Source organism: Impatiens glandulifera, chromosome 3 (genome assembly GCF_907164915.1).
Source record: "Impatiens glandulifera chromosome 3, dImpGla2.1, whole genome shotgun sequence".
Taxonomy (NCBI): Eukaryota; Viridiplantae; Streptophyta; class Magnoliopsida; order Ericales; family Balsaminaceae; genus Impatiens; species Impatiens glandulifera.
Window position 1 is genome coordinate 60031038 of NC_061864.1, and position 60948 is coordinate 60091985.

General features: G+C 29.8%; 5 protein-coding genes, 1 long non-coding RNA gene and 1 other non-coding gene across 7 annotated transcripts; 5 read left to right on the forward strand and 2 right to left on the reverse strand.

The window, feature by feature from the left end:
• Window positions 1–13300: 13300 nt before the first annotated feature.
• LOC124931774 (growth-regulating factor 4-like) lies at window positions 13301–16163 on the reverse strand. Its single transcript, XM_047472327.1, has 5 exons — window positions 16041–16163; window positions 15715–15941; window positions 15260–15626; window positions 14063–14529; window positions 13301–13553 (listed from the first exon to the last, which is right to left on the reverse strand). Exons 2-5 carry the CDS (start codon window positions 15911–15913, stop codon window positions 13546–13548), a joined length of 1041 nt encoding a protein of 346 aa, XP_047328283.1. The 5' UTR covers window positions 15914–15941; window positions 16041–16163; the 3' UTR covers window positions 13301–13545.
• A 532-nt stretch (window positions 16164–16695) lies between these two features.
• On the forward strand, window positions 16696–16768 carry TRNAR-ACG. The gene has a single exon. It is a non-coding gene; the product is annotated as a tRNA-Arg (tRNA).
• Window positions 16769–27200: 10432 nt separating this feature from the next.
• LOC124930909 (MOB kinase activator-like 1A) lies at window positions 27201–30772 on the forward strand. Its single transcript, XM_047471277.1, has 7 exons — window positions 27201–27348; window positions 28169–28217; window positions 28452–28560; window positions 29136–29229; window positions 30068–30201; window positions 30290–30453; window positions 30545–30772. The coding sequence occupies exons 1-7, from the start codon at window positions 27326–27328 to the stop codon at window positions 30611–30613; spliced, it is 642 nt and encodes a 213-aa protein (XP_047327233.1). The 5' UTR covers window positions 27201–27325; the 3' UTR covers window positions 30614–30772.
• Window positions 30773–31638: 866 nt separating this feature from the next.
• Window positions 31639–32667, reverse strand: LOC124931901 (transmembrane protein 45B-like). Its single transcript, XM_047472480.1, has 2 exons — window positions 32197–32667; window positions 31639–32128 (listed from the first exon to the last, which is right to left on the reverse strand). Exons 1-2 carry the CDS (start codon window positions 32541–32543, stop codon window positions 31684–31686), a joined length of 792 nt encoding a protein of 263 aa, XP_047328436.1. The 5' UTR covers window positions 32544–32667; the 3' UTR covers window positions 31639–31683.
• Window positions 32668–49411: 16744 nt separating this feature from the next.
• Window positions 49412–51848, forward strand: LOC124930533 (receptor-like protein kinase FERONIA). Its single transcript, XM_047470867.1, has one exon. It carries the CDS (start codon window positions 49416–49418, stop codon window positions 51846–51848), a length of 2433 nt encoding a protein of 810 aa, XP_047326823.1. The 5' UTR covers window positions 49412–49415.
• Window positions 51849–51891: 43 nt separating this feature from the next.
• Window positions 51892–53979, forward strand: LOC124930946. The gene is made up of 3 exons (XR_007098684.1): window positions 51892–51974; window positions 53646–53774; window positions 53902–53979. It is a non-coding gene; the product is annotated as an uncharacterized LOC124930946 (long non-coding RNA).
• Window positions 53980–55066: 1087 nt separating this feature from the next.
• On the forward strand, window positions 55067–59225 carry LOC124930534 (protein ENHANCED DISEASE RESISTANCE 2-like). The gene is made up of 9 exons (XM_047470868.1): window positions 55067–55132; window positions 56196–56297; window positions 56488–56564; window positions 56937–57001; window positions 57085–57156; window positions 57298–57453; window positions 58557–58783; window positions 58861–58900; window positions 59001–59225. The coding sequence occupies exons 1-9, from the start codon at window positions 55067–55069 to the stop codon at window positions 59165–59167; spliced, it is 972 nt and encodes a 323-aa protein (XP_047326824.1). The 3' UTR covers window positions 59168–59225.
• Window positions 59226–60948: the final 1723 nt, after the last annotated feature.

Sequence of the window (60948 nt, forward strand, 5' to 3'; positions counted from 1 at the left end):
GATAACCATTGTAGATTAATAATCTCAATTGAATGATTGAAGTGCGTGACATTTATTATCATATATTAATTAATTAAATTAGTTATATGTCTCATCATCATCCATAGCTAGAAAAAAAAACAAGTTGTTTGCTAGTGTGTAGGCTTTAATAATAGAGAGATATTTGAGAAATGTGTGATGGCACAAAATTTGTCCCCAACGCCATTACCAAAATTTAAATTGCAAATAAAGTTCATTTATATAAGAATGTGACATAATTATAATATATATTATTTAATAACAGTGTGTATTATGGATTATTATAATAATAAATATTAAGTTAAATTCAATTGATTTATTAAAATTTAAAATGCCTTAAATTGAAATTGAAGTCATGAATGAATAACCGAGGGTGTAATGTTTATTTATAACTTACAAAAAAAATTGATTTATTAACCTATTAAATTTAGAGATTTTTTAAATATTTATAATTTATGGAAATGTAAGCACAGCATTTAAGTCCTCCCTAGTATTAAATATATATTATGGATATGTTCTCATTCATTTAAATTAGGGATAAGTATTCAAGACAATTTGAACCATCCAACTATTATATTGACTACAATCGAATAGAAAATGTCTGATATATCAAATATAGAGTTTTGTTAAGATAAAAACTTATATAAACTAGCATTTAGCCGTGCATTTGCACGATTAATATTATAAAAAACCGTGAAAAAAAATTACGGATAATATTTTTAATTTTATTTTTAACCGTTTTAAGTTTATGAGTGGGTCAACCCACAATTCGACTCAAGTATCCATTTACTCAACATCATTATATATATATATATATATATATATATATATATATATATATATATATATATATATATATATATATATATATTAGTTAGTTAAAAATTTGAATTTATATTAATGTTTAAACGTCTCGCGGTAATCAAATTTGGTATTGAATTTAAAATATAAAGTCTTAGTTGGTTAAAGAGTTGTACTTGTTTTGTTAGGTTGCAAGTTCAAAACATACCTCTAGCATTTTTTATATTATTTTTAACCGTTTTAAATTTAAAGTCGGGTCAACCCACAATTCGACCCAAGTATCCAAATTAACCACAGCTCTCGACCAGGCAATCCGGACACTTTAAAAATTAAGCATCATTATATATATATAGATTTGAGTAATCAATCTGCCAGATATAGATCTTAATAAAGTATGACCAGCGTTATATTATCTAATTTAAAACTATCAAAAAAAACGACACAATATAATCCAGGATCACTCCTAACATAAAAGATTAACTATTATATACGAAATATAATCCGGATCTCCTAATAAAAAAGGATTAATTATCGTGCACATTTGGTTGTATGGTGAGTTTGGTAACGTTGGAATTAGCATTGGAATTGGAATTAAAACTGTGATTGAGGGTCTAATTTTCAATTTTTAAGTTTGGTAGACATAACTTTATGAACCCTTCTTTAGTAGAAGTAATTATTTCCTGTAAAGAACCCATTTATACTAAGGATAATCCATAGCGGAGGGTATTTTACTTAGGGGTGAGCAAACGGGTAAACCCAACCCGTATTACCCAACCCATATTCAACCCAAATTAAATTTACCTAACTCATAACTCAACCCATATTTAGGGGTGAACAAACGGGTACCCATATTACCCAACCCAAATTAAATTTATCCAACCCGTAACCAAGCCATATTATTTACTAATATGGGTTGGGTATGGGTTGGGTTGGATTGGATTGGGTATGGGTTGGGTAACCCAAATTATTTTTTTATTTTTTTATTTAACATGTATTTGACTCATTTAACATATTTTTATTCGTTTAACACATTTGCCACATTTTCACGTTTTTGATAGGTTTAACACGTTTTTCATATTTTTGACACGTTTAACACGTTTTTGACACGTTGTACACGTTTTTGACATGTTTAACACATTTTGACATGTTGAACACGTTTTTAATGTTTTTGGCATGTTTAACACGTTTTTGGCACGTTTAACACGTTTTCCACATTTTTGACATGTTTAATACGTTTTTCACACGTTTAACACGTTTTAACACGTTTTTGGCACGTTTAACACATTTTGACACGTTGAACACGTTGTTCATGTTTTTGGCATGTTTAACATATTTTAACAAGTTTATCGTATTTTTGACACGTTTTTCACGATTATGACACATTTAACACATTTTGATACATTTTTTACGTTTTTGGCACGCTTAACACGTTTTGACACATTTAACATGTTTTCACATTCTTGACACGTTTAACACGTTTTTAACATGTTTAACACATTTTTTACGTTTTTGACACATTTTGACACGTTTAACATGTTTTCCATGTTTTACACATTTCTGCATGTTTTGACACGTTTAACATGTTTCTCATATTTTGACACGTTTAATATATTTTTCACACATTTAACGTGCCAAACGTGCCAAATGTGAAAAACGTGCCAAAAACATGCCAAAAACGTGAAAAACGTGTTAAAACTTGTCAAAACGTGTTAATGTGCAAAATATGTTAAATGTGCAAAAACGCGTTAAACGTAAAAAAAAACGTAAAAAAAAACGTGTTAAACGTATTGAAACGTGTTTTTTTTTTTGGGAAAACAGTTTAGTGCCATTTCATTAAAAAAATCCAAAAGAGGGAAAAAAATACAAAAGTTTAAGATCAAATCTAGACAATTTCTAGATTTGACAATGAAACAATAATTGAATTACAGACAATAACAATAATCAATTAGCGCCTACAGCGTTTTTATTTTTATTCTACTTGTGACCTTCTCAAACGAAATATCCCATATATGGCAGAGCTTTCTATTCTCTTCATTCCTTTCGATTCCTCTCCAGGATTGAATGAGTGCATTTCCATCTGAAGTTATATCTCTCCAAATATCATCAGCGGTTCTACTTCCACTGTGAGTTCTTGAATTTCTTTCTTTCCAAAAATGTGTTAAATGAGCCAAAAATGTGTTAAACGTGTTCAACATATCAAAAACGTGTTAAACGTGTCAAAATGTAAAAAACATGTTAACGTGTGAATATTGTGTCAAATATATCAAAAACGTGTTAAACATGCCAAAAACGTGAAAAACATGTTAAACATGTGAAACGTGTTAAACATATCAAAAACGTGTTAAATGTGTTAAAATATCAAAAATGTGTTAAACGTGCCAAAAACGTGAAAACCATGTTAAACTTATCAAAAACGTGTTAACGTGTTATATATGTCAAGAACGTGTTAAACATGCCAAAAACGTGTTAAATTTATCAAAAACGTGTTAAACATATTAAACACGTCAAAAACGTGTTAAACGTGATAAAACATGAAAATGTGTTAAAACTTTGAAAACGTGTTGTTAGTGTGAAAATGTGTTAAACATGTCAAAAACGTGTTAAAACGTGCTAAAAACGTGAAAACGTGTGAAAACGTGTTATAAGTGTGAAAATGTGTTAAAAATGTTTAAAACATGTTAAAAATGTTTAAAACGTGTTAAACTTGTGAAAAACGTGTTAAAGATGTCAAAAATGTGTTCGACTTAAAGTTGGAAGATGATTAATTTATATTGGATTAATAATAGATAATTAAATTAAATTTATATAATTTGAGTAACCCTAACCCAACCCATACTCAACCCAACCCAACCAAATTAATCAACCCAATTTAATATTTTGGGTTTGGGTTTGGGTAAACCCAAATTATTCTCACTCCTACCCATATTATTTACTAATATGGGTTGGGTATGGGTTGGGTTGGGTAACCCAAATTAATTTTTTATTTTTTCATTTAATATGTATTTGACTCATTTAACACATTTTTATCCGTTTAACACGTTTTTGACATGTTTAACATGTTTTTCACGTTTTGACACGTTTAACGCGTTTCTCATATTTTTGACACGTTTAATACGGGTTTTCACGTTTTGTCACGTTTCACATGTTTTTGACACGTTTAACACATTGAGCACATTTTTCATATTTTCTGCAACAATACCTTCAAATGTTTTTTCGCCAACATTGTTTATCACATTTGGATGGAGAGGAACGCTAGAGCTTTCTCAGATGTCCGCAACAATGCGGATACAGTCTAGAACAATATTATCACTGACGGCAACTCCCTCATCCGAACGTGGAGACGTATTCCCACAGGCGAGAAGAATTGGTTAATTTGTAAAAACTGGAACATCGCGTACGAGAAAGTCACCATGACCACTGATTTCATTGCAATTTAATTCTCAATTCTCATTTGTCATCTTTTATCTCTCTTTTTTTTACCTCATTCAGTTTGTTTTTACTCTGATTTCCTTTAAACTCATGTAACTCATTTGCCTTTTTATGACTTTTATTATATTGACTTTACGTCGTCTTTCGAAAAAAAAAATTTACTTCAACTCCTAAAAATACTCTAATTTGAATGGGATCAGGTTAGCCATCCCAAAATAAACAACCCCAAAACTAATATCCATTGTTTTTTTTTTGTGTGTGTGTGTGTGTATTTAGCTTAGAAATAAAAAAAAAAAAATAGATAATAGATACTTCGTTAACATAAATATTAGAACTTGTACATTTGATGAACTTAAAGTACTCAAACTTAAATCTCATGTATTTGCATCAAACATATAATCTTAAGAAGATACAATGTACAAACTTTAAACTCTTTTAGATGGTTTCATTGTTTCTAAAATATCTATAAATGAACCCACTATAATAACTCAAGTTATAAGAATGCTATCTCATATTTTAACTCAAGTCTAGGACCAAAGGTCATGGGTAGCGCTGTGCAAAAAAAAAAAAGTCAGAAACTAAAAACCTAAGTGAACATATATATAGCTTATCGGTTTTGGTTTAACAGTTAACCAATTCTAATTATTTGGTTCGGTTTTCGATTAAGATATTTTTCTATCGGTTTAGCCTATAAATTAATTATATATTTATAATTCATTATAATTATTTCATTATAATGTATCGTCTTATGTACTCTTACTCAATCCCGCTTCCCGTTCTGTTTGTTGAGAAAAGGGTCGAACCATCTCTGCATCTCCTTTGTTGGTGAAGTCGATGGAGGTCGGACTAGATCTGGACTATCATCGCCTTTGCTGGACCCAGATCCTTTATCGGCGAAAATTTAAAGACAGTCTGTGAGGGCAATCGAGAGAGTTGTGAGATTCTGGTGATATGAGCGGGACATGGAGAAAAAAAATTTAGTACAAATCAATTGATTATTTTTACAGTTTTCATCAATGACTGTCAAAACATTTAAAACCGAAACAAATATCGGTTCGGTTAATCAATTATTAATATAAATTGTAAAATCGGAATTAACCAAAACTGATAAATTGATGAACTTGAACCGCCTAATTACGAATTCGATTATCATTTAAACGTTTTAAATTAAAATAGAGAGTATGACTTTTACGTAAACAAAATTGAAAAAAGAACCACAATGCTCAAAACAAAACAAAACAAAAATACAATCTATAGAAAACACATCTAATATTCAAGTGTCAAAGAATCATATATAATATACCAAATTAAAGCTCAAAAGACCCGATCAAACAAACAAGATTCAAAATGCCTCCAAAATCGTGAATCTAAGCGACCTTAGAGCATCTCCAATAGAGCTGCAAAATGAAACCCAAAATGAGATCAGCAGCTCCAATAGTACTCCAAACGGAAACAAAAAATGGGATATCCCATACTCCCTCTCCAAATACTGCATATGTGCGTTGCTACTGTAGCAGATCGCATATATTTTTTTTTTTTACTTTTTAGCCCTTGAACTTTTATTTCATCAATTTTATATATTAAACTTATTTATATAATTAATTTATATATTTTATTTATATTTTAATTTATTTATATTTTAATTTGTTTATATGTTTTATTTATTTATATGTTTTATTTATTTATATTTTATTTTTATCATATATTTTATATTAAGTTTATTTATATAATTATTAATTTAATTTATATAATATTTTTTATATAACATAAATTTATAATATAATTTAAAAAAGTTATAATAATATTAAAAAAAATTACTTTAATATATATAATAAATTTTTATAATTAATTTATATTTAAGTTTAAAATATTTGGATGATATTATAATATTGTGGTGTGATTTATAAGTTTGTAAAAGATATGGGTGATATTAAAAAGTTATAAAAGTTGATGTAAGAAAGAATATTATAAGAATATTCTTTTGGGTTTGAGAATGGGTTTTTTGGTTAGAGTAGAATTACTGTTTGATGTGATATTTACACCAAAATGAGTTTAAAAATGGGTTTTTTCGGTTGGAGATGGTTTTAAATGGAATATAACATGCAAAAAAATCTCATCCCCGGATTTCCATGTAATTTTCTTTAGTTTGGCATGCAAATATAATAAATTAATGAAAATTTGGTTTAAAATCAAATATATCAAAACCTTCAAGGGCATATTCAGATTTATGAATTTTCTAAAAATAAATCTACTCACATTATTAACATATGCTTAATAATAGTAATTGCACCCAATAATGATTTTTATGATTTGATTTTCCACTAATTGTTGGTTAGAGAGTACCATATTGGAATATTATGGTGATATGTATCTTTAATCACATGTGACTATTGATTGATGCCTAGCCATTTAAAAATCCATCAAACTCATTATCTTGTACTAGTCACTATTATTTTTTACACATCTACCCTGTTGAGATGAACAAACTTTTAATGATGTGTTGTTTTTTTTAATGATATACAAAATTGATTCGTCGTGAAAACAAATATGTTTTTAAAGTACTATGTCCAATGTCTCTCGATTGTATCAAGAGATGAGGAGGAGTTATAATATCTAAATATTCGAGAAAATAAGATTTTTACTTCTAACGTCTTGAATGGAAAGTTATAACGGTCTGGTTATACTAACTTTTTACGTTAAACGAAACTATTAAAATATTGTTCAAACACACAATTATAATTTGAGACTCGAATTTAAGATGTTTTTATTAAATAAGATTTGAATTTTGAATTGCGTCTTATATACTTAAACTATCACAATTTTAATAATTTTTTACTTATTTTATCGTTGTTTTCTTAATTATTTATCATATTAGTAAAAAAAATAACAATTCTCTTTTCGATTTTTCCAACTATTTTTACCTATTACACATTTTTAAATATATTCAAATTGCATTCGACAATTTAAAATATATATATCTTTAAAAATATTCAATTTAAAACACAAATACGATCAAATTGATATATTGTACACAAAGTTACGATGTTTCAAAGTTTATTGAAAATAAAATATCAAATTTATCTCTTTTCAAAAAAAAATTAATTTTTTTCGTAAATTACACCTTTTTTAAGTCATTCAAACCACGTTCGATAAAACAAACTGTAATGCTTGGATCTCAAAAATTAACCATTTTTAATAAACATACATAAGTAATATCATTTCATTTATAAACGTGATAATGCATTAGAATAAGAATACAAATATTTTATACATTTAAGAAAAGTCTCAAATAACTAAAATAGTTCCATCCTCCTATGACATAATTTAAAATTTTGAGTCAAATTTCAACCTTAAATAACACTGAACAAGACTATTACAAATTTGATTTGCATAATAAAACTAATTGTTTATGATTAAACTATATATATATATATATATATATATAATATGGTTGTTTTGTTGATATTAATATAGATATATGATTTGTTTTTATTAATATGAATCTGCTTTATTGTTTTGACATTTAAAGTTAGATTCTTAATTTTTCTTTTAAAATAATATATTTTTCATTAATTATGATCCCATCAAGATTATAGCAATTCAGCGCTTAAACGCTGCGTAATAAGTTCACGCAAAAAAATTATAATTAAATACATTTTACGTTTTAACTTAATTTTTTTTTTACCTCCCATCTCAGCGTTTAAACTTATAATTTCATCATTTTTTTTTCTAATTACTTTTAATTATTTTTTTATTCATTCTCTTTCATCTATTTAATATCTTTTTAATTATTTTATTCATTCTTTTTCATTTATTTAATCTATTTCTATTCATTTCATTTATTCCATCTATTTCTAATATTTTTATATGTTTATATAAAATTATTATTATAATAAAATATTCATTTAAATATATTTTTATTTATTATTTATAATATATGCATCTTAATATCTAAAATAATTAAACAAAATATGAAATATAAATATATTGATTTTTTTAATTTATAATTATAATTTTGGATTACAATGGAAATGAATAAAACATAGCTATATTGACAAAAAAGAATGTGAGATAGTTCGAAAATCAATTAACAATTGAAAATTTGAATAAGAAGGTAATTCGAAAAAGAGAAAATATATATAATAATAATAAATAAATAAAAATTATTATGATCAACTTATATTACCCTTTCAAAATAAAAGTAGAAATGGAGACAGGGGATTTTCATATGAGAGGGGGATCCCTGAGAGGGAGGGGTGATTGAGAATTTAAAAATATTATTAAATATTTGTATATATATCTATATATTTTTTATATCATATTTATATTAAATATATTTAAAATTATATAATTAAAATTTTAATATTTTCATATCATTTATTTTAAAATATATTATTTTTTAATTTAAATTATATTTATTAATATTTAAAATTATATATTAACAAAATTTTATAAAAATTAATATATAATATAATTTATTTTCAAATATACTATTTTTTTAATTTAAATCATTTATTAATATTAAAATTAAATTAATAAATATATATATAATTAATTATTAAATAATATTATAAATATAAAAAATATAAAAAATAAATAAAATAAATAAACTAACATCAATAAACAATATTGAAATACGAAAAAAAAAAAATAAATAATAAGTGAAAGATATTGTAACATTTAAAATTAATGTTTATTAAACACATTAAAATAATTTAAATAATAAAAGAAAATTATTTCAGATTCAATTTTTATTTGAAAATATTATAATTTAAAAGGTTTAATCAATGTTGATTATCATTATAATTTCATTCTTATTAAAAGCATTTAATAAATTGAGATTATTATATTAAATAATAGTAATATTTTTCTCTTAAAACTAATTGTGGTAATTTAGTTTAGAGAAAAAAAATTGAAAATAAGTTTTGAAGGTACGAAGTTAATATGATATTTATTTTATAATTTTTTTTCAAATTTAAAACGTTTTAAATAAGAATTAAATTTATAATATTTAATTTTTTAAAAATTATTCTTGTCTTTCAACTCCCTTTTAATTAGGTGCTTATAAACTATTTTATAAAATGAAACATTTTATTTTAATAACTGTGTTAGAATTTAGAAATTCTCTAAAACAATGTTTTCATTTTAAGATTTAATTTTATTGGGAATTGAGTTTGTGACAGGTGAGGTTGTAAATTTTTATTTTTTATGCACTTACTCTTCTATTTCAATTATATTAGTGGATTTAGAATTTAGAAATTTTTGCAAAAATATAGAATTTAAATAAAGTTTTTTTTTTTAAAAATCATAAGTTGAAAGTGTACTAGTTAGTACTAACTTTTTTAATTTTTTATTTTTATTTTTTTCTTGCTACAAGAACCTAAATAATTGAGTGATCTAATTGGTAATTGTTTTTCCTTGAATATGTTAATTTGCCTAATATAGCTGAAGGAACAAAACCATGTTCCACGTGAGATATAATTATTTTGTTATGTATGCACTTAGTCTATTTAATTATTTTATCAATTTATTCATGTTTTCATTAATCATTGTTTAGTCTACCTTAATTTATTTTATTTTTTTAATTTACAATTCAATACCTTTAATCTTATATACAGACAATTGAGCCTTGTTTCCATAATGTTTTATAAAAACTCGAGAAAAATTAAATGAAGACAATTTTTTCAGCTTTTATTTGTCTATTTTTATTTTATTTTTTTATCTGGGCACGAGAAATAAGGAGCATTGGGAAAAGCATATATAGGTAGATAGTGGATAATAATAATAATAATAATAATAAAGGAGACAAATTCAGAGAGTACTGATGTATTAAGTTGTGTACTACATTGAATGTGAGGAAGAATTTTAATATATTATTTATTCAAAAAGATAAATTTAAAAAAAAAATCTATTAACTCATGAATAAAGGCTCGTTTGAAGTGTGGTTTTTAGAAATTTTCATACATACCTATGTTATTTGGATTTTTAATTGGTTGAATTACTATAATATTTTTTTATTTTATAAGAATAAAGTAGGAATATTTTAATATTTTGACCAATTATTTAAATAATTTGATGGTTGAAAAAATATATTAAGAAATTATTAAATTTTTGTTAAAAATTTTTAAAAACCACCCATCATATCAGCTCTTTAGTTTATTTTTTTAAAAATTATTTTTATTAATTATTAGTACTTTTATTTTATTTAAAAAAAAACATTTTTAATTATTTTTACTAGTTTAATCCAAAGATGTTAGAATATTAAATGGACCCTAGTTATTGAATTCTTTAGTGGACCAAGTTTAACCATAGCCGTGTAGTATGGAAGCATGGGGAACTAGGATTGATGTGGTGATGATGTGAACCAATTAGTGCCAAGTTTAAAGAAAATTAAAAACTAACTTAATATAATGTGTTTTAATGGTTTAGTTCTTCTATGATCTTGTATGGTTTAGGACCTGATATTTAATTTTATATTTGCCTAAAATTGTCTTTTGCTACTTTATTCTTCTTTTATCAACATTGCAATCTCAAATCCCTTAGAGCAATAATATTTGCTAACAGTTCTTAGCACCAAATATAGATATGGTTGTGAGCTTAAATGGCACTAAGGAAGAAACCTTAGACCTTCAAACAAAGAGAAAATTAAAATATTAGAATATTTTGGTTGAGTCCTTATAGGATAATAAATTTGGGAACAAGAGTAATAACACGAATCTAACATTACCTATCACTTGTGCAGGAGAGGGAAATAAATAAATAAAATTATCTCGAACATAGCCATTTTCTTGAAATTTTTTATTCTTTCTCTTATGCACATCATGTTTGGGATAAAATCTTAGTAACATTTTAATTTTCCAAAAAAATAAAATAAAATAAATTCTATTTTCTCGAACATTGTCATGTTCGGAATAAAAAAAAACTCCCGAACATAAACATATTCGGAACAAAAAACTACCGAACATTGCCATATTTCCACAGAAAGAAGAAAATATATATATATTTTTTCTCCTCTAGAACATAGCAATTTTTTCAGAAAAAAAAAATTAAAATTATTTTGTTCTCTCTTTCACATCTTACAGGTGAAGTCAGATTTCATGATCTTATTTTCATTACCCTAATTTTTTCTTATTTTAGTAATTTAACTCAAAAAAATTATTTTTTAAAATATTTATCAAACAATATTTTTAAAAGAAAAAAAAAAACAAAATATTATTTCCTCAACCACGTCCTAAGAGCTCGTTCGATGAAAAGATTTTGGGATAAAATCAAGTTTTTATCTCAAAACTCTAATATCTTATCAACTTTAAAATCAAATAATTTTATTATTTAAATACCAAAATTATCCTATAATTTTATCATCTCTCAAAATCACCATTTTCTCACCTACACCATATCCTCTAAAGTCAAAAGGTAAATTAGTCTTCAAATTTTAAAAATTATTTTTTTTTAATTTATATCTAACAAAGTTTTTAGAATAAAATTCAGATAAAACCAAAAAAAAAAATCTTTCTTTAAACCAGCCTTAAGAAATTATGACTAATTTTTATTAAAGTATTTTTAAGTTAAAACTAAAATTTTGACTTTAAATTTTTGTTAGTAAAAAAAAACAATTGTAAAAATCAATAATAAAAACATTAACTAAATCAGATATATCACATTTTTTATTTTTTTATTTAATTACAAAAATTAATAAAAACCCACAAATTATACTTTTTAATATTAATCTTTTTAAAAAAAATTATAAGTTTATTGAAATATTAAAGAATATATTAATATATTAAAGAAGTTTGCTGACCATTACAAATTAATGTATTTAGATGGGTTTTTAAGGAAGTCTTGAAATGATTTATTAATGTGTAAGAACATATTTATTTATTAATGAATTGTGAAAATATTAAAAGAAAATTAAATTAACTTTAGCAATAATTAATTTTTTTTATTAGATTAGAAGGAAACAAACAAGAGTGGGAACATTGGCCGGTGGAAACGTGACGTATATTCTTTAATGGGATGGGCATATCTATGGCACTTTCATATATTTAGTATTTAAGGTTATTTTATTTAAAATTTAATTATTATTTCATCTATTTAATTACTCCTTTTATTTTATTATCATTTATTAACCCAAAAAATGAATAGAGGGAAAAATGAAAATATAAAAATATTTTAATATATTAACTTCAAAAAACTATTTTTTTTAACCTGAAGAAACCAAAAAAAAAAACTAATTAATTTCTTGTTTTAATTTAATTTTTAAATATTAAATTTCTTTAAAAAAATTCACTATATTCATAAAAAAAATACTTGAAATAAATTATTCATTAACTTTAAAGTCAAATTAATTGACATCTTCTTGTTTTAACCAATCACAACTAAAATAATTTTAAATCAAAATTTCACATTGAAGTTAACAAACAAATCACATTATTGGTCACAAGACTAAGAATACCTAATTTAATATAAAATCAAAACTAATAAATTGATATCAAATCGTTTATTTTTAGTTTTAGAATGTACCAGCTTCAAAACATGACTTTGTTAAAAAGGAGTGAAAATTGAATTAAAGAAAGAGTGGTTTAGTTGAAGGACGAATTATTAATTGAATCCAATATATGAACATAATGATCAAATACACATTTAAAAAATATCAATGATCAAATACATCAAATTAGTGAACCATAAAAAATGTTAGCTTAAAAAAGAGTAAAAAATAACACTTGATGCTTATAATTTCTTTTAACTTAAATATCAATAAGTAAAACTAATTTCTTAATAGGACTTCAAATTAAATCGAATTTGAATAAGAAAACAAAAGAAGTAAAGTTCACAATTTTGGTGGTTAAATTTGAGTGCGTTATATTTATTTTCTTTGAAACACTTATTTTCACAAGAAAATAAGCTATGATTTAAAAAATAAAACTAGTGTTTGATAAGTAAAAAATGATAAAATCTAATAAATAGACTATATACCTAATTCAACTCATACACTTTAATATAACCCTAAATATGAATATTAATATTGTATAACTGAAATTACATTGCATTACGATAAACAAGGAAAAGCAGCACTCGCGTTTTATTCGAGATATGTTCACGTGCCTTCGATTTGTGCTAGGAAACGAGAAATAGATAATTTTTTGTTTTCTCAGAGGATTACAACAAATCACAGTAAATCGCAATCGACTCGGAGATTAGTGATAAAAGCATCAAAGCCAGATAAACAAAAGAACCCACTTGAAAAAACTAACATTGTTTATTTTGCAAAGCCACATCCCAACATAAATTTGCTTCCTTTTAAGCATCTGCACAATGCAAAACAAGAACAAGGCAAAAGGGTAAATGTAATAATAAAATAGAAATAATGAATATTTAATCTTTAACTAATTATATTATATTGGGATTAGTAGTATTAACTTAAAATAAGATACAATAATGTAATCTCAATTCATTCAATAATAAATATATCAAATTAATCTTTCTTTTCAAGAATTCAATCAAATAGTTCTTATTCATCTCTTATCTTTATATTATCAACTCTTAAATCTTCTCTAAAATTAACATTGAAAATATGCATATATATATTTGCCTTGTTTGATTTATCTTAATCATTTAACTATTCAAATAGTTTTAGTTACTTTCATCAAACAAGCTCTAGTCTTCTATTCCTTTTTCTAATTCGATGTTGTTAGGTTAGAAAGCAAAATGTGGCTTACTCAAAGATTATGAAGCAAAATAGGGTCATTAAACCTAATAAAATTCTAGGTTTTGTTGTGTGATTAAGATAGGCATACGAGCAAAGGATTTTCCTTACCATTTGGAGAAGAATTCCTAGTAGAGATATCAGATGAAGTTTCGGGTACAGAAATGGACAGCTGAGTGTTAGAGAAGGAACTTTTGTCGTCGTCGTTGTTGTTGTTGTTATTGTACCTCTGACCATCTAAATTCGGCCACAAACCTTTATTATTACCAGTTGGTCCCTCATCCAAGAAAGTCCTCATAGCATGATGCCCCTCTTTCCCCATCGATGAAATATCACTCCTGAAAAGGAAATGTTGTTGTTGTTTCGACATAAGTGTGTCATTGATTGGCTCGTGATCAGGGCGCATGTAAAGCTGAGGCGTTTCGTTCTGCAAACAAGAACCGTATCTTGAATTTGAGGAAGGCATTAGTCGCCAAGTGTCTTCAACATTAGCTTCTTGGCCAAGAACCCTAACATTTCTTGATCCTTCTAGAGATAAATGTGGTTCGAATGATTCAGGCTTCAACCCTTGGAAATACCTGTTAATGATGTGATTATTATGACCATTATCCAGATAAGAAAAAAAACAAAGGAAAACAGCAAAGTGTTTTGGAAACATCAGCAAATTTACTAATATATGTCTAATTAAGTTATGCTTCAAAACATTATCTTATCTAAATCAGCATTTAGATGAGATATTGAAATTTACAAAAATATTTACCAATATTTTCTAGTCCAAACATAGACTCGTTCCAGATCCAGCTTCAGGAAGTGTTTCAAATGAGACGGAATAGGACTTGAGCCTTGTTTGATGAAAAATTATTTGAAATTAATCCAAATAACCCCTTATCCCATCAACAATCATTTAACTACATTTTAATCCTTTAACCCAATCTAACAAGTTATGCGGGAATATCAACAAAGGTTAGGCAAACTAAACTAATCATATATCACATCTTGATTCTAGTTCCAAACAATAACAAGTTCATCTCAACCGGATCTTAATCATATCGGGACTACAAATTGGGATATGCCTAAAAAAGGGTCAGCCAGAGGCCCAAAGGCAATATGGGATTGGCTCGGTTTTAGCTCAAGAAAACAAAGCTACAAACTTTCCAAAATTTCAGATTAATCAGGATGATGTTTGAAGGTAGCACAATTTGAAGGGTATCTATCCCAAATCAAGTTCAGCTTTTAAACCAAATGTATAAATCATCAAAAACATATCTTCAGGCTTTGTGAAGAAAGAAAAACAGAGATTATCCATACCTAAACTCCTTATCAGTTGTTGATTCATAAGGGGAAGGTTCCATCTGCAACTTCAATAAATCATTTCTTAATGAAGAGCCTTCTTGATTAGCAGCAATGGAGTGAAAAGGAAGACTCTGGAAACTTCCACTCCCACCACTGTTACCAGAAAAGCTTGATACAACAGTTGATGATGAAGAAGAAGACTGAGAGCTCGATTGAGATTCCACAAGCTTTCTTGAACGATTACGACCCCTATGCATGTGCCGTTCACAGTATTTAGATTCAGGATATGCATCTTTAGAACACCTCCATTTCTTTCCATCTGTTCTTCTACATCTACCTGGTTCTGGATCAATTTTCTTTCCATAATATGAACAATAACCCACTATACAAAACCAAACAACAATCAACAATCAACAAACCCATTTAACCTCGAGATCTTTAATCAGTTCAATCGATCAGGAAAAACTTACAAGCGGAGTGATGAAAAAACCTCGCAGACAGAGATTCCAAACTTCGTCGGATCGGAACAAGGAGATCAGGTGGGACAGGAAGTCCAGCAACCAAATACTTATATATCAAAGCTTGATGTTCTAGCTCCTGCCACTGTGCCGCAGTGAACGGTGGCCGAGAATCCACTACAGAAGCGATTGAAGACGTACTACTACTCATATTTCTCGAAAACAACTAAACCCACCTCCTGAACTTTCAAAAAATGCGAAATGAAACCTGCGAATGAAACGCCATAAACGGTCAATCAGTGTAAAAGAAAGGATGTATACAGAGAATGAAAGGTTACCTCAGGAGGGAACAAGTATAGGGTTTGGCCGCAGAAGAGCAAGCAGAGAGAGAGAGAGAGAGAGAAAGAGAAAGAGAAAGATTGAGAAGACAACAGGTAGGGATGGCCACACATAAAGTGGGGGCCTCTCCGATGCTTTGTACTTCTACATGTAGCTAGAGTTTCTACTGATCTCCATTACTACAAGAGAGAAGATAACTTCGGCTTAACGTTAATCTCTGTTCTTAGTTGAGCCTTTTCTTTCATTACCAAATTTGTACAATCCACTTCACTTCACTTCCTTTTTCAAAAAAAATCAACAAGTTATTTTTAACATTTTAATTAAACTTATGAGTAATTTATTTATTTTTTTTACATATATTTAATTTATTGTTAGATATCACTTTCCTTATTTTAATAATTAATTAGATTTTAAATATATAAATAAATTATTTTTTGTTTGAAAATTATCAATTTAATAAAAAATAGAAAATTTATTTGGAGATGAAATTTAAAAAAAGAAATAACGTGACATAACTTAATTGACTCAAAAATAAAAAATAAAATTTCAAGTCATTTCCTCTCTAGTTCCTTTTTTTATCATTCTTTCTAACAATAAATCGTTTAAACACAATGACAAAAACATAAAATGAAAAAATAGTTTAAAAACATAAATGACTCTGTGGCCCAATGGATAAGGCGCTGGTCTACGAAACCAGAGATTCTGGGTTCGATCCCCAGCAGAGTCGCTTTAATTTTATTATGCGTTGTGGAGTATCACTAGGACTCATTGGGTGATCTCGTTTTTTGGTTGAAGTATTATTAACGGTGAAATTTTTACGCATGATATGTGCTTGAAAAAAGTTGTATTATGGTTAGTTGTATGTGTCACGAGAATGTTGAATCGACAATTCAGTTACTTTTGCAATGTCAAATGGTGGCTAGTATTTAAGTCTTTTGAGGAGTATCACTAGGATTAATTGGGTGATGCCCGAGTTTTTGAGTAGTTGTTAAAAAATTTAGATTGATGCGGCTAATATGACAGACCTACATAATTGGGTTATCATCCCAATTATTTTTATGTTGACTATCTGCTTGGAGATAAATCGTCGAACTTTCATTTATCATAGTCGTTCAATGTGTATCATTCATAATATTATTATTATGATGTTATATGAGATTCAATCTAGAAAGTAGGTAGAATCCGTTGGGGAGTTAATCATTCTTCTCGATAACTTACGAGCTCGATAACCTATTGAGTAACGTTTTTTATTTTAAAATTTTTGTTTTAAATTTTAATTTTAATTTGTTTTTTCTTCATGTCATTCTTTTGTCGCTGTGTTCAAACGATTTTTATCATTTTTAATATTTATACCTTTTTTTAAAAAAAAATAGTTCAAAAGAGATAGTAATAATTAAATACAGAAAAACAATTAATTGACTTAAATATCTTAAAAAGAATAATAAGATCTCCACACGAGTCACCACATTTCTTTAACACGTAAGATAATTAAAAAAGAAAATTCAAATGGCAAAATCATTTGTCACACTTCAAGTTGAAAATGGGTGGGGTTAGTTTTTATATTAAAAAATAGAGAAATTATTTGGAGAGAGGATTTAAAAAAGGGAATGAGAGTGACATGATTTAATTGAATGAAAAAAATAAAATTATCTATCTTCGTGTCATTCCCTCTCTTATTCCTTTTTTATCATTCTTTTTAAAAAAATCGTTTAAGCATAACAACATAAACATAAAATGTAAAAATAGTTTAAAAGCATAAATGACTATGTGGCCCAATGGATAAGGCATTGGTCTACGAAATCAGAGACTTTGGATTTGATCCTTAGAAGAGTTGCTTTAATTTATTATGCGTTTGCTAAAATGAGTTCATATGTTATTTGTTGGGAGAATCTTTGAGATTCAATAATTCCATCCAAAATCTCGCTTTACGGATGATATGTGTATGAAAAAATATTGTATTATGGTTAGTCGTTGTTGTATGTGTCACGAGGAGTTTGAATCGACAACTCACTTACTTTTGCATTGTTAAAGGGTGTCTAGTATTTGGAGTTTTTTTGTGAAGTATCACAAAGATTCATTGGGTGATGTCCGAGTCTTTGAGTAGTTGTTGAGAAATTTGGATTGATGTAACTAATATGGAAGACCTATATAATTGGGTTATCATCTCAATCAGAGCCGACCCTAATGTTTGGGATGCCCCTGATAGTTTTATGTTTTTTCCCCAAACTACTAGGCTAGACTCATTTATGTTCAAAAAGTTATAAAAATTTATTCTTTATTTTATTTAATGGGTTTCCCTGAGAAGTGGGTTGCCCTAGCCCAGGGGCTTGCTGGGCTTACCCCAGGACCGCCCCTGATCTCAATTATTTTCTTGTAGACTAATTTTGGCTAGAGAGAAATCGTCGAACTTTCACTGATTGTAGTCGTCCGATGTTTATCATTTATAATGTTATTATTATGACGCTTTTTGAATTTCATTCTGGAAAACTGGTAGAGTCCGGTGGGGAGTTTATCGTTCTTCTTAAAGACTTACGAGCTCGATAACTTATTAAGTAATGTTTTTATTTTTAAAATTTTGTTTTTATTTGTTTTCTTTTCATGTCATATTTTTTTCGTTATGCTTAAATAATTTTTGTCATTTTTAATATATATAGACTTTTTTTTAAAAATAATTCAAAAAAAGAGATTAAAAAATTAATACAGAAAAACAATTAATTGACTCAATCATCTTAAAAAGAATAATAAAATCTCCATTCTTAGTCAACAAGTTTCCTTAACTGTTTTATCAAGTAAGATATTTCAAATGACAAAAACATTTGTCACATTTTCAAGTTGAAAATGAGTAGGTTTAGTTTTTACATTAATATATATATATATATATATATATATATATATATATATATAATTTAAAAATAATAAATTGATTATATAATATTTTAAATTTAAATGGTTAATTAGTATTTATAGTTATTTTGTATTATTTATTTTTTAAATTCATTTCAAATTGAGGATATTTCACATATATAATGTTTAATGAAATTATTATTATATATTATTAATAAACTTAATAATATAACGTTGAGAGATAAAAAAAAAAAGGGTAAAAGAAATTAGACATGTTTGTAACTTCTTCATGGGATATATTGTACCTGATTTTTTAGTATTATAAAACTAAGATAACATTAGTATTTTTTTTGGTTGAGATAATTGTACATTTGTACTTTACCAAATAGAGTATATATGTACCTATAACCAAAGACAACATAAAATAATTTTGTAGCATTGGATCTTGTAGATAATCTATTTTGCTGTTTGTTTGAGACATAATATTTTTTTATGCTTTTTTTTTCTCATAAAAAGTTTAATTCAAAGATATCTTAATCATGTATTTATATATTTTATCTTTTATTCTTACTAAAAAACAGTGAATAGTTATAATGTGATGGACTATGTTAGCTTACTTTAAATAATAAACTCTAATTTAAAAAAAAAAATTATTGTATAAATTTAAAATAATAGAGATAAAAATAGTGAATGGTTATAATGTGATGGACTATGTTAGCTTATTTTAAATAATAAACTATAATTTAAAAAATAAATACTTTATTGTATAAATTTAAAATATTTAATTAAAATAATAGTGATAACAAAACAACTTACATTTTATTTATTACTTTTTTAAATTTAGGGAATTCAAACTATCCCTAACACATTTTAGTAAGAATTGAATTTTTACCTCTAGATTTTGTAGGACTCATTCTTGTTAATTAACTATCCTAATGGTTAGGTTACTTTTCAGGGTTGGAAACTAATTGTAAACCGATCTTAGCATCCAAAAAAACTATTGTAGGCCTAATTTTTTGAAGGACCAGTTTGTCAAATTAAACTTTAAAGTAATTTTTTTACATTAGTTAACATAGTTCACACAAGGGTTTCTAAAATTTAGAGATCAAACTATATAGTCAAATACAACTTGAATTTGAGGCAATATAGTATGTTTGTTTTGAGATTTTGAATTTTTTATTTATTTTAAAAAGTATATATATTTTGATAAGTGAAATTAAATTACTACTTTTATAATACTATCAAAATTACATAATTTAAAAATAATTTATTTAAAGAGAATTGATGGTAATCTATTAGAGTAACCAGAGTCGGTCCGATGTTTGGGATGCCCCAGTCTAAAAAAACGTGATTTTTAATTGCTAAAAAAAATGATAATTTTTTTTTTTTTGAGATTTGAACTCATGACAAAATAATAATTTTATGTTTTCTTCCCAAACCACTAGATTATACTTATTTATGTTAAAAAATAATAAAAATTTATTCTTTATTTTATTTAATTATTTTATTTAATGGGCTGCCTTACCCTAACCCAGGGCTTGCTGAGCTTACCAGAGCCGGCCTTAAGAGTAACTCAAGTGACAAAAGTTAGTGTCTAAATATTAGAAGTTCAACACTTAGAATTTTAAACTAAAGTGATAATTATTTTACAATTCATGTTAACTTTTTATATTAAAATAAATAAATAAAATTAATTATAAATAAGAACAAAACTAATACACTATTTAACATTTTTTTTTTTACTTTTTTATTATCATATATATAACAAAAATTTGGGTTTGAAAATTTAGTTATTAATATTATGTGGCTAGCATGAAACTCAAATCCATGGTTGTGACTTCTACTCTCATTAAGATATTTTAAGTTTAATCGAAAAGGTGACATTTAATCTTTTAAAAATCCCTCTTGAACTATTTAGTGAGGTAATTATTAATATTATTATATTTTAATTATTAAGTAACTTAATTTATTAATAGAATATTAAAATTATCAAATTTTAATTTTTATAAAAAAAATTAGTAATTCTTCTTAACAAAAATTAAATAACTTTTTTGTATGAAACAATTTACAATATATATATATATATATATATATATATATATATATATATATATATATATATATATATCCATATAAACGTTCCCAAAAAAACATAAAAATCAAATAAATAAGTTAGATTAATAATCATAGATAGGGACAAAATTGATGTAGGTTGTTTTGAGTTTAACTAGGGGAGTAAATATAAATAAAATTTCTCTCTTTATTAACAACATTTACTAATTTAGCAAAAATAAAATAAAATATTAACAGTTACTATGACTATTAATTAATATTTAGCATTATTTAATTAAATTAATAGAAAACTATTGCTGGTTGTGGCCACAACTTTCAACTATATAAAGTATAACGGTTGACCTTATTTAGAAATAATATATTTTTTAAATAAAATTATTTTATTAATATAATTTTTTTTAAGTTACAGAGTTATTATAATAAATTAACCTCATTTCAATCTAAGACATTTTTAATAGAAATTAAATAAGCAGTAACTCTTTTTAATTAAGAACATGTTCATTTATTTCCATATGCTCCTTCATGACTAATTAATAATGTATCAATTTTTTAAAAATAAATTATTATAAAAAAAACAATATGAGTGTGTTACATCTATCTTAGGCCCATTATATTATTAATGTTTGCTTGCAATTTCCTCCTTCCAACATTACCTTGTCTTCAATGTTACTTCTCAACCTCTTTTTTTTTCTTTTGAATTGTACTAGAATTAATAGATATTTCTTCCATACTTTATAGTGGGGACACTAATTTTATTTTAATAATATATATATTACATTAGTTAAATTATTCATATGGATTCCATCTGAATTTAAAAAACATTCAAACCAAAGATCTACATAATTTTATGTTCCAAAACTATATACATATACTTTTCTAACAAAAAGTTTCAATTTTATTAAAATTTATTTCAGCCAATTAAAAAGGGTATGAAGAAAAATGAGTTCAGCAATTTTTTGTTATTATTTTGTTTTTAAGAAACTATAATTAGTTTTGCGACTTCTACGTCAACTTAAAACGTTATTAATGAAAATCGAATTGAAACATTATTTTAGATAATTTTTCACTTGAGTTGGTTATAACATTAACAAAATTGAACAAAATTTAGAAGATAATACATTTAGTCCAACACGCCTACAAATTATTGTTTTTCAGCATGTTATATGACACGGGGCTATGTAAAGAAACCAATGAACTATGAATTTATATGGTTTCTAGTGTTTTTGCATGATGATATATATCACACATTTGGCAGTAGAATTTCTTAAATTTAATTGAACTTTTATGCTAATACATGTATGGCCAAGTTTCTGCTGTGGTCCGTGTCCACTTATAACAGTCCAAATATAATTAACATGTTAAAAGAATTGGTCCCCCACATGGTATATACATTTTGTTTTGTTTTTCTACATTTTTACTACATGGTTAATATTTTTACAACTCCAATGTTTAATAAGATTGGCAATTAACTAAATTTGAGAAAGTTATTGATAATTCAAAGAAAAAAAAATTATGATATTCTCAGAGGAGTTAAGAACAATGGCGGATCTATGTAGGGGTTCGGGTGGGCTGAAAATTCGTTTTTTTTAACGGTAAGATTGTGACATTTCTTAAAAAATTTCAATATAATTCAATGTTTGTTTATATAATTATTAAAAAAATGGTAAAACTTACATTTATCCACTTATTTTATTCAAAAAAAAATTCATTATTTTTTTTAACTCACCTCAAAAAAATTTCAAGCCCCCGAACTCTGAACCATGGATTCGTCCTGGTTAAGAAATCTTACCTTAAAATAGTTTACATCCATATTGATCTTCGCTGATTTGAAGTGCTCTGATTTGTGTTAGTGGTTGTTTTTTCTCTTTGTAATTTGTAACATTTGATTAATGTATGACCTTTCATGACATGTCTTGGTTGGTCTAGTTTATGGGTTTTGTTCAATAACAAGTGTGAGGTATAGTTAATTAATAAAAAAAAATGTCACTTAAATAAATATTATTACAACCATACAAGGTAAAAAAGAAGAAGAAAAGAAACGTATATAGGTGAATGAGTTTTATGTTTTAAAGAATTAATTTGCATTCATTAATGAATGTAACCACAAGTCATTAACTAGTTCAAAGACTAACTAATGTTTAATGTTGTTAAATCACTATATAAGTCAAGTATGCATGGTGCCATAGAGAAGAATTAAGAAAGTGAAAATGACCACTTGTTTAGGCATGTTAGCTTGTCTAGCTTTCACTCTTATTATGTTCATTAACTCATGTGAGCTAGCTTGTGGACATAAATATTGGGAGGATAATAACCATGGGAGAAGCAAGATAAATCACTTGTGCTCCAAGTCATCCGATGCGACTCTTTGCCTTGAATTGTTAACTAAAAGTGACCATGATTATGACGATGACAGTTTTCGTGACATTGCCCAGGTGGTTATAAACCTAGGAATCTCGAAGGCTAAGTGGATTTACGAGAAGTTGAATTCCTTGGCCAAGGCTAAAAGGAGGAATTGGGAGATGAAGGATAGGTATTATTCATGTTCTAAGAATTTCGAAGACTCTATAAGAGACCTAAAACTAGTTAAGAAGTACTTTTCAGAACACGATAACAACAAAATCGAGTCTCACATAGAGTTGAACGACGTCTTGCAAGAGGAAAGTGATTGTGTGGCATCCCTTCGTAGGGCAACACATAGTGTGTCTGATCAATTGTTGGAGAAGATTGGGGAATTTGAGTTTGTTGTGAAAGTGATTAAGATCGCTATGAGGTTAGCACACAAAGATTGATGGAATGTTATAGATCTCCTTATACAACTTTTGTATATGACTGTGTTTTCTTAATAAATCGTTATTAATTTAAGAAAAAAATACTTATTGGTTCTTAGAAATAAAAGTTATTACTGTGTCTTCTCTCTTTGCTATGTTTTAATAATTAACTGAATTTGTTTTACATTTATATATCTCTAGTTTAACTACTTATTGAAATTGAAAATGATCAAATTAATAGAACACATTGAGAATTATCCCCCTTTTATACAATTTTATTGTTCTTTATAATCAATTTATTAAAAATAATAACTTTGTATGTGAATATATGATAGGTATTTTACTTTTACAATTTATCTATAGTAAACAATGTTAATATATATATATATATATATATGAAACGATTTAAAGGATTAAAACAAAACCTCGTTTTAGACGCCAACAAACGGCAAAAATAATTTTATAGTGAAAATCGACTCAACTCAATCGCTTGTCTCACGAACATAGATATTCACTCAAGCTCATGTATATCTGATTTCTAATATTTGAAAAATCCGAAACCAAAAGGTTTATTTGCTAGGAACAACAAAATAGAGGTAGTGTGATATTTGAAAGAACCAAATTGAATATTCGCTTATTATAAATCTAATTCAAATCTAAACTGATATTTGAAAGAGCCAAATTGAATATTCGCTTATTATTGTTAATCTAGATTATTTCAAGTAACAATAGTTTTATTTAAAAAAACAAATATCTCGAATTTAATTCACATTAAAAATGGTTTAGGTGTAAATTTAAGTTAAATGTTGTATGTAATATTAACTTTTCAATTTTTTTTAAAAAAATAATTAGCTCAATAGTTTTATTGAATTTGTTATATATTGGTTTCTAATTTAGAAAAAAACAACAATTATTTAGTAATTTTAAATAAAAATTGTTAATATTAAAAAAAGTCAAATTAATTTTTGAGCCTTTATTAAAAGTAATAAAGTATTATAGTTCATTGTTGGTATAAAAAATATGGTTGATTTTTTAAATATAAAATGTGTGATTTTTTTTTTGTTTGATTGTAGTGTTAGCATTTTTTAATTACATTTATAGGCTATGCCAAATGGTTTTTCATCTTTTTTTTCACTTCATAATTTGACATATCAAAAGGCTAAATATATTTTCAGATTTTATGAATCATTTTTCTTAAAAGTAAAAGTTATAAACATGTCATTCATACTCATACCAAATATAATATAAAATTATATTATTTATTATTTATTCTTTTCCCATAAATTATTTTATTATGTAAACCATATTATTATTATTATTATTATTAAAAAAATTAGGTGATCTGGGATTTTTTTCCAGGAGGTTAAACTATTATTAAAACTATTACTGATAAGTTTTATTCAGATAAATTTAAATTTGACTCTATAAGGTGGTTTATGCTTTATTAAGATCTTAATTATTTTTATATTAATTAATTAATAAAATAATAATATAATAATAACTTCAATAAAAAAATCATACATCATAAATCATAACCCTAATTTAATTTATTTTGAGGGCTAAATTACATTTTTTAAATTATTAAATACTAAATTATCAATTTTTTAAATTATCAAATACTAAAATATCATTCTCTTATTTTCTTAAAACTATGTAGGATATTATCAATAATTAGGTGAAATAATCATTTAAATTTATTGATAAATTTGAATACTCAATTTTATCTTATTATTAAGATGAAACATAGTTTTTATTCTAAAATTTAACACATCACCAATTTAATTAATTATTTTATTAATTAAAATATTAAAATTATTCTTTACTTAAATATTTTATTTTATATTAATAAAAATTAATATATATATATTCAATATTTATTTTATTACATTATAATTTTTTTTTAATATAAATTAAATTAAAAAATTATTTCATTTAAAAATAATTATATTAGTTAAATATAAATAAATTCACAACATAAATAAAACTATAACCTACTACATTATCTAATATACCATTTAAAATTTAAATAATTTAAATAAATAAATAATTATAATAGAAAATAAAATTGAATATATTTAAATAAACAATATTAATTAATTTATAAATATATCTCATCTTAATTAAATATTTATAAAAAAATTTATTCAATTTCTTTTTATATAAAATAATTCTAAACAATCCTTCTAAACAAATATTCTAATATTCTAGAATATAAATAAAATTATAATCTATTATATTATCTAATATAATATTTAAATTTTAATAATAGTGATTTATAAAATTAATATTCATTTAAATTTTCATTTCTATATTAATAAAAATTAATATTATTATATGTATAGTTTTTTAATATTTATTTCATTTTTTATTAATTATAATATATATATATATAATATATATATATATATATATATTAATAAAAATTAAAAAACCTGTTTTCTTTTTTTCTATTATAAATATATTATAGTTTTTTTTTCTGAAAAAAAAGATAAATTCCTAATAACCTATCTCAAATGAGTTCGCTGTCTTTATATTACCCCCAATTCAAATTAGAATATTTATCAAAATCATAAATATATTATAACAAAATGAAAAGATGATGAGCAATTTTTTTATTTATTTATTTATTTATATATTTTTCTTTTAGTGATCAATATATTTTTTAAGGTGAAACGATTAAAAAATATGTCTCTTTCTCGGGATTAATTTTGATTTCAGACATCTTCTTTTAAATCTTATAATTTAAAATTTGTTATTGTTAAAATTATACAAACCGAAATTTTATCTTAACGTTATCAACTCCGTTAACTTGTTATTTACATAACATTTATAAATAAATAAATAAAATATTAATGTCACTAATTTAATTATCGAATTTTAAAGAATTAAAGGTTTTGACTAAGGAATTCAATTGATAATTTCGGTAGTCAAAAATTTTAAATTGTTGAAATTCGATTAAATTTTAACATGAATATTTTACTTTATAAATATTACGTAGATAATAAGTTAACGAAGTTTGAAATTATTAAGACAAAACCTATTAATAAATTTTAAGAATAAAAAATTTTAAATTAAATTTTTTTAAAAAGAAATCCAAAATTTCAATTAGGGAAGAAACCTCAACTTCATAATTCCACATTTATTTTTCTTAATTACATTTTGTAAATGAACAATAAAAATATTAAAAATTTTGCATCAATTAGTTAAGTATATTTGTGGAGTATAAGTTAATCCACAAGAATGAGTCGCAATTCTAAGAAAAAAATTAAGGGTAAAGATAAAAAAGTAATTTAAACTTAAAATCATTTTTTTTAATTAAGAAAAACTAACACGACACTCCACGATCATTGCCATATGTTTCAACTAAATTTTTTCCAGCTGGAACCAAACTCGTGACCTAGGTCGACTCTTACCATTGTACTAAAATCAAATTATTTTAAAAGATACATCAAACAAGCTTCACTTTCAGGACGTACCAAACGGGACCATAAATCTGGGGGAAGAAAAAAGCTTATTGTTCTAACATTCGAGTTCTTTCAACTTGCCCATTCATTTTACAGGGCGTTCTTCATACGCTTCCCCTCTATCTCTCTCTAGCCATGAGTCTCTTCGGTCTCGGAAGGTAAGACGAAATACCCTAGTTAATTCGATTGATGAAACGTTGCATGGTTCAAATACAGATCTACCCATTTTTGGGTTGATTTCATTCACTCTTCCATCTTTGATTTGTTTGTTTTCATATACAAAAGTGGGTTAATTTCAATTATTATGTTTTCATATACCTGTCAACTCATATTGATACAAGTATTTGATTTCAGATATGTTTACTTCATAAGTCTAAATCGGTTCTTCAAAACCCAATTATGTTTTGTCTTCAATGCTGCGATCGTAATTCGGATTCTGTTACTAGATTAGTTATATGGGTTGGGTTTGTCTGGATCAGAAGAATTCCCAAGTTTTGATGTTTACTGTTTATTTTAAGATAAGAACTTATTAATTGAGATTAACTATTATCACAGCTAGTACTAAGAAGGAAGAAAATTTCCTAGATATACTTGTGGATTGGATATGATAGTCCTTTAAATCTGATTAGTCATAGACTTTATAAGCTGCTGATTGCTTACTTATTGAGTAGTCTTCTTAGTGTTATTATATAAGTATGTTAGATATTTCATCCAGATTTGGATCCAGATCAGATCATGTTTGAAAAATGATGTAGTTTGAATGAATTCAGAAATTCATTGGCGGGTTCTTTGTAATTGACCAACTTGGTTGAGATTGGTTTATATAAGGTTTTAGTTGTATACGACAACTTTGAGTTGTCGTCTACACTTTGTTCGGTTGCTTTTTCATTTTAGAGAAGTAGCAATTCCTTATCTTGGTTTTCGTTTTTCCTAAACAAAAAGAATACCGAGCTCATTGATTATAGTACTTGTTTTCAGGAATCAAAAGACTTTTCGCCCCAAAAAAAGTGCACCTTCAGGAACTAAGGTTGGATCCTTAAATTACTTCTTCATCTTTGTTTTTGTTAATGCTTGATCTTTGCGAGCTAATGTTTAAAGAGATGATAACTTCAAATTCCAATAAACTGTCATCATTATTCTAGAAGTATTTCATCACATCATCTCCGTGTGAAACATCTCCACAACGTGTTAAACGGGCCATTTTATGCTTACTTGAATTTACTATAATCTATTCTTCAAATCTGCGTGTTTCTATTTGCAGGGGGCACAGCTAAGAAGGCACATAGATGCTACCTTAGGCAGTGGAAATTTGAGAGAAGCTGTGAGACTTCCTCCCGGTGAAGATTTCTATGAATGGCTTGCCGTAAACAGTAATGTTCTAATTATTTACTTTGTATGGTTAAATGATTGCGAATTGATATTGGTTATTAACATAGAAACCACCATTTGTTTTCCGTTCTGTTTCTCTATTTGTTTTTAACATAGAAACAATTGCGTTATGTTTAGGGTCAATTCGATTTTGATGACATAGTTATCCCAAAACAATAATGTGAGCTGGATCCAAACCACTTGGACCTTTTTTTATCTTGGTTAATTCAAAATAATCTTGTTTGATGTAAGTTTGGATAAAATGATATTATGGGTATAAATATACATTTAAAAAATAGAGTATTTTGGTTGATAATTTGAATGATGAGTAGATTGATGATTGAATGGTGGGTTATTTGAATTTTGTCATCACTAGGAGAGGGTTGACATTCCATAAGCATAATGATGCATCATTTCTCTTATTTATATATATATATATCCACCCGAGTAGTTGAGATGACACAAGATTTCAATGGAATGGCTTTGGTATCATTAGGTCTTATGTTCGATTCTTATTGAAAACACCTTAATGAAAGCTGAGACATTACTTTTGAACTTGTTTTGATTCCATTTGCAGCTGTGGATTTCTTCAATCAGGTCAACTTGCTTTATGGAACTCTTACAGAATTCTGTACTGCCGAGATCTGCCCAACAATGACTGCTGGACCAAAGTACGTGTTTCATTAATTTTTTGTTCTTATGGTACTGATGTTTAATGCGACCTTTAATCAACGATTCAAAGAAAGACAAAATAAACATAAACCCCCAAATAAGGACATTATCTTGAACTTCTTCATTCGAAATGGCACCACTAAACCATACTGAAAAAGGCCAGAACAAATTTATATCATTGTAACTTGGTCTAAAGTATCACTCTATCAAAAATAATTTGATCATATATACCAAATCATTCTCATTACTCAGTTAAATTTCATTGAAAAGATTCCCATTCATTGATCTTATCTTGAAGCCTCATTCTCCTTGCTTCCTTATTAGAATAACAATACTGAATTTTCTCTCATAAGCTTTCTCAAAGTAAAATTCTCCACTTTATCACCATTCAGTTACGCTCCTGCCCTACCTGAAAGAATCATTTCCCGTAATACATAGACCATGAGGGTCAATACTGTCTATATCATCATCCACCACGAAATCACTACCAAAATTCACCAAATAACCAAACACAGTTTCGTCTTAAATCCATTTATCCACGAGTTCCACTTGAAAATCCAACCGCCTTTATTCCAATTCATCAACACACCATCAGCGTTCTTATCCACAAATACTGCATCTTTCTTTCCTTGGATCAGAGTTTTTTCCTATAAAAGGCTAGCATTACCCCATACTGCCCATAGCCTCCCATTTAATTCAGGGCTTTCTTAATAAGAATCGAACTTGAGTTATAATTTTTGGTCTAGCCTCTTTTCATTTGAGTTAAATAACACGATCAACTAAAATAGATTTCGTTTCCATTTCTGATTTATAATTTGTACGAGTTCAAATTCACAGGTATGAATATAGATGGGCAGACGGTGTCCAAATCAAGAAACCCATTGAAGTTTCCGCCCCGAAATACGTCGAATATCTAATGGAATGGATTGAAAGTCAGCTGGACGATGAATCCATATTTCCTCAAAAGCTTGGTATATTTCCCTGGATAGAGTTCTTTTTTTCTTTTATTGTTGAATATTTGGCTAACATCTATTATATCATCTTTTATTTATTCCACAGGTACACCCTTTCCTCCAAATTTCAAGGATGTTGTTAAAACTATATTTAAAAGGCTTTTCCGAGTTTATGCTCACATCTATCACTCCCATTTTCAGAAGATTGTGAGTCTTAAAGAAGAGGCTCACTTAAATACCTGCTTCAAGCATTTCATACTATTCACCTGCGTAAGTCATCACATTTCGCAAATAATGTGTGCGCGTGATTGTGAGGTTGAGTAACGATTTACTAACTCTTCTCTGTATTATTAATTTGCAGGAATTTTCGTTGATTGACAAGAAGGAACTAGCCCCACTTCAAGAACTTATAGAGTCAATTATTCCTTGATAGAATGGCCATTCTAAGTTTAAACAGTATACTATGCAGTTTGTGTGCAAACAAAAGCCATGGTAAAACGCAAGTAACCTTTTTCATGTCAAAGTTTGTTTCTTGAAACATTAGAAATGTGAATACAATAATTCATGTATGGAATATGGTTGTTTTCAATCTCCTTTTTACTCCTCTTTACAAAAGACCCATTTTGAAACATTTTTTCTATAGCTGGAGTTGAGTTTTTATATGCTGATTTAGATGAGATTATGTTCTCTCAAATATAACTTAAATCGATTCCATTGCAATTTGAGACTTTCATTTTGGTTATTCAAGACTTTAAATTTTTATTCATAAATGTCATCTTATATAAATGAGACTAGCTCACCACCTCTTTCTCTCTTTAACTAAATTTATTTTTATATTTTTCATTTATTTATCTTTAAGATAGTATTTTATTTTCTGTTTTAAATTTAGAGCCTAATATTTGGATTTTGATGTTTCTTAACAAAAATGTTTATGATATCAAATTATTTTATTTTTTTAAATTAATAAAACATTATTTGTATTTTATATCTTAAAATGTTTATTAAAACTTATTTTAATGTGATGAAATATTATTAGACTAAGATAAAAAAATTTATAATGAATAATATATAGAATTAGTTGTTTAAAATAAAATTAAAAATAATTTTAGGTTTTTATATTTGGTGTTTTTAATATATATTTGATGTGTACATTATTAAAAAAATATTAAAATGATTTCTAAACATAATCTTTATATAGAAACATATTCAGAAATTAGTGTTTTATAACTTTTTTTAAACTTAGGACTTAACTTTAACTCCAAACACAGAAATTGTTTCCAAACATGCTTCTTTTTCCTTTTTCTTTTTCTTTTTTAATTAATTTATTATATTTCTAAAAAAATATCAATTTGATCTCTTTTCTCATGCATTCTACAATTTGGAATGTGTAAATAAACTGTTTTAAAAACTTCTAAGGAAACCCATTTCTCTTATGATGTTGTAACCATTTCTAAAGAAAAAAACATATAATTTCCTCCTCCTTACTTAATACTTCCATGATCATCTTTTGGTCAAAAGACAAACACTTTTACAATAAGATCCAACAACAAAAACAATGACACAAAACACAAGAATGAAAAGTTGAAAATTTGCAAGCAATTCTCCTCTAACCAAATGGTTAACTGAATGACAAGTAATCTCATCATTCTTGAGATGACATCCATTTGGCATAAAAGGACCATAAAGGGTAAAACCAGTAATGTAGAACCAAAGACCTTGAAGTGTTATGCCAATTCCAGAACATAGATCAATTGGAAAGCTAATGGGAAACAGAGTTCCACCAACAGTGGTGAAGATGCAGAAACCTATTAGGTTAACAAGGATAATATGGTAATATCCTTCAAGACCTTTATGTGTTGTGGAATGAAAATAGAATAAGAGATATTCTGCACAAAATGCTGTTGCAGCTATCAAACACAAAGCTCCTTCTTGAAGATGAAGAAATCTGCAAAAAAAAGTATAATTTTTTCACAAGGAATAATGAAGAGTAAGTGAAAAAATAAACAGATCTACCTGGATTTCTGAGACAGCAAAGTGATGAAACCAAAGATGAAGAACATGAGAAGCATTCCAGAGTGTTCAAAATTGTTTAAATAAGTTGAGTTAAGAACTCCATTGACAAAGAAATTAAGGCGAGTTGCGATTAGAAGCTCTACGCATAGATCAATGAAACCACCTATTACAATTAGGTAAAGTTCTAGATATTTTAGCTTATCTGAAAATCCTGGAACAGGATTCCATGCCTTGACTCGAAATTTATCTGGGTTTTTCACATAACGAAATACAGAGCACCATATGTGCCATATACCAACCAGAAAGAACAATGTTCCTGGAAGAACATGACCTATGAAAGAACCCATTTTCTCTCGATGATCCAAGAACAGTAGGAATTGACAAATTGTAGCAGAGTTCTTGAAGATTTTGAGAGAGAGAGAGATGGGATTGAAAGTCGGCAGCCGGAATGAAAAGGGATCGGAGAATCAGATCCCGATCACTGGGTCCGCCTGAGAAGAAGAGGGTCAAAGAAACCTTAAAGGGCTCTAGCAACTGCAACTGCAACTGCACTTAGGACTTGTTTGGGCTGGAAGTATTTTAGATTATTAACCCATCAAATATTTTGTTAAAATGCCAAAACTAAATTATTTACATTTTTTCCATCTTGTGGTAAATAATTCCATAATAACTCGATGGATTTGGTTGATATATATATTTTTTTATTTTATAAAATTCAATCCTAACTGTGGCCTTGTTCGGGATTTTTAAAAAAACCTAGAAAGAGAAAAATGTAATGATCGGTGATGATTTTGAAGAGGTGATGATTATTTTTGGTAAAAAGAATTAAAGGGTATTGATATATATGAATAAAATAAAAAATAATAATTTAAAATAAAAGGTATTTTAGTATTTTAGTTAATGAAATGAGTGATGTGATTGTTAAGAAATGATTGATTGGGAAATTGATTTGGGATGAGTTTTTTAAAAAAACCAAAGAAAACCAAGCCTATGTCAATTATAATTTGTTTTGAATTGGGCCAATTGGCGTTGTTTGGGACGAGTTGTTTGATCGAGAATGTTATTTCTATCTCCCCATCAGAATACTAAAAAAAATCACCATTAATATATAACCATTACAAATACATTTTTTTCTTTTTCATATTTTATAAAAGTTTTAATTTTTTTTATAATAATATGAATTTTAAATATATCCATATAGTATATAAAACATCATTTTATAATAATTTTAGATAATGTTTTATAAATTATTCTCCGCCTGAATTCTTTAAAATTGAACTGGCCTGATTGGTAAATGCACCCGCCCTAATTCGCTCATTATAATTATTAGTCGATTATACTTCATCAAGACCTTAAATAGGTGGATTGGATAAATTTTGATAATCATATAAATCAAATAATATATTACTAGCACTAAAATTTTCCGTACCAAATTTATAAATTTTAAAATGATTATTTTAAATAAATTCAAAATAATTAAAACCAAGGTCAAAACATGATTAAAATAATTAATTAAGTTAATTATTATGATAATTAAACTTTAATTAATTAAAAAATGGTCAAAGAAAAAAAATAAAATAATTTGAGATAAATGTTATCTCATTTTATCTCAAATTATTTTTAAAAAAATCAAAGAGAATTAAAATAAATAATTTATGATAAATGTTGTATCTATTTTATCTAAAATAAATTATTTATTTAATCCAAAAATATAAAAAATAAAATAAAATAAATAAACAAAATATATATCATATTTATTAATAATATATTTTTTTTATATTTTTAAGATTAAAAACAAAGCCAAAAGATTAAAGAAAAAATGATTTCAAACAAACCTTTAAAGCTGAAAATTATATAAGACCCGTTGTGACCGAAACACAGAAAAACTGGTGCAGTAGAAGCAACAACCATCAAATAGGCGCTGAAAATATTCAACGCCCAAGAGTTGTTCGTGTCGCCAGCTGCAACGGAAGAAGGAAAGCTGATGCCGCACATGATCGACTATGCTAATTTTGAATAATTAGATTTTGTTGTGTATTGAAATCTCCTCAATATTATAAACATGCATAAATAAGGCAATAAGTAGTTAGATCAAAATGTCTAATATCTAAACAATGATCATATTAAGATTTTTTTTAAAGCCCAATTTCAAATTTGATAATATTTCAACATGCCACTTTCTTGAAACTTATTCTAAGTCCATATAAATTATTATTCAACTTTCAAACTTTTGATTTAAAATCAAAACCATATTTGTTTTATAGATGATTTTTTTCAAAACTTTAATTAAGAAATGTATTATTGATGTCGATTTGGTGTAAAAATACATTTTTGAAGTTGTTACGATAATAATTAGCCTAATAATAATATTTTGGCAACCTACACAAAATATTGATTAAAATCAATTTCATCTTTTTTTATTATAGTCTTTAATTATAAATATATTTTTAATTTGTTTAATGTGCGATTATCATTTTTTATTATTTCAATATTAGAGTCAAATTGATTTTAAGCTATAAGAACGTAGATCTTGATTTTTTTGAAAAGAAAGTTTCATATAAATCTAATATAATCATCATGTATAAAATATATGTTAAAGATTTTTTTTTTAATGTCTCCAAATGTTCATATGAACAAATCAAAACAAATTTATATTTATAACTTAATGAATGATTCTATTTGATTAATTTGTCAAGTAAGAAATTATTTTATTTTAAAAAACAATTTTGAGTATTTTTTATCATTAAAAATATGGTTATTAGATACAAATCTATTAGTATCATCCTTGTATTTTTTTGTTTAAAAATATTTGTGCTCATAATCTATTTGAAAAAAAAAAGCGAAAACATTAATCATAGTTATAAGACTTACTTGGTTTCTTTAACAACTTTTTTTCTTTTTTTTTCCTATTCACTCTTTTTAAATTATTCTTTAAATATCTTGCAATCATCCATAGTTTTTTTTATCATCGTTTGTGGATGTTCTTGAATCAAATTGCTTAATGATTCACCTTCGTGTTTGAAGTTAGGTCTTGATCGTATTTTACTCTAATACCATGTTAAATCTTAGTGTGAATGATTAAATTTAGAATAAGATGAACAAGTCACAAGCATGAAGAGAGAAATTCAAGAAAGAAGATATTGTATTATTATATTGTTGTGAATTAACTAGGGACGACAACAGACACCCTATGCATCGGGTAGTGAAGTATCTATCTTCGAACCTGATTTATATTTCACTACTCAACTCTGAACCCGACGGGTATCTTACTTTATCCTCATTCCCGATTCATTGGGTGCCCGATGCCCGACGGGTATCTCTCATTACCTGATTAAAAAACTAATTATAAGATTATAAAGATTTAAGAAAAAGAAACGTACTTATAATTAATAATTTTTAAATTAGTAATATCAAAATATTAAAAATACAAATAAAAACATTACTTAAGTACCTATTTATTTGGTAGATCTTGAAAAAGATAAACTAGAGTAAAAAAATTGAATAAAAGTTAAAAGATTGAATATAAAGAATGATGAGAAAAAAATAATATTTTTTTGTTAAAGTAAAGTTGAAGATCAAGATTTATGTATAGAAATATTTTTTTTAAAATAAAAAAAAATTAAAGATAGAGTGAATTGTATTTATGATGATATTTGTAATGATGAATTATTTGAAAAATCACACATGAAAAAATATTTTTCATATATTTTTCATACTAATATTAGGGGTGAGCATAATTTGGGTTTACCCAAATTCAACAACCAAAACCCAAAATATTAATTTGGGTAAATTAATTTGGGTTGAGTTGAATATGGGTTGAATTAAGTATGGGTTGGGTTTAATTTGGGTTAGGTTAGGGTTACTTAAATTACCAAAATTATATAAATTTAATTTAATTCTCTATTATTAATCCAATATAAACTAATCATCTTTCAACTTCAAATCGAACACGTTTTTAAAACGTTTAACACGCTTTTGACACGTTTAACACGTTTTCACATTTTTAGCACGTTTAACACGTTTTTTACATATTTAATACATTTTCGACATATTTAATACATTTTCATACTAATAATACGTTTTCACACGTTTAACACGTTTTTCACGTTTTTGTCATGTTTAACACGTTTTGACATGTTTTATACGTTTAACACGTTTTTGATAAATTTAACACGTTTTTCACATTTTAGCACGTTTAACATGTTTTGGACATGTTTAACAAGTTTAACACGGGTTTCACGTTTAACACGTTTTTGACATTTTAACACGTTTAACACATTTTTGATATGTTTAACACATTTAACACGTTTTTTACACGTTTAACACGTTTTTCACGTTTTGGCATGTTTAACACGTTTTTGACATGTTTAACACGTTTTGGCATGTTTAATACGTTTTTCACGTTTTGGCATGTTTAACACGTTTTCATACGTTTATACGTTTTTCACATGTCTAACACGTTTTTCACACTTTTGACACGTTTAACACGTTTTTGACATGTTGAACACATTTTTAGCATATTTAATACGTTTTGGTACGTTTAACATGTTTTTTCACATTTTTGGCACTTTTAACACGTTTTTGACATTTTAACATGTTTAACACGTTTTTGCACGTTTAACACGTTTTGTACGTTTAACACATTTTTGCACGTTTAACACGTTTTTGACACTTTTAACACATTTTTGACAAGTTTTAACATGTTTTTGACACGTTTAACACATTTTCAAAATTTTGACACATTTAACACGTTCTGGCATGTTAAATATGTGAAAAACATATTAAATGTGTAAAAAATGTGAGAAACGTGTTAAACATGTCAAAATGTGCCAAAAATGTGAAAAACGTGTTAAACATGTCAAAAACGTATCAAACCATGTTAAACGTGCCAAAAATATGAAAACATGTTAAACATTTCAAAAACGTGAAAAATATGCTAAACGTGTCAAAACGTGTTAAACGTGTCAAAAACGTGTCAAAATATGTTAAATATGTCATATTCGTAAAAAACATGTCAAATGTGTCAAAAACGTGTTAAACGTGCTAAAAACATGAAAATGTGTGAAAAACATATTAAACATATCAAAACATGAGAAACATGTCAAAAATGTGTTAAACGTGCAAAAAACGTGGAAAACATTACAAAAACGTGTTAAACGTGTCAAAACGTGTTAAACGTGCCAAAAATGTGAAAAAAATGTGAAAAATGTGTTAAACATGTCAAAACGTGAAAAACATGTTAAACGTGTTAAATGTGCCAAAAACGTGAAAAACATGTATAAATGTGTTAAATGTGTCATAATCGTGAAAAACGTGTCAAACGTGTCAAAAACGTGTTAAACATTCTAAAATATGAAAAACATGTTTAACGTGCCAAAAACGTGTTAAACGTGTCAAAAACATGAATAACGTGTTAAACGTGTGAAAAACGTATTAAATGTATAAAAAACGTGAGAAACGTGTTAAATGTGTCAAAACGTGCTAAAAATGTAAAAACTTGTTAAATATATTAAAAACGTGTTAAACATGTTAAAAACGTGTTAAACGGATAAAAATGTATTAACATACATGTTAAATGAAAAAATACAAAAATAATTTGGGTTACCTAATCTATACTCAACCCATATTAGTAAATAATAATATTGGTTGAATTATGGGATGAGTAAATTTAATTTGAATTGAATATGAGTTGGGTAATACGGGTTGAGTTTACTCATTTGTTCACCCCTAACTAATATAGTTCGTGTCGTGTTTGAGTTTTACCACCTTTCCATCCCATACTGGACTGCGTACATTTTTCCCTCTCTATATCCGACAGATTTAAAATATCTGAACCAACTGGGCACTCAAAGATATCAAACATATATGTACTATTATATCCATATAATTAAATGAGAAATGATATTCTCAACGAAGGGTTAGCGAAAGCAAGGCCACGAATCCTACGTGGCCTTGCCAGCTAGGAGAGAAAAAAAATTAAAACGTTTCAGGTCCAATTCCCTTCTTTCTTCTTCCCTCTCTTTCTTCTTTTCATTTATCACTTCCGGCGAACGAATCGGCGTCTTCTCTGGCGATTTTTCACTCCGGCATCCCGACTTCTACTTTCTTCTTTCGCTCGAAAATGGTAAGACACTTCTCATTCTTTAATATTTCAGTTTCAGAATCGTCCGCCTTCGTGTTCATTTCGTAATATTTTCTTTTCAGGCTGGTGTTTCAGGTAAATCTCCATGCAAGGCCCCAAGATCTCCCAGATCTCCAAGGACAAGGTAAATACGACATCTTCTATTTTAGAATCGCAGGGTTAGGGTTTTGCGGTTAGGGTTAGGGTTTTGTAGTTAGGGTTAGGGTTTTGCGGTTAGGGTTAGGGAAAACTATGATTATTATGTATTTGCTGCATTATGGTTCTCGAAACAAAGTTTTCGTGACCCGAAAGTATGATTTAATTGTGTTTGGTTGAATTATGGGTCCCAAAAACTAAAATTATTGTGTATTTGCTGAATTTAGGGACCCAAAATAGGCTGTTATGGGTCCCGAAAGTGGGATAACTTCATGTTTGGCTGAATTTAGGGTCCCGAAAGTGTGATTTCAGGACCCGAAATAGGCTGTTATGGATCCCGAAAGTGGGATAACTTCATGTTTGGCTGAATTTAGGGTCCCGAAAGTGTGATTTCGGGACCCGAAATAGGCTGTTATGGGTCCCGAAAGTGGGATAACTTCATGTTTGGCTGAATTTAGGGTCCCGAAAGTGTGATTTCGGAACCCGAAATGATAGTATAGGGTCCCAAAAGTGTGGTTTCGGGACCCGAAATGATAGGTTTCGGGACCCGAAAGTTGGATTACTTAATGTTTGGCTGAATTTAGGGTCCTGAAAGTTTGTTTCAGGACCCGAAATGGATGGTTTCAGGACCCGAATTGCTTCATTTATGTGATTATTTGCTTCATAGCTTTTAAATGTTTATCATTTGTTGTTGTAGGGCAAATAAACGTAAAAGGATTGTCCAAGAATCAGCTCCCGAACCAGCTCCCAATGCAGCTCCCAAAGCAGCTTCCAAAGCAGTTCCCAAATCCCCTAGAGCAACAACTCCCAAAGCAGCCCCCCACAACTTATTTTTAACTAGGACATCGTCTAGTGGCCTTTTCAATCTTCTTCAAATGTTGTCTAAGGAACAAAAAGATGCTGTGAAGTCAATAGGCTTTGGCGCTCTACTTTCATTATCGCTTCAAAATGCCCCGGGGAGATCTCTCGTTATCTAGTCAGAAAGTTTGACTGCAATAAATGTTCATTCACCTTAGAGAATGGCGAGGAAGGGAAAATCGAAGAAGAGGACGTTCATATGGTATTGGGTCTCCCCAGAGGGGAGCTGGATATTGTAGAATATCAGAATAACGAGATTGATGACAAGTTGAAGGCATTTAGGACTCGATGAGGTAACCCTGATAATGGCGCTCCTATAGCGACTGCTATGCCGATCAAAATCATTGAGAACAAAGCTGCTGACAACAATTTCAAGATAGACTTCGTATTATTTGTTGTCAGTTGCTTTCTCCGGTGTGATCACATTGGTAACCTATCCAGGTATATCTCATTCATTTCGAACAACAACATTAATCTTTTCTTTACAATCTGTCTTCGTTATTGGTCTAGGCTGATGAAACTTATTTTTTGCCTTCGATTCTTTCATAAAACTCTTGGCACAACCAACGCTGAAATATTTCCTCTTACCACCTACATTTTTGCTCCCTAATTTGGTAATGCCGAATCCCGTTAAGTGGGCATATGATGTGTAGAATTCAAGAAGTTGTTCTTCGGAGGAAAATGTCATTCCAACACTAGGAATGTGACTGCAAAAATTATGTGAAACCGTAAGAAAAAAGTCCATAAAACACTCATTTCGGGTCCCGAAACCACCCTTTCGGGACTAGAAACCACCCATTTCGGGTCCCGAAACCGACCGTTTCGGGTCCTGAAACCACCTTTCTTGTCCCGAAACCACCTATTTCGGGTCCCGAAACACAACAATTTTTGTCCCAAAATGGTTGGTTTTGGGACAAGAAAAGACCATTTCTTATCCCGAAACGACTCATTACGGGTCCCGAAACACATAATTTTTTGACCCGAAACACAACATTTATTTACAAGATACCACACATTTCGGGACAAGGAAGGACCATTTCTTGTCCCGAAACCAACCATTTCGGGACAAGGGTGGGTCCTTTCTTGTCCCGAAACAAACCATTTCGGGAGAAAGAAAGACCCTTTCTTGTCCCGAAACCAACCATTTCGAGACAAGGAAGGACCCTTTCTTGTCCCGAAACCACTAGATCTATTTAGGGTACCTTTTGGGTTCAACAGGGGTGAATCTGTTCAGGTTAAGTTCTTCATCTACTGGGTTGTTCAAGTTCGGTGCTTCGGTTTCCTGAAAATTCAAACCGTTTAAATCCATAAATACATCTGTAAAATGTAAACCCTAGATCTGTAAAATCTAAACCCTAGATCTATAAAATCTAAACCCTGGATCTATTAAAAAAAATAATAAAGATCCTTAAAAAGGATACCATTGAGAAGTAAATGCTGCCGTAGAAAAGAAATAAATGCAGCCGGAGAAGAGAAATAAATGCAGCCGGAGCTGGAGAAGAGAAATAAATGATGTGTTTCAGAGAGAGAAAGAAATGCAGAAATATGAAACCCTATTGGGTGAAAGAGGATATGCAGAAATGTAAAATAATTTTAATTTTTTCCTTTCTCTCTCCTAGCTGGCAAGGCTACGTAGGATTCGTGGCCTTGCTTTCGCTAACCATTCGTTGAGTTTATCATACCTCTAATTAAATATACATTATAATTAAATATACATGATATATATATATATATATAAATATATATAAATGAAGAGTACTCCTTCACATGAATTAGTCATTATTTAAATAGAAAACAAAACTTAGTAATTAAAATAATATCATATTTGAAACACTTGAAAATAGATAGAGTATAACACATTAGTATATATAAAATAAAGATAAATAGTTATCTCAATAATAATAATAGATAATTTCTTTTCTAAATTTTATTTTAATTCTTAGATTTCTATATAAGGTATTTAATATTTATTTTATTTAATGTACTATTAAAAAAATATATTATCACTAACTTTTAAATTAATAAATAATGTATTTCGTTTTTTTATTGTAACAAATCCTTTGTGTGGGGAAATTTGACGAAATAACCCTGATAATAGGGTTATTTCCAAATTTAGAATAGGCCATATAATTTTTTCAAATCTAACCTTTTGCATATGGAAAAAGACCTTTTTGCCCTCAAATTAAAAAAATAAAAAAATCATACTTTTAGTGGGACTTTTAGTTTCTTGTCTCCCCTTTTCCCTCCCTCTCCCAACCTCCTCGTTTCAGTTTTCCATTTTCTCCACCAACGATCCTTCATCATCGTCGGGAAGCCAACGATCCAACAAAACGAGACTAGAAATGGAAGCCAACAATCATCGCTGAAACGTCTTCAACATTTCAGGTTAGTTTTCCATGTTTCCGTCGTTTCATGCTGAAATGGAAGAATGTTTTAGGGTTTCATCGTTTAAAGTCTAGGGTTTAGGTTAAGTGGTGGCTGAATGGTTTTAGAGCGTGGTTGATTGGTTTTACGATGGAATATACATTTGATGAAGGCGACGATGCATCTTTCGTAGGCGGAAAATGAATCTGTTGCAGACGAATATGCATTATTCGTCTGCGACATATGCATCTTCCGTCTACAACAGATGTATTGTTGCCTACGATAGATGCAATTTCTGTCTGCGACAGATGCATCGTCGCCTGCAACAGATGCATCGTCGCTTTTGTCAGATGCATTTTCCGCCTGCGACAGATGTATTTTGCACAATTAACACTGACTTCTGTGAATTTTTATCATTTGCAGATCACATGTATGTGAGTGTTTTTCTCCTCTTTGATGGAGATTGGAAAACTGATGATGGTGGTGTTAATTCTTTTGTCTCAAGTTCATGTTGTGGTGTGAATGTACCCCGAAATGCTACATATGGCGAATTAGCTGCCATTGTCTATGATGCTATTGGTGTGGACAAATTAAGATATGACTTAGTGTTCAAAGTGAAGTATAATATGTTAATGACGAATTCTCCTCTTACAACAATCATTCGAGATAGCGATGTTGCGTTCTATTTTCAAGAATTTTCGTCTTCACTGCCCAATCATCGCTCCCACTGTGTGTCTCTTTAGTAGAGAAGTCAATACCTTCAACTCAACAAAGTGAAAGACCAGAAAATGACATATTTGAGCAGCAAGATATCTTCCCAAGGCAGTGAGATGTATGTGAGCAGCGAGATGTATGTGAGTAGTAAGATGTCTTCCGAAGGCAACAAGATGTATCTGAGCAGCAAGATGTTTTTGAGCAGCGATATGTTTTAGAGCAGTGAGATGTTTTTGAGCAACAATATGTTTTTGAGCAGCAATATGTTTTTGAGCAGCAAGATGTCTTCCCAAGTCAAAACAATGTAGAAGAAGTATCTCGGGAACCAAGCACTACTTCTCATATGAACCACTCGAGATTGAAACACCTGCTCAATTAATTGAAAACGGATTGGAAGTGGGTACGTTTTTTGATAACAAAAAAGAAATACAATTGAGGTTGCATAGACATGCGATGTCTAATCATTTTATCCTTAAGTCAACAAAAAATCTTTGGTTTGTAAAATGTATGGATGAGAACTGCAAGTGGAAATTGCGTGCTAAGAAAGGAAAATTCTCGGAGATGTTTGAGATTAGAAAATTTGTAAAAGAACACACATGCTCAATTTTGACGAGACAAGACAATGTGAGGCAAACACCATCATGGGTAATTGCGGAGTGCATTAAAAGTAAATACATGGACCATCACCATGACCACATGCCTACGAAAATAATGGAAGACATGCATATAAGTTATGGGTTAACTCTGACATATAATAAGGCTTGGAGGTCCAGAGAAAATGCCTTAATGGTGGTGCGAGGAACTGTGGAGGATTCCTATGGTAAATTGCCATCATACTTGTTCATGTTGTAGAAGAAGAACCCAGGTACCATAACTGACATCCAGACGAATGAGCAAGGCCACTTCAAGTATATGTTCATGTCCCTAGGGTCTCAATTAGGGGTTTCATAGGCTGTTGTCGTCCTGTATTGTGCGTCGATGCCAGCTTCCTTAAGCACAAGGTTGGAGGTCAACTACTGATTGCGATAACATTGGATGCGAATAAGCAACTATATTCCGTTGCTTTTGGTGTCATTGATTCGGAGAATAATAACTCTTGGATATATTTCATGCAACAACTAAGGTTGGCAATTGGATCAGTCTTGGATCTCGTCTTCGTATCCGATAGACACTCAAGTATTGCCAACGCCTTGTCAACGGTTTTTCTAGAAGCACATCACGGTGCATGCATATACCACATCAAAATGAATATTATGGCCAAATTTAAAATTGATAATTGCCATGTTGAGTTTGATTTGGCTTCTCGCGAGCATACACCGAGTTCATGTTTCATTAGCATTTTGACAGGATCAAAACTAAAGACCCTCGGATTGCTGAATATTTGGAACAAATTGGAGTGGAGAGATGGAGTCGTGCTTTTTCCCCGGTTCGCGATACAATCAAATGACAAGCAATTACACGGAGAGTTTTAATAGTCAGAGTAGGGAAGCTAGGAAATATCCCATAATAACATTAGTTGACTATTTAAGATTCACAATATAAGATTGGTTTAATCATAGAAGAGAAAAATCAACCAACCACAACGAACATTTATCTCCATATTATGAAAAATTCTTACGTGAGCAAGGCGAAAATGCTAGATTTTACAGCGTTTATCCACTTAATCGATTCCAGTTCTATGTGCATGACAGTGAATTTGATTTTCAAGTTGACTTCAATGGCCGAACTTGTACTTGTAGGGTATTTGATGTATTCGGTCTTCCTTGTACGCATGCCCTGGCGGCTGCCCGTTTCCGGAAATAGGTTCCCTATGAGTTTTGCACAAGGTTAGAGAATTTAACCAATTGCATGTTCAATTTATGTTACGTTCAATTTATGTTGAATTTATGTATATTTTTTCAGGTTTTACTCAATTGAATCGTGGTGCATGGCATATGCAGAGACATGTTATCCAGTTTTTAATCATAATGAAGCTTGGGACATTCCCGAACATATCAAGAAACGAGTCTGCCTAAAACCCCCTGTGAAGATTAAGAAAGGACGACCAACAACAAAGCGTAGATCATCACAAGGTGAGCCTCGTAAGAAAGAGAGACGGTGTGGCTCATGTGGCGGTCTATGTCATAACAGGGCAACATGCTCAGCAGTGATGCCTACACCATATACTGCAAGACCAACACAAACTAGTACACAACCTTCAAAATCTAGTGCCCAATCTTTGGCATGATCAAATTGTTGTTTTTTATTGTCAAACTGCTGTACTAACTTTTTTTTTATCAAACTGCTGTTTTTTTTGTCAAACACTGCTGTACTAACTTTTTTTGATACTGCTGTTTTTTTTTTATCAAACTGATGTACTTTTAAGTGTTGTCATTTGAAGTGTGTTGTCATTTACATAGCCAACAATTGTATTAACAACAGGACAACGAGATATAGCAGGCGACAATGCATCTGTCGCAGACGACATATACAATTGTTATTAATTATACCACTCTTGGTGCACTTGGGAACTCTTGAGTGTGGTATTACAACATATGACATACTTTCCAAACTGAAGTTAGGATACCTGCTCCTGTCAAAAGGGGTCGTTCCATTTAGAAACAAATATGGAATCATTTCACGTAGTGGTTTCATGAACTTGTCATAATGATCCTTTTTGATAAATCCCTATTTACAGTCATAAACATTGATGCACCAATCTTGTAGTTGCACCTCACACAGGACCCAATGCTTCATCTTCAGATTCATAGGGAAATATACCTTATCTATAGTGCTCCAACAAGTCAGGAAATTTTCTTCATCACCCATGAAATATTCCATCAAGTCACGGTCGAAGCTGTATTTTTCTGGATTTTTGGAGAACTTTGAATAACGTAACGACAACCTCGTAGCGATATTACAGTCACATATTGAGAAATTTATCGGATGATAAGTCTTGGGGAAATTGGTAACCTTTTTCTAAGAAGGTAACATACTGCATCTATCTCCCATGAATCGAGAAAATGAATTAAGCACAGAACATAAAATGAATTAAGCACATAACAGAAATTAAGCACAAAATTGCATTTGCAGGAGACAAAGCATCTGTCGCAGGAGACAAAGCATCTGTCGCAGGCGACAATGCATCTGTTGCAGGCAACAATGCATCTATCGCAGACGACAATGCATTTGTCGCAGGGTGGATCACGTAGCTTATTGGATCATGTAGCCAATTCTGAGGCCTCAACATTCTGATAAACAAATCTCGACCAACAAAGCTAATAACCATATTTTTCTTGTCTTCATCCTCCAGCTTCAACCACTTGTTCAACTCATCCATCAGTTCAATATCATAATCTAAAAGAGGATTGACAGTTACTGGATCATTGAGTTTAAACGTTTTTCCATTAGGGTCTGTGTAGTTCCCCAATTTTATGGACTTCTTCTTTCTCCGAAACTTCTGTCCCTCAAATTTTGTTGGAGTCATTTCTAATACATCGTCATCCTTCTTGGCCAACTCTACCTTCCTCTTCTTGGAAAACTCCTCCATCCTCTTCTTGGCCAACTCCACCTTCCTCTTCGTGCCCAACTCCTTCTTTTTCGTGGCGAACTCCTTCTTCTTCGTGGCCAAATCTTCCTTGTCGTCCATCTTCAACTCAGCCTCATTCTTTCCCAACTCATTCATAACATCAGCATCTTTGTTTTCATTCTCAACAACAACATCATCATCAACTACTTTGTTTTCATTCTCAACAACAACATAATCACCAACATCTTTGTTTTCATTCTCAACAACAACATCAGCATCTTTGTTTTCATTCTCAACAATAACATCAACAGAAGCAATATCTTCTTTCGTATCCAACCCATCAAAACATCAACATAAGCAATATCTTCTTTCTCATTCAACCCATCATCATCATCATCATTAACATCTTTGTTCGTCTCCAACCCAACATCAACAACAACAACATCTTTTTTCTTCTCCAACCCATCATCAACATCTTCATCGGCATCTTTGTTCGTCTCCAACCCATCAACAACATCAACAGAAGCAATATCTTCTTTCTCATTCAACCCATCATCAACATCATCATTAGCATCTTTGTTCGTCTCCAACCCAACATCAACAACAACAACATCTTTTTTCTTCTCCAACCCATCATCAACATCTTCATCGACATCTTTGTTCGTCTCCAGCCCAACATCAACAACAACAACATCTTTTTTCTTCTCCAACCCATCATCATCAGCATCTTTGTTCATCTCCAACCCAACCCAACCCAACATCAACAACAACACCATCTTTTTTCTTCTCCAACCCATCATCAACATCATCATCAACATCTTTGTTCATCTCCAACCCAACATCAACAGCAGCAAAATCTTTATTTATTTCCAACCCATCATCATTGAACCCATCAGCAACAACATCTTTGTTTATTTCCAACCCATCATCATTGAACCCATCAGCAACAACATCTTTGTTGAACTCCAACCCATCATCATTCAACCCATCAGCAACAACATCTTTGTTGAACTCCAACTCCTTCTCCACTAAATCTGAATCAGCATTCTTCTGTTGTTTTATTTCACCCAATAATTTGATTATGTGATTGAACATAACATGTTGATCCTCTTTGATGACCTTCATTTCAGTTTTAAGCTCATTCACATCCCTTGTCAGCTCATTCATATCCTTTTTAGCTCATCAAACTTGACATCATGCTGTGCTTGAGTCACCCGATTGTCTTGGCTAGTTGGAGAATTGTCTTCGTTATTTTGAGGAGTCGTTGTTGAAGGGACATGGCTAGATTTATGAGTAGTACATCGAGAGGTGTCTTGGCTAGATTCATCACTAAATGACTTCTCAGTCCTCGTGGCTAGTGTGATTTTAAGTGGTCTTCTCCTCTTGGGCGCCGATTTAGGAGTACTACCATCTTCATTCTTTCTCTTCCTACCATCCACTTCAAATAATGCATCATAAATGTAGCCTCCCATTTCTTCAAAGTCTTCCCCACAGTAGTTCTTCTTCTCCTCCTCAGACTCATCAATCTTGTTAAACACATTACATTTCAAGAGGACAGTGAATACCTCTTGGACAATGTTGGTGTTGCTTCTGGAGGCTGTAAAGAGTAATATCCTTAGGCATATAGGTTGTTTCTCGGTCATATCCGCAAATTTGGGGACAAATGTCTTCATAACCAAATATGTCCAAACTTGGAAGGCTATTACGAACTCACTAATAGTATAAGCGACATCACAATTCCCTTGCAGGTTTCCTTCTTCTTCAGATATAGCTGACGAAGATGTTTCATGTCTTTGTCAATACCCTTCAGGGTTGAACTGAAGGAAACCTTTCCCATGGAAATTGAAGGAACATCTCCATGTCCTCCACCATGCTGAAGATTTTCAAATTTACCCTCTTCCTATTATCAGATCCAAAAAGACACTGGTAAATAATTTTGATGAGCACAAACTTCCATGCATCCTCCTTATCAGAGCATTGGAGGAAAACTGTTTGAAACTCATTCACTCTAACAACTGTTTTGCCTCCAAAATATTTATGGAATATGGGTGAACATTCTTCAACGTGCCAGTTTTCGATCACAAGAAATCTTCCAAAATTTAGGCCTGTCACCAAGGCATATTCCTTCATGCCCAGTACAGCTCTTTACCATTGACCAGGAAACTTATTCCCTTCGAATTGGAGCTGCTTTTCCTCATCAACATCTGATGGATTATTGTTCCTGAGAAAATTACAGTCGGGGCTTTCAATAGATGCTGAAATTGAGTCTGCAAAGCCCTATTCATAAGACCAAAATGATTAAACTTGTCCTTCGTTTTTAACAAGCAGGTACAAATGGATTTCCATGAAACACGGCCAGGAAAGTTCTCAATAACAGATTTAGTTTTTGCTTTTACTCTTGGTTGGTGCCATCTGCAAAAAAACATTATGTCAAACTAATGAAAGCAAATACCACTTCTTTAAAGAAGCAAATAAGACATATGTCGCAGGCGACAATGCATCCGCCGCAGGAGAAAATGCATTTGTCGCAGGCGAAAATGTATCCGTCGCAGGCGAAAATGCATCTGTCGCAGACGAAAATGCATCTGTCGCAGGATACATTTTCGCTTGCGACAGATGCATTTTCGCCTGCGACGAATACATTTTCGCATGCAACGCCTTCGACAGATGCATTTTAAACCCAAAACGATTTAGTCAGCCCATAAACCTAAACCTAAACCTAAACTCTAAACACTAAAATCCTAAACCATTCTTCCATTTCAGCATGCATGGAAGTTGAACGACAGAAAACGGGAAAAACTCACCTTCAATATTGCGGCGTTGCCTCGGGAGTTCGTTGCCTCGGAGAAAACTCACCTTCAATGTTGCGGCGCCTAGGGAGTTCGTTGCCTCGGAGAAAACTCACCCTCAACCTTCGTTCGTTCGGCTTGGATCGTCGTCGGGGGCTTGAATCGTCGTCGGGGGCTCGGATCGTCGTCAGGGCTTAGATCGGGGACTTGGATCGTCGTCGGGGGAGAGGAGAAGAAGAAGAATCGCGAGTTTCGGAGGCTGTTTCGAGAGAAATATGAAAAGAGGAGAGGGAGGGTAAAGGAGAGAAACTAAAAGTATGATTTTTTATTTGAGGGCAAAATAGTCTTTTTCCATAGGTAAAATGTTAGATTTGAAAAAATTATATGGTCTATGCTAAATTTGGAAATAACGTCAAATTTCCTTTTGTGTGAGAGAGGGGAGAATAAGGTGGTGAGTCCGTTTTATTTAATATATATATATATATATATTAATATTAAATTTAATTAATGGTTAATTTTAATATTTAAATAAATAAAATTATTAGTTAAATGATTAATATAATGTTTGAATTTAAGGATAAAAATGGTGTTTTATTCCAATAATTAATTCATCACAAGGCCTTAGTCCTTAGTCAACCTTAGTCTTTTAATATATTCTTATAACAAAGAAGCTACCTTGATCGGAAAATCTCAAGATGACAAGATAGCCATGAAATTGACTCCATTATCTTCCCGGAATACCTTCAGCTACACCTTCTTTCTTCTTCACCTCCTTCTCCGATCGATAACCGCCTCCGGCGACTCACAACATGCTATCGCCGTCAACTGTGGTTCCCTTCACAACTCCACAGCAATTGACGGCAGACAATGGGTTGGAGAAACAGATTCTCCTTCCATCATTTCTTTTCAAGGATCTGGAAGTAAATCAGTGGTCCCTTCTTCCTCTGATGACCACCCATCACAATCTCTCGATCCCACTCCCTACATGACAGCTCGAGCTTCTAGGTCATCCTTCACCTACACCTTCCATGTCGGCTCAGGCTACAAGTTCATCCGCCTTCATTTCTACCCAGCTTCATACTCTGTTTTCAAAAGGTCAGCCGCCTTCTTCACCGTGAAATCAGGTCCGTATACTCTTCTCAACAATTTCAGTGCGTTTCTAGCCGTCGATTCTCTTAACCTGAATTCAATCGTAAAAGAATTCACCCTTTATGTCCCTGACGAGGGTAAACCCTTGTCAATTACTTTCTCCCCCTCAAAAGAAATCATCCGTTCTGATGAGACATTTGCATTTGTTAATGGAATTGAAATTGTTCCCATGCCTCTTGGACTTTACTACACCATGGAGGGAGATGGAGATGGAGATGCAGGGGCATATTTGGTAGGACATAACTATCGATCTCCCCTGGGAAAAGACACTGCAATGGAGATGACATACCGGTTAAACGTTGGTGGTAACAAACTTTCATCCGTTCATGACCCAAATATGTTCAGGGAATGGGCGGATGATTCAAACCATATCATAGAATCAAGTGTTTTTCCCATCACTTCCATAAATAGGATCAAGTATACAAAAACATCCAAAGATAGTGCACCACAAAGGCTTTACCAGTCATCTTGGTCAATGAAGCGAAATTTGCAAGATGGTGAAGGAGTTAGTTTTACATGGAAATTGCCTGTCGATTTGGGTTTCAGGTATCTAATTAGATTGCATTTTTGTGAGCTTGACTATGATGCTGTGAGAGAGAACGGGCATAAAGAGTTCAATATTCTCATAAACAATCACACGGTTGAGTCTAGAGGAGACTTGATCAAATGGGGCGGTGAGATTGGGGTTGCAATCCATAAGGATTACTTGACAACATTAAGAGGAGACAGAATGATGGGCAAGAGAGACCTAGTTGTCGCTTTGTACCCAAACAACGAAGATCAATCAACTGAATTCATTGACTCAATTCTTAAGGGGATTGAAGTTTTCAAACTTAGCAACACTGATGACAATCTTGCTGGAGGGAATCCAGTCCTCTTCAATCCTCGTGTCTCGACAAAGCAAAGACATAGAATCCCAACAATGAGTTTAAATGAGACTATAATTTTGTTCATATTTCTAGTTGTCATTGTTCACCAACTTCGCAAATGGAAAGAAAAGAGGTTGAGTAAAAATTCATCTCTAATAAACAATGATTTGTGTCGGAGATTTTCATTTGCTGAGATCTCACTCGCAACCAACAAATTTGACGACAAATTAGAGATTGGACATGGGGGTTTTGGTATGGTCTACAAAGGGGTTATAAATGTTATTAATGGTAAGGTTGAAATCACAGTAGCAATTAAAAGGTTAGATTCTAAATCTAAGCAAGGAGAGAAAGAATTCATATCAGAAATTGAGACGCTTTCCAAGCTTAGACACACCCACCTTGTTTCTTTAATCGGATACTGCAATGATGGCAATGAGATGATACTTGTTTATGAGTACATGGAACGTGGCACCCTGGCGGACCATCTCCACAAGAATAAACGTGATGGTAGTAGAGAAGGAGACGCGACTCCTCTAACTTGGAAGGAAAGATTAAATATCTGTTTGGGTGCTGCTCGTGGGTTAGACTACTTGCACAAGTATGAAGTCATACATCGAGATGTGAAGAGCGAAAACATTTTGGTGGATCTGAATTGGGTGGCCAAAATTGCTGATTTTGGCATATGCAAAGTTGGAGGAGTTGCAAATCTTACCCATATTAGTACTGCTGTAAAGGGAACTATTGGTTATATAGATCCAGAGTATTTCTCGACTAATATGCTAACCAAGAAATCTGATGTGTATGCTTTCGGTGTTGTGTTGTGGGAAGCATTATGTGGGAGGCGAGTCATAGATAATAGTATCGACGACAAACAACAATGTAGCCTCGTTAAGTGGGTTCAGCATTGCTGCAAGAATGAGTCGGTCAATGAAATAATTGATCACAATTTGAGGGGACAAATCTCATCTGATTCTCTCAAGTTGTACATTGAACTTGCAAACCTATGTTTGCATAATCAGATTAATAGTCGACCTACACTAGCTGAAGTCATAAAGGTTCTTGACTCTTTATTGATGGATGGACTCAATTTCTTAAGGTCAGGAAGAGTTTATCCATGTTCTTAGTTACTTCGGTTCAATTTTATTTTTCCTTACTAATTCTTATATTTTTTTTTCAGTGGCCACCCAACGGAAGATAGTATTAACATACAAAAAGATTTGAGACAGATGCCTCATAGTCCCATACTCAATGTAAGACCTTATCTACTAAAGATTCTTTGTGGATTAATTATTACTTTCTAATATATATTTAATAATTTTATTCTAAAATATAATACTAAAATATTTTAAAATTATGAGTCGGGATGATGAGGATCGTGTTCATGAAGAAATGAAACTACGATTCTTTATTTAAAAAAAAGAGTATAACCAAAAAAATATACACATATAGTAAAAAGAGGTAGAAAGAGAAAATAAATAAAAATAGAGTTGAGTATTTAGAGTTTCAGCTATCACAGTTGCTAAATACTTGCGGCGCTGCCGAAACATGACGGAACGCTCTTCGCGGACGGAACCCGAACATAACGCCAACAGAGCGTCCCGCGTCCGCCATTTATGCCCGAAACAACGTTGTATCACCTTGTGTCGTCGTCTTCCTCACGATGACGAACAAATAAACATCCGTAGCCATCTTTGATTTTTCAAAGATGGAATTTCGTCGTTTCTTCACCTTTTGACTTCGTTTTCAAAAGGTGAAATGATCACCATTATTACTGCCTATGCCGACAGCTGGCCATAGAATAGCCAAAAAAGACCATCAATGGTCTTTTGACTAAATAGAAGCCACTTGGTCGATGAACAGACCTTGGAGGATATAAAATAACCTCCCTTGAGCAATCTGAAGGCAAAAGAACAACTTTTAAGCCTTCAATCAAGTTTGTTCTAAAATCCGTCATTAAAGTTTCAAACTTCTAGATTTTCGAAAATTTCGTATAAAGCCTCAAAACTTGGATTGAAATTTTTATATTTTAGTTTTGATAATTCTGTATATTTTCTGGTTATTCGATTTCTTGATTGAAAAACGATCTTAGAATCATTTGTGACCTTTATGTTAAAGTCAAACACAATCAATCCAAATTAGAAACCCCCAAATTTGAATTTGAAAAATTCAAAATCGAGTTTTCTGTTTTTGAACTATTGCTCAAGAACAACAAACCAAAATGCTTTCCAACATGTTTCTAAAGATATTGAGAACCTAGTTAGACCAGTTCCAATCCATCCTAAACATGTTACATGTTACATTGATAGTAATTCAATATTTCAATTAGTCACATTGATATTTTATTTATTTATAAATGACACGTAAATAATAAATTACGGTATTTGAATTCGTTAAGACAAAACCTCATAGTGTATAACTTTAAAAATAAAGAATATCAAATTGTAAGGTTTAAAAAAGATATTCGAAATTCTGACCCAAATAAAAAAAAACTCAAATATAATTGTCAATTTAAATTTAATTAGATTCAATTAAATAAAATATTTTTTTTTATAAAAATGTTGTTCTTTCTTGTTTAAAAGAAGAAAATAAAAGACATTAAAAATAAGTAAAAAATGATAGTTATTGTGATCACCGGTTGCTTTTATACTGAATACCTTTTAAATCTCTTTCCTCGAAAATATATTGCGAATGAGTGTGTATGTACATGCATGTCCTCTGCATGTTCCTGAGAAATCGATCGTATCAATGTCCGAATGGAAGAATATTTGTATTTCCCTACAATAGTTCAATTTGTTTGAATGTGGATTCCCTCTCTTCGTACGCTGTGATTTGGAAGTTTGGTTGATAACAGATTCGAGCTGAATATGGTTGATTCGTCCGAGAAATTTCTAAATTTCATTGGATTGTTTATCATGTTGAAGGTGGTTTACGAAGGCTGGATGGTTCGACACGGTCGAAGGAAGATCGGACGGTCGTTTATTCATATGAGGTACTTTGTGCTCGAGACTAAACAACTTTCTTACTACAAGACAAAACCTCAGGGCAATACGGTGAGCGTCACAATTCGAATTCTTGACTCCCCCACTTAAAGACCTTGATAGTTTTACTTTCAATTATTTGGGTTATTGATTTCCTTTTCTTCTTCTTTTGGCTATATGACGACGACGATGATGATAGACTCCACTGAATACCCTTCTATTAGATGGGAATTGCAGGGTTGAGGACAAAGGATTAAAGACACACAACGGACATGTGAGTTTTTGCTTCATCTTATCCTTTGTTATTACCATTTGTCATTAGTGAATAGAAGGAGAAGACACATGTTTAGAATATAAAATTTAGAATCAAAATCGATTTACCCATCCTAGGTAGCTCAGTGGAAACATACTTGTACTAAAGGGGCTTACTATCCTTAGGTCTCAATTTCAATTATCATTGAAAGCATGAGATTGAAGTGGGAGGATTTGGGAATTCAAAAAATTAAAAAAAAAAGACTTTGTTTAGGAACTGATTTTACATTAGGATGATTCTCGTTCTATTCTTGTCATATCTTTCATTATTGAGAATGTCTTTGGAAACACTTTCTCATTAGGATAGTGTCATTTCTCTTGTTTTGTGATGAGAAGGAGAAAGAAATTCCTTATGCACATGTTTAGTGTTTAGAATATCAAATTTAGAATCAGAACCCTCTTACCCATACTGGGTAGCTGTTCGATTCTCATTGATGATAAATTATCGTATTTAAGTGGGAGGTCATAGCCTGAACTTTCCAATTAAAAGAAGAACAAAAAGAAAGAATCAGAATCCTTTATTGTAGGAATTAGGAACTGATTTTACATTTCTCCTTCTATTCTTCTGATATATTTGATTATTGAGAATGTCTTTGAGATCTAGATTTAGGTAGAGCACTTGCTCATTAGGATAATGTTCTTGTTTATTTTAATTTCTCTTGTTTTCTCAGTTGTTTCTAGAGTTGAGTCTCTAACATATTATCATGTTCTTTCGTGGTAACTATGTTGGTTGAAGCTTGCTATCTAGTGCAAAGTGTAAGTTGTGAAGTTAAGTCTCCTTTTGGCTGTTTTTTTCACTTTCCATTTATGTTTCATGTTTTGATTTCTCTAGATTCTGTCATTTATGTTCATATTGAAAGATGGACACATTTGCTTTTGTCATTTATGGATTCTCTAAAGCACACTTTTCTTGTTTCTTCTCTTCCCTAACAGATGGTCTATGTTCTGTCCGTCTACAACAATAAAGACAAGCATGATCCAATAACGGTGGGTAGATCTAGCCTAATGGAGAAAATATATAAATATTTCAAACTAATTTATTCTATTCTCAGATGGCAGCATTCAACATACAGGAGGCACTTACATGGAAAGAAAAGATAGAATCTGTTATTGATCAGGTTATGATAAGTGCTCTTCGTTTCACTTGAAGCAGCATATATAATTTTTTTCCCATTTGTCCATTTCCATGAAAATAAAATTCAATATTTTTCCATAGATGTTTTTTCCCATAATTCAATTTTAGAAGAAATTGTACTTACAAACAACTTTTAAACGATAAACAGCTTTTGATTGTCAAATCAAAATCCAATTCACCATAAAAATTATTTGGCTTCTCTCAAGTTGTCAAATCAGCTGAGAAGAAGCTAAATCCACTATGGTGGATTAAGGAGCTTCTGGAATGCTTACACAAGTTTTTTTGTTTCTTTAGATTTAGTGCCCCTGAAGATGAGGATGACTCTAATAAACCTTTGTTGCCGAGGGCAACAATAGAAAAAGGTTGTTAATTTTTTTCTCCTTCTATTTGATGATATATAGTTTTTAGGAAAAAAAGCTCTTTTTGCTTCAACTCAATTTACTTTATGTTGTCATTTTTTTTTGTTAAATCAGTTAAGTTCATAAATATTGCATCTCCTTATTCTGGATTGTTGATTATAATATAATTCTTGTTTCTAAATTGCATAGCTAGAACTTAACGAAAAAATGAAGACAAAATGTAATTTGAGTATTTTTATAAGTTTAGGAAACAAAACGAACCTTAATGCAAGTTCAAAAAGCAAAACAAACTTCTTTCCTATTTTTTAATGTATGTTAGCTTATTTTGATGCTACAAACTCCTTTGATAGGTCCTCCTGAACCAGCACTTGACCGGACAACAAAAATAGACTCAGACTTCTCAAACAAGAATTCCAATGATCAAGCATTCTTTAAACAGCATTGGCGCCTTCTTCAATGCCGAGATGGTTAGATATGTCGATTCTCATGTTCTCAATATAATTTAAGACGTTGATTCTCACCAGTGAAAGAATATTTATTTTTTCTTACACAGGTTCGCATTTTTGAAGAGCTCCTTGAAGTTGATTTTCTTGTATGATCATTTATTTATTAATTTTGCATCCAAAAGAATTTGTAGACACATTGCTTGGATTTTTCTACTGATTTGATGTAGTTTTCTTCTGGCAGCCAAAAAGTTGTAGTAGAGCAATGAAAGCTGTAGGGGTGGTGGAAGCTTCGTGTGAGGATATATTTGAGCATATTATTGAGCATGGATGCTACACGGTTCGAGTAAGCTCTCTTCACACGCTTCCTTTAAACCGTGCACCCTCTACCTCCCTTCAATGAGAAGTCATCCTCATAAAACACTTACTACCTTTAACTACACTGATTGATTATGTTTGCGGGAGCTTAACAATGTGTTGATTGGGAGTTGTTTATTCCATTTTATTGTTTATTTAGGTGGGACTGTACCTTCCAGTATGGTAGCTCAGTTGAAGAGGTAGATGAGCATACAACAATTCTCTATGAGAGATTACAGCTGGATTGGTTTCCTACGTAATTCTTTCCTCAAGTCATTTCAGTTTTCAGATTTTGTTCATATTTTTCTAATCTTCATTTCCAAATATGGGTTTTGGGATGCAATAGTCATTTGATGCAATAAATAATGGGGGACAACAGAAGTTCTAATATATAAAAAATGATAATCATATTGGGTAGCTCAAGTAGAAAGAGTCTTGCCTAAGAGACAAGTCTCAGGTTCGATTCTCACTAGAAACGCCTTGAATGGAAATTGGCGGCCGTGCTAGCGTCCTCCAGGGAACAAACCCTATTTTTCAAAAAAATAAATGAAAACTGGTAGAACTACAGTCATGATGATTCATCTGCTTATTACTAACATTTGTCACATACATACATACATTATTGCAGGTTAGCGTGGCCACGTGACCTCTGTTATGTGCGTTATTGGCGCCGAAATGATGATGGAAGTTATGGTATATATCTCCAACAATCATCCTATATATATTTGCAATTCTGAGTTCTTTTCTGTAAACAATTTTTTCTCTTCTATCCACAGTTGTTTTGTTCCATTCTACAGAGCATGAGAAATGTGGCCGCCAACCGGGATTCGTCCGAGCTCATATTGAGAGTAATAATTTTCGCCATGTCCATAGAATAGATCTTCGTGGTTACGATTAATTGAAAAAAATAGTTCTCCTTTTTCTTTGTTTTCTCTTCTTTTTAATCCCAAGCTTTAATATGATACTGTATATGTTGTGATGTTTCTTAGGTGGAGGGTACACAATCTCGCCTCTGAAATCTCGCAATGGGAGGCCAAGGACACAGGTGCAGCACCTGATGCAAATTGATCTAAGAGGGTGGGCAGTTGGTTATATTTCGTCTTTTCAACATCATTGTCTCCTTCAACTGCTAAATAGTGTTGCTGGTGAGCTCTTACCTTTGATGTTTCATCCATACTTAAGCTTTATGTTTTAATTGCAATGATTTTCTGTTTCACACCTGAAGTCAGTTGGGTTATATATATTTTTTTTGAGGAAAGCTAAAGGATGCTTTATTATTGATAATATTTTTTATTGCATGATAAAATTCATCTACTAATACCATATCATAAGATAGTTGTTTCCTAATAAAATTCATAAAACATATATTATATTATGAAATATTATTTATATTTTAGGAATGTACAATAACAGGCTTTTTTTTTGACGTTGTAGCCATCCTTCTCCTTTGAGGGTCTATTCATAGAAGAATCTAATAATTCTTAGTCGTGAATTTGAACGAGTTGTTTGCTTTCTTGTTTTGACAGTTCATACCACCCATATATAGTATTTTGATTTCAATTCTTCCACGTTTCAAACATCCTCCTCAAATCCAAGTTAAAAATTAAATGGTTGATTGAGTTTGCAACTTTCATCTTCGTTGAATGATCTTGAGAACACTGGTTACAATTGCAAGAAGAAGAATAGCCTAGTCCAGATGAGAATATAAATTCCATTCAACATTTCTTACATCATTTAAAAAAGACAAAAACTTTTGTTACCATCATAGTCAATGCGAAAGTCGCATCTTCCATGGGGAACATAACTATATAAAACAAGTAACGATTAAAGGGTATGTAGTACCAAACAAAATACCACTGAAATCCCATTTGTTAAGACTTCTCCCATTCTCAATGATCCATCGCTTGGGTTCTCGAATGTTGGTAGGTCCATGTGAAGACTTGTTTCAATGGGTTTGAATGGTCACTTCTAGGTTTTCCTCGTGGTAATTAACATTTCACTTTTCTTTCTCAAGCCTCCACTTGACTATTATGGATCTGAACATAATATTTATAAGCTTCTAACTTACTATTCTTATGATCCATATGTCATTTCACTGTGGCTAATGCTTATCATTTATTTTTTCTATGTCTTTTCCAGTACCATATCCATTTTTTTGGAACAAATTCTTACTCGTCTTTATAGGAAAACAAACAATACATACTTGATTTTTAGCATTTTTAATTTTTTTTATTACATTTGATTGCAGGACTGCGTGAATGGTTTTCTCAAACAGATGAAAAGATTGCTCCTCTAAGAATCCCAGTAATGGTCAACATGGCTTCTGCCACTACTCCATTAAAAAAGAGTCAAAGTCTCCCACAGTCAACCTTTCACATTCATAAATCTTCTTTTGATGGTACAAACAGAAAAAGTAACGTAATGCTGGATGATTCTGATGAGGAAGATGATCAGCAAATTAAGGAAAAAGTGGTAGTAAGACTACTGTAGCTCCACCATCAACTTCTTTTCTTTTTTCACAATTTCTGAACAGGTGATGTTACAATCTCCAGGTATCAGCTGCCACCAATGAGAATGAAGAAAAGAAAGCAGGTAGTAAGTGGTATCACTCCTTCTTTCATTTTTCCATTCATAAGGACACTTTTTAAAATTTCTAGTCATTTTCAATGTCAATGATTGTATGTATGTACAGAAGAATCCTCTGGTCAAATTGATTTGTCCTGTTTCTCTGGAATTCTACGGCAAGATGACCATGATAATGCTCGTAACTGCTGGAGGATTTTAGATGGGAACAACTTTAGAGTTCGTAGCAAGAACTTCTGTTATGACAAATCCAAGGTTAATAATTTGCTTCTTTAAATTATTTCTGTAGTTTTTAGAGAATTTGAAGATTTTATTGACATATTTAGATATGTCAAAACCCACCACCAAGTAGCTCAAGTAGAAATAGTCTTGCATATAAGAGATCAAATGGTCTCAAGTTCGATTTTCACTAAGAAACGCTATGATTAAAGTGGGAGCCACAACTTTGAGGCATTGTGCTAGCTTCATCCAGAGAATAAACCCTGGTTTTAAATTTTTTGTTTTTTTTAAAGATAAGTCAAATGATGAAAAGGAGTTACTTAATAAACATAAATGATCAACCAACAGCTAATAGGAATAAATGAGGAGAGAAATAACTCCCCTTCAACACCAACCACTTAGGTGTTAATATGCCCTGCCTCCAAGTGAGATGACCCAAACAAGATATGGTGCAAAGGGTCATTTGTTGTCTGGTTTACTTCATCTGTTTTTTTTTTTTGTGGTTTTTTTCATACAGTTATCTTTTGGGTTTTTATATACATTTTTTCACAATGACAAAGATTAAAAAAACAAAATCATCTGGCTAAAATGTTTGATAAAAAAAAATTAGTAACCTATATTCTTTTTACAACTTTTCACATTAAAAATGTTTAAATCTAAAACGGTTAAAAATAAAATTAAAAATATTATAAATATGTTTCGAACTTGCAATTTAACAAAATAAGTAAAATTTTTAAAGTTGGCTAATTATATTTTTATATTATAAATTTAACACCAAATTTAATGAATACAGGACGTTTTATTTTCTAATTATATAAGTTTAACTTTTTAATTAACTAATATATATATAAAAGATTAAAAATAAAATTAAAAATATAATCACATTTTTATAATTTTTTTTTCCGATTTTTATATTATTATTTTTGAAAATGCCCAATGTTTTATTGCATTTTCCTCTTTCCCTATATGAATTTTCATAGGCCTAAATTCTCTGGGCCGTCGTCCTGGCCCTTACATTGTCTTCAATGTTACTTCTCAACCTCCTTTTTTTTTTTCTTTTGAATTGTACTAAATTAACTAAAATTAATAGATATTCCTTCCATATTTTATACTTTATAGTGGGAATACTATAATATATATATAATAATAATGCTTAAAGTTAACAAAAACCATATTAATTTCTCTCATTTATAAGAAACTCTACAGGTAAATTAAAATTTATTTTCATTTCTACTATAACTATTATTCCTACTTTTAGATAACTTTGATTTTTTTGTATTACGAAAAATTTGTACTTATATAGATCTTGAATAGATCTATATAAAAAAACACTATAATATATATATATATGTATTTTGATTAATTAATTAGTCAAGAAGAAAATAAGTTTAAGCTGATAGTAAAAAAAAATATTATATTATATATAATATTGAAAGAGATAAAAAAAAGGTTAATATATTATATATAATAAAAAATAATAAAAAAATGTTAGTATATATTATGAAGAGATAAAAAAAGGTTAGAATATAATATGTTGAGAGAAAAAAATGAATTTATAAAGATTAATAATATATTATAAATTAATAGATTCTTCCTATAAATAAGTTAATAAATTCTTATTATATTGTACCTAAAACATGTATTTTTTATATTAATTATTTTTAAATTTAAACATTTCATATTATTAAATGCAGGTAGTTGTACTTATGTTATGCTTGAAAAACGCAGTTGTAGTTGTGTTATGCTTAAAAACAAATAATTTATATAGTTTTGTACTTTGATTTTGAAATTTTGATTAGTAATGGTGGTTTGATGCTTTTTAGATTATCATGTTTTTG

Coding starts and splice junctions, on each gene's coding strand:
- LOC124931774 (XM_047472327.1), bottom strand. CDS start 15,913: ATGAGTAGTAGTACGTCTTCAATCGCTTCTGTAGTGGATTCTCGGCCA. Junction 15,627..15,714: donor GTTTTTTCATCACTCCGCTT/GTAAGTTTTTCC, acceptor GGTTTTGTATAG/TGGGTTATTGTTCATATTAT. Junction 14,530..15,259: donor ACAACTGATAAGGAGTTTAG/GTATGGATAATC, acceptor CATCATTAACAG/GTATTTCCAAGGGTTGAAGC.
- LOC124930909 (XM_047471277.1), top strand. CDS start 27,326: ATGAGTCTCTTCGGTCTCGGAAG. Junction 28,218..28,451: donor GTGCACCTTCAGGAACTAAG/GTTGGATCCTTA, acceptor TTCTATTTGCAG/GGGGCACAGCTAAGAAGGCA. Junction 29,230..30,067: donor ACAATGACTGCTGGACCAAA/GTACGTGTTTCA, acceptor TCAAATTCACAG/GTATGAATATAGATGGGCAG.
- LOC124931901 (XM_047472480.1), bottom strand. CDS start 32,543: ATGGGTTCTTTCATAGGTCATGTTCTTCCAGGAACATTGTTCTTTCTG. Junction 32,129..32,196: donor TTGCTGTCTCAGAAATCCAG/GTAGATCTGTTT, acceptor TTTTTTTTGCAG/ATTTCTTCATCTTCAAGAAG.
- LOC124930533 (XM_047470867.1), top strand. CDS start 49,416: ATGAAATTGACTCCATTATCTTCCCGGAATACCTTCAGCTACACCTTC.
- LOC124930534 (XM_047470868.1), top strand. CDS start 55,067: ATGGCAGCATTCAACATACAGGAGGCACTTACATGGAAAGAAAAGATA. Junction 56,298..56,487: donor ATGGATGCTACACGGTTCGA/GTAAGCTCTCTT, acceptor TGTACCTTCCAG/TATGGTAGCTCAGTTGAAGA. Junction 56,565..56,936: donor CAGCTGGATTGGTTTCCTAC/GTAATTCTTTCC, acceptor ACATTATTGCAG/GTTAGCGTGGCCACGTGACC.